General features: G+C 37.0%; 7 protein-coding genes across 11 annotated transcripts; 5 read left to right on the plus strand and 2 right to left on the minus strand.

Moving 5' to 3' along the window:
* Positions 1 to 2144: 2144 nt before the first annotated feature.
* LOC307173041 (1-phosphatidylinositol phosphodiesterase-like) lies at positions 2145 to 2966 on the plus strand (the record flags this gene model as incomplete). Its single annotated transcript, XM_079895845.1, has 1 exon — positions 2145 to 2966. A coding segment is annotated over one exon (822 nt), but the record flags the coding sequence as incomplete, so codon positions are not given.
* Positions 2967 to 12447: 9481 nt separating this feature from the next.
* On the plus strand, positions 12448 to 16994 carry LOC307172462 (uncharacterized protein). Of its 2 annotated transcripts, none has more exons than XM_079894870.1 (7): positions 12448 to 12723; positions 13042 to 13255; positions 14004 to 14120; positions 14234 to 14290; positions 14399 to 14638; positions 16203 to 16322; positions 16433 to 16994. In XM_079894870.1, exons 2-7 carry the CDS (start codon positions 13082 to 13084, stop codon positions 16496 to 16498), a joined length of 774 nt encoding a protein of 257 aa, XP_079750996.1. In that variant the 5' UTR covers positions 12448 to 12723; positions 13042 to 13081; the 3' UTR covers positions 16499 to 16994. The 2 variants fall into 2 exon arrangements, with proteins under 2 accessions (XP_079750996.1, XP_079750997.1); XM_079894871.1 differs by having other exon boundaries at positions 13053 to 13255.
* Positions 16995 to 18335: 1341 nt separating this feature from the next.
* On the plus strand, positions 18336 to 26438 carry tmem176l.3a (transmembrane protein 176l.3a). Of its 2 annotated transcripts, XM_079894867.1 has the most exons (12): positions 18352 to 18620; positions 18959 to 19158; positions 19306 to 19398; positions 20215 to 20289; positions 22304 to 22423; positions 24631 to 24726; positions 24830 to 24871; positions 24988 to 25068; positions 25353 to 25409; positions 25485 to 25676; positions 25770 to 25889; positions 25989 to 26438. In XM_079894867.1, exons 2-12 carry the CDS (start codon positions 18985 to 18987, stop codon positions 26052 to 26054), a joined length of 1116 nt encoding a protein of 371 aa, XP_079750993.1. In that variant the 5' UTR covers positions 18352 to 18620; positions 18959 to 18984; the 3' UTR covers positions 26055 to 26438. The 2 variants fall into 2 exon arrangements, with proteins under 2 accessions (XP_079750994.1, XP_079750993.1); XM_079894868.1 differs by lacking the exon at positions 20215 to 20289 and having other exon boundaries at positions 18336 to 18620.
* Positions 26439 to 31053: 4615 nt separating this feature from the next.
* LOC307171776 (uncharacterized protein) lies at positions 31054 to 33786 on the plus strand. Its single transcript, XM_079893609.1, has 7 exons — positions 31054 to 31217; positions 32014 to 32219; positions 32353 to 32466; positions 32681 to 32737; positions 32845 to 33048; positions 33308 to 33427; positions 33529 to 33786. The coding sequence occupies exons 2-7, from the start codon at positions 32046 to 32048 to the stop codon at positions 33592 to 33594; spliced, it is 735 nt and encodes a 244-aa protein (XP_079749735.1). The 5' UTR covers positions 31054 to 31217; positions 32014 to 32045; the 3' UTR covers positions 33595 to 33786.
* A 4223-nt stretch (positions 33787 to 38009) lies between these two features.
* Positions 38010 to 41700, plus strand: LOC307172463 (uncharacterized protein). The gene is made up of 7 exons (XM_079894872.1): positions 38010 to 38205; positions 39001 to 39206; positions 39330 to 39443; positions 39668 to 39724; positions 39832 to 40038; positions 40312 to 40431; positions 40533 to 41700. The coding sequence occupies exons 2-7, from the start codon at positions 39033 to 39035 to the stop codon at positions 40596 to 40598; spliced, it is 738 nt and encodes a 245-aa protein (XP_079750998.1). The 5' UTR covers positions 38010 to 38205; positions 39001 to 39032; the 3' UTR covers positions 40599 to 41700.
* Positions 41701 to 46835: 5135 nt separating this feature from the next.
* On the minus strand, positions 46836 to 54071 carry rpz4 (rapunzel 4). 3 transcript variants are annotated; one of them, XM_079893985.1, is made up of 3 exons: positions 53925 to 54071; positions 50740 to 50800; positions 46836 to 49632 (listed from the first exon to the last, which is right to left on the minus strand). In XM_079893985.1, exon 3 carries the CDS (start codon positions 49606 to 49608, stop codon positions 48433 to 48435), a length of 1176 nt encoding a protein of 391 aa, XP_079750111.1. In that variant the 5' UTR covers positions 49609 to 49632; positions 50740 to 50800; positions 53925 to 54071; the 3' UTR covers positions 46836 to 48432. The 3 variants fall into 3 exon arrangements, with proteins under 3 accessions (XP_079750111.1, XP_079750110.1, XP_079750112.1); XM_079893984.1 differs by lacking the exon at positions 53925 to 54071 and adding an exon at positions 53740 to 53872 and having other exon boundaries at positions 46836 to 49634; XM_079893986.1 differs by lacking the exon at positions 50740 to 50800 and having other exon boundaries at positions 46836 to 49634.
* A 177-nt stretch (positions 54072 to 54248) lies between these two features.
* On the minus strand, positions 54249 to 56294 carry rpz5 (rapunzel 5; the record flags this gene model as incomplete). The annotated part of the gene is made up of 1 exon (XM_079893983.1): positions 54249 to 56294. The coding sequence occupies one exon, from the start codon at positions 56292 to 56294 to the stop codon at positions 55113 to 55115; it is 1182 nt and encodes a 393-aa protein (XP_079750109.1). The 3' UTR covers positions 54249 to 55112.
* Positions 56295 to 66533: the final 10239 nt, after the last annotated feature.

A 66533-nucleotide genomic window follows, 5' to 3' on the forward strand; every position in this document is an offset into this window, starting at 1 on the left:
TATCAGAAACAACACGCATGCTTAAAGGAGGTTCTTGCACAGATGGACGAACACGAAATATGCTTGATGCTAGCTTTGCGATATAGCCTATGCGAAGTTCGTCAAACATTACAGAACGTCAAACGTTATAGAACACATAAAAAAAATCGGAATTGAATCACATTTCACTGACAGTGTAAACAAGGCCCTGTTGTCATGAAGCTGAAAAGACGGTGTTTTATCGTGAGATCCCCCTATGGGCGGGTTGAAAACATGCAGATCTCCTACTACTGACTGTAGTCTCTCGCCTCTGGCCAAAAAAGCCTCTGATGTCGCAAAATGACGATTTTTGCGTCATCTGAGGTGTTTTTCCAGACACAAAATACAGAAATCTCTCTTCTCAGGGGGACATGAGGGAGGGAAGCACGGCCATTCGAAAATACTACCGGGTTTCTACTGATACAAAGCTTAATGCGATACTTAACCGATTAGGGTGAAGTATCGCTTCAACTTTTTTCCTTTTTCCTCCCTTCTAAATATCCTCTTTCCATCTATAGAATTTATGAAAAATAACAACCTATACATTTAAAAACTGTTCAAAATGCCACAGTTGTAAAATCTTTGCTGAAAAAAAATTCCCTTAACAGATTATCTATTATAAATTCTACAAGTTAGTCAAAATTTACCACAATAAATACAATAGAACATGATAAATTCTAAAAGTGGTCATGAGTAGTAGGCTTTAAAAAGCTTTCTATGTTGGTGGAGGATTGTTTTCCTCTCATTTTATCAGTCTTTTAAGTTTATGTGACTGTTTTAAGATATTGACTTGTGGTGAAGTGGTATTGAAGTGGTATAGGCCTACACTTTATCTTCAGCTTTGCGATAGGAACGTCTCGTGCAAATCTTATCACACTTTTGGAGCGCACTGGCAAACGGCAACTCATTCTCACTCCCAAGGCGTCAAAACGAGAGTTACATATGTAACTATGGCTCTTTGAGTTCTGGATGACCGCCAGAGGCAATGCTTCCCACTGAATATTATCTCTCTTGCTCATGCACAGGTCGAGTCTAATAACAACAAAGTCATCACATGACCAGGTACGTCATGGGGATCCCCTCTATTTAAACCCATGACATCCTGCAAACTGTCTCTATAGAATCTTCTTGCGAGACTCCGAGTGACAGGGTGCTCTGGCGGTCATCCAGAACTCATAGAACTGTAGTTACAAATGTAACTCTCGTTCTATTTCGTTCTAACTGACTGTCAGAGGCAGAGCTTCCCACTGGATGGGTCATAACAACAAGGTCACGAGGAGGCTACTCCTAACCTTAAGCCGAAGTTGAGGGTCCCAACAGAACTGCCGCTTCCATAGCACCAGGGGCTGCCACATTAACACATTAACTTAACATTAACTGTAGTACCTGGAAAAGGTGTCTGTGGATGACCAATTAGCCACTGCAGAAATGTCCATTAGAGGGACACCTTTTAATGCTGCCCAAGATGTTGAGATACTTCTCGTCAACAACACCTGTAATGCGTACCGGTGTGTAACGGCCCGAGCACCGATAACGTAATCATTATAAATATGTTCAAAAGACAATATACATATATGGTAAATGGACTGCATTTATATAGTGCTTTCACAGACCTAAGGCCACCAAAGCGCTTTACATATAGCTCGCCAGCTCGTCGGGAGCAGCTGGGGTTACGTGCACATGGACACCTCGACACTTGGTCAGGTTTCCAACCTTCCGGTTTGTAGACAACCTACATGAACCACTGAGCCACTGAGCCACTGCCGCCCCAGTGTATATATCACAATCCAATTTTGATTTTTCCAATTTACCAATTTTGAGAATGTTTTGATTAAAAAATAATATTAATAAAATAATAATAAATAAATAAAAACCTGATATCAGTCAAACAGCGCTATTGTGGCTGCGGTGTCACGTGACACGATTGAAGTGTCTCTGTGGAAATAGTAAACATTCTGAAATAATGTTTGCCTTAAAAACATACGCAGCGGATCTATGAATAATGAATAATAAATCTCCATCTAAATAAATCTTAATCTCCAACAACAAGTCTGTATGTATGTATTATGATTTGAGCTGACTTTTATGTCAAGTATTGTTGACATGATGTTCTGATTTTTTTCCACAGACTGCACAAGAGTAGTCAACAAGAAGTGTTTAATGATGGGAAAACACTCAATCTCCCTGCAAATTATAAAATTGGCTGGATGGAAACTCTGGATAATGAAAAGTTAATTTCTACCCTCACTATTCCTGGTACCCATGACTCCTTGGCTCTTCATGGAGGAGTAGCAGCAGAATGTCAGGCATGGTCACTAAAGGACCAGCTAAAAGCCGGGATACGCTACTTCGACCTCAGAGTGTCTGGGGACAATCTGAAAGTTGTGCATGGACCGATTTCCCAACATACAACATTCAACAATGTTTTAAATGAAATAAATGATTTTTTATCTATATACCAAACTGAGACAGTGCTGGTTAGAGTTAAGCACGATAATTTTCCGGATCATGTTATATCCCAACTTGAACAGGATACTAAAAGTTGGGTTAAAAACAAAATACCAAGCATGAAAGAAGTAAGAGGGAAAATAGTTTTCATTCAGAAAAACAGCTTTCATCTGGGTCTTCCTCTACATGAAACTGATGTAAAAGGTGACTATAAAGTAAAACATATTGAGAATAAGAAAGATAAAATTATTGCCCATCTGAATGAGGCTTTAGAAGTATGTAAAGTTAATACTGCTGTTTTGAACTATTCAAGCGGCACAGGCTGGCCTGTAGGTCACCCAGAGAAAACCCCCAAAAATGTGGCAAGAAAAATCAACCCGTGGCTATATAATAATCTCAAAGGCGCTTTTGAACAGAATTTCAAGGGTTGTTTTGGAATTATAGCCATGGACTTCCCAGGCTTTGATTTGATACAAATGGTCATCAATTTTAATAAGTAGGTATTTAAGTCTGTCATTTTTACACTACAGTAGCCTACATTTGGTAATTTAGCATATAATAGTGGGACAGAAGTGTATATTCTGTTGTCAAAGACAAAGCATTGTAATAACTGCCTTGTTGTCTGACTATATTTTCTGATCTTTTTTTCTTGTTGGGGAGCTTTTTTCTTTTAACTTTTAATCCATGTCTTGACAAAGCAGCTCAGCTGAATAAAATTGAAAAATATAGCCTTTTCTGCATAACTGATTTTTTGAGTCATGTGAAAACATTATCCTTTCCAAGGTCAGCCATGTTGCCTGTCCATCATTTTAATATTAAGAGGAGTACTTCAATTCCGACGCATAAGTTGTGATTTATAAAAAACAAACTTGACGAGAACTGCACGCAAACTCTGACCCATGCGTACAAACATTTTGGAGACGGAGCATTTTGGCGACACCGATGGTGAGCTGAGGGACTGACGGCAGATGAAGGAAAACCACTGTAGTGAAGATAATGGGTAGGCTAGATGCTCAGTCTGGGTGCTAATTCTGGGTTTATCACCAGGTTCACTCAGGTGTGTCGGCCAGAACACCACTTAAAGGGGTCATATAATGGTACGCACTTTTACAAGTTGATTGTACTGAAATGTGTGTTGGCGGTGCCTGTACACAACCATCATATAATGATAAAAATCCATCCAGTGTTTTTTTTTTTTTATCTCCTTATATGTTTTCCCCCGTCTCAAATCGAGCCGTCTGACCGTGTGACGTCACACGGTCGGACGCCCCTCCCATGATTGTTGATTGACAGCAGCGTTTCAACACAGACCCGCCCTGAGCGAGCTGACATATAGTCCGCGTGGACATTGTTGATACGCTGGAGCAGAATGGCGTCTAAGTGATTGTGGTGTTCTGTTCTTGGGTGTAATAACGAACACAGCAGTCATTTTGATGTTCCTAAATCTGAACCACTGAAGGGAATATTCCCCACGATCAACATCAATGCTTTCATGTTTGCGCGAATCATTTCACCAGACTGCTTTACAAACGAGGGTCAGTATAAAGCTGGTTTTGCTAAGAAGCTGCTCCTGAAAAAACAATCGGCACCAACTATTCGTGTTCCTGCTGCACCTCCAGAAGAAGAAGTGAGTGTAACGTTTTATTAACCTTTATATTAATCTTTGCAAATTGCTAGCACGCTTCACGATGAATGGTTTCATCTAACCTAAGGTTCACTAAGGTTTACACTCAGGGTACATTACAGCATATTTTCTATGTACAACGTTCTCAATATAATTCATAATGCCAAGTTTATAATGAACAACGCGTTATGGTTATTGTGTTATTACAAACTGTGTACGCAGTACGCACAGAACAGAGGGGCGGGGTGAGCAAAGCTCATTATCATTTACTGTAAAGACACATGCACTTGAACAGAGTGCTGAAAACAGAGCTGTTTTTGACCAGGTAAAATGAGTGTTTTCTTACAATACTAATGAGAATTTTTACTTAAAGTGTATTACAAACTTTTCATTTAGACCCTAAAGAATCATAATAACTTGTACAAAAATGGCATTATATGACCCCTTTAAGGCCAAATATGTTCCGTTCGAGCTAGCAAAGCCTTGATAGAGAAGCCTGGATAGTGGTCCAGATAATTATATTTAACACTAATATTTATTTATTAATATTATATTTAATATTAAATATTATATTAATATTTATTTATTAATATTATATTTAATACTTATTATTTTACTCATCCAAATTTGTATATATTAAACTTGCATCTGTCTGCTAATTACCCATACCATTTAAAGATGATTACATATGACATATATCGTTCACAGTATTTATTTGAATGGAAGAAGCCAGACGTTGCAACTGACCCCGACCCAGGGGACAGTTGCAACACAACCCAGGGACGGTTGCAACATGTTAAAAATACCTTAAATTTTACTAATTAACTTTAGTTTTTTGTCTCAATGAGCATAGAATTCTGAAAATATTAACTGTTTTAGGCCTACTATAATATTATAGTATTATTAATTTATACAATAATATTATTGTAGCCTATTATTTATTTATTTAGTGATATTTATCAAACTAGATGTACCGCATCGCGGTACAAAATATGACCGCCGCTCAGGCCTGCACTGGCTTTCCACAAAAATAAATGACGTGGAGTAATTTGGCTGTATTGCGTGTTTATGTATATACCTAAAAAAAGTAATAGTATGTGCATGTCTGTCTGTGTGTGTGTGTGTGTGTGTATGTGTGTGTGTTTGTGTATGTGTGTGTCTGTGTGTGTGTGTGTGTGTGTGTGTGTGTGTCTGTGCGTGTATGTATGTGTGCGTACATGTGTGCGCGTGTGTGTTTGTGTGTGTGTGTCTGTGCGTGTGGATGTCAGTGTGTGTGCATGCTTGCGTTTGTTTGTATTCCTGCATGTGTGTGTGTGACAGTATCATCCTAAACCAGCAACCCTTCGCTCAACAGCACCATCTACAGGCCGATGAGTGTACAGTCACTAAATGTGCACATAAATGAATTTATTTTATACCCCCCCATGGATGAAATTCTACAAAACTTAGCAGAGGATACCCCCAGAGGATGTCAAGTTAATCATACACATGAAATATGGTGCAGTTCTGAACATCTCCACTGAAGATAGGGGCGATTAAAGCAGAATAATATTGCATTTTCATTTTTTATGGGAGGGGCGCAAATCACAAATGAGTGATTATGGGCTAGGTTGATGTGGGCCCTTAAGAGCAACATACCATAAAAATTTCTTCATCCTCGGTGCCACGGTTCAGGTAGTTATTTAGGAAAAACTGCATTTTTTGGGGTTTGGGGGGGCCCAGCGCGGGGGGGGGGGGATTGGCCCCCGGGGACCAAACGAAATTTTTCCTTAGAAGTCTAGTGGGGCTACATGCCCACCAAATTTCATGTTCCCCGGTGTTTCGGTGTCCCTGGTATCGTTGACGAAAAATTTACGGGGGCCCCAGCGCAGGGGGGGGAAGTGGCCCCCGGGGACCAAACAAATTTTTTCCGCAAAAGTCTAGTAGACCAACATACCATAAAAATTTCTTCATCCTCGGTGCCACGGTTCAGGTAGTTATTTAGGAAAAACTGAATTTTTTGGGGTTTGGGGGGGCCCAGCGCGGGGGGGGGGAGTGGCCCCCGGGGACCAAACGAAATTTTTCCGTAGAAGTCTAGTGGGGCTACATGCCCACCAAATTTCATGTTCCCCGGTGCTTCGGTGTCCCTGGCATCGTTGACGAAAAATTTACGGGGGCCCCAGCGTGGGGGGGGGGGGAGTGGCCCCCGGGGACCAAACGAAATTTTTCCGTAAAAGTCTAGTAGACCAACATACCATAAACATTTCTTCATCCTCGGTGCCACGGTTCAGGTAGTTATTTAGGAAAAACTGCATTTTTTTGGGTTAAGGGGGGCCCAGCGCGGGGGGGGAGTGGCCCCCGGGGACCAAACAAAATTTTTCCGTAGAAGTCTAGTGGGGCTACATGCCCACCAAATTTCATGTTCCCCGGTGTTTCGGTGTCCCTGGTATCGTTGACGAAAAATTTACGGGGGCGCCAGCGCGGGGGGGGGGAAGTGGCCCCCGGGGACCAAACGAATTTTTTCCGTAAAAGTCTAGTAGACCAACATACCATAAAAATGTCTTCATCCTCGGTGCCACGGTTCAGGTAGTTATTTAGGAAAAACTGTATTTTTTTGGGTTTGGGGGGGCCCAGCGCGGGGGGGGGGGAGTGGCCCCCGGGGACCAAACGAAATTTTTCCTTAGAAGTCTAGTGGGGCTACATGCCCACCAAATTTCATGTTCCCCGGTGTTTCGGTGTCCCTGGTATCGTTGACGAAAAATTTAAGGGGGCCCCAGCGCGGGGGGGGAAGTGGCCCCCGGGGACCAAATGAAATTTTTCCGTAAAAGTCTAGTAGACCAACATACCATAAAAATTTCTTCATCCTCGGTGCCACGGTTCAGGTAGTTATTTAGGAAAAACTGCATTTTTTTGGGGTTTGGGGGGGCCCAGCGCGGGGGGGGATTGGCCCCCGGGGACCAAACGAAATTTTTCCTTAGAAGTCTAGTGGGGCTACATGCCCACCAAATTTCATGTTCCCCGGTGTTTCGGTGTCCCTGGTATCGTTGACGAAAAATTTAAGGGGACCCCAGCGCGGGGGAGGGAAGTGGCCCCCGGGGACCAAACGAAATTTTTCCGTAAAAGTCTAGTAGACCAACATACCATAAAAATGTCTTCATCCTCGGTGCCACGGTTCAGGTAGTTATTTAGGAAAAACTGCATTTTTTGGGGTTTGGGGGGGCCCAGCGCGGGGGGGGAGTGGCCCCCGGGGACCAAACGAAATTTTTCCTTAGAAGTCTAGTGGGGCTACATGCCCACCAAATTTCATGTTCCCCGGTGTTTCGGTGTCCCTGGTATCGTTGACGAAACATTTAAGGGGGCCCCAGCGCGGGGGGGGGGGGGGGAAGTGGCCCCCGGGGACCAAACGAATTTTTTCCGTAAAAGTCTAGTAGACCAACATACCATAAAAATTTCTTCATCCTCGGTGCCACGGTTCAGGTAGTTATTTAGGAAAAACTGCATTTTTGGGGGTTTGGGGGGGCCCAGCGCGGGGGGGGAGTGGCCCCCGGGGACCAAACGAAATTTTTCCTTAGAAGTCTAGTGGGGCTACATGCCCACCAAATTTCATGTTCCCCGGTGTTTCGGTGTCCCTGGTATCGTTGACGAAAAATTTAAGGGGGCCCCAGCGCGGGGGGGGAAGTGGCCCCCGGGGACCAAACGAAATTTTTCCGTAAAAGTCTAGTAGACCAACATACCATAAAAATTTCTTCATCCTCGGTGCCACGGTTCAGGTAGTTATTTATGAAAAACTGCATTTTTTGGGGTTTGGGGTGGCCCAGCGCGGGGGGGGGAGTGGCCCCCGGGGACCAAACGAAATTTTTCCTTAGAAGTCTAGTGGGGCTACATGCCCACCAAATTTCATGTTCCCCGGTGTTTCGGTGTCCCTGGTATCGTTGATGAAAAATTTAAGGGGGCCCCAGCGCGGGGGGGGAAGTGGCCCCCGGGGACCAAATGAATTTTTTCCGTAAAAGTCTAGTAGACCAACATACCATAAAAATTTCTTCATCCTCGGTGCCACGGTTCAGGTAGTTATTTAGGAAAAACTGCATTTTTTGGGGTTTGGGGGGGCCCAGCGCGGGGGGGGGGAGTGGCCCCCGGGGACCAAACGAAATTTTTCCTTAGAAGTCTAGTGGGGCTACATGCCCACCAAATTTCATGTTCCCCGGTGCTTCGGTGTCCCTGGTATCGTTGACGAAAAATTCAGTAAGGTGACGAAAAAAAAAAAAAAAAAAAACTTTGACAATCCCTATATGACCGCTTTCGCTAGCTACGCTAGCGGCGGTCATAATAACAGTTATTGAGTTTTTGTTTGTTTATGTGTAGAACATAGGCCTACAGTGTGCAGGTGTTACAGATGCTATTCAATCTTTCCATATTTCAGTGTCAGGCAGAAAGAATTTAACAATTTGCAATGCAACAAACTTTTATTAAACATGCAATTCATAAATTGTTGCAACCGTCCCCAACCCTATCAGCCATGACAGAACATCATATGCCTGCTAGACACACTGACTTTGACACATGCTAACCATGTCACTTAGAAGTCAACAAAACAATAATTCAAACTAAGTAAGTTTTGATTAATTCATACAAAATGTCAGGACAGTATGACAAAAATACATCTAATGGAAAAATTTACTTTCATCCTCCCAAACAAGTTTAGTTTAATAAATGCAGCAACAGATGTTGAATATGTCTACTGTCTTCTTGGTGGGAGGAGGGTCTAACTATGCATGTGCAGTATGAGTGTCATCACTCTAGCTTGTTTCTGATTGGAGAAAAATGACATGTTGCAACCATCCCCTGTTGCAACTGTCCCCGGTCTCCCCCACAATATGGTCAACTGTACTAAATAATAGCAACACTAACATAACTTTGGGGCCTTTTCTACAACCACTTTAAATCTTCATTATCCTAATCATAAATACAGTGCATGTTCACAATAACAGTTTAAACGAATAAAATAATAATTTAAACTATGTTTTATATCTGATACACATTTAGATTAAATATGCAATTCTCATTAATGGAGTTAAGCACTTAGGCCTAAATTACATGAAATCATTACCGAGAAGTTAAAACATTTTTTATATTCTAATAAATAGAAATATTTAGTGGATGTTTACTTTTGAACACTTTTCCGGTGGCATGCTGTGTTTTAATGTTTTACAGCGAGGATTGCTGAGTACATGATAATAGCAGAACTCATGGTCTGAGAAAATATTTTCGCGCATGATCAACAATGCACAAAAGGCCTATCTGTTTCCATTAAAAAATATAAAGCAATTAAAATACTATTTGCCCAGTGGAAAAGATTGAGAAAAACTTTCTCTAAAATGTTTTCTATACTATTTGATTTATTTATTCAAAAACAAGGAAAGGAATGATTTTTAGCGATGTAGCCTATGTGATGGCACATTTCCCTTATGTCATCAGATTTTTCAGTTTTTACTTTTTTCCCATGGGTTTATCAAGAAATGACTGTTCTCGTTGCTTTCATTAGACAATTGATCATTTTTAAACTGACAAATGATATAAAAGCAATATTTCAGGTGTGTTATGTTATTTCAATAATAACAATTCTTTGTTGTCTGAGTAAATGATGAAATAAATTTCATTTTTGGGTAAAAAAATAAAATAAAATAGGCATGGGCAAAACATCTTGCTCATGTTCATGTCTCCTGCACTTCAAGAAATGTGTTAAATGACGTTAGAACTTTATTCAGGAAATTCGTAATAAACTTTACTAAAGCAATGTGCATTTTTTAAGTGTGTAGATGCACCATTGTTTGAAACTGTGCTAGAGAAGTCATGTAAGTATGCCAGGTGCTTCAACAAACAATACTTCTAGGATGCAGTGCACCTATGTTTTCTCTCTAATGAGGAAGCGTTACACTACTGAGAAGTGCGCATGCAAAACCAAAATGGGCGTTTACCAATCAGTGGCCAATTTCAAACTACAATAAATGTTTTTCAACCATTTTTCAACAGACTTGCTAAACCACCCCACCCCTAAACCAAGCCCCCAGTGGATTAGAGCAAATCATAAAGCGGTTGAAAATGCCCCACTGATGACACCCACTATTGTTCTGCCTGCATGATCTTGTGCTCATCAACTACAAATCACTGTTAGTTCAATGTCACTGTCTCCACCCATGTGTGCTGTTGGCTTTCATCAAAATTTCAATGCTGATCCAACACACTTTAAACACTGAAATGTCAATCTCAACCAAAATTATGGTTTGGATCAAAACTCAACATTCTATCAATGTTCCCATGCTATCTGTGCGATTAATTTCAACACTTTACTTACTTTGAAAATGAATGTATGTTAGTAGATTTAGGAACAATAAATAAAATGCATGTAAAAAGCATGCTAAAAACAGAAATACATTATATGCACCATTGTTTGAAACTCGGAGAGTTCATGCATGTCAAACACACAAGACTTCCGTATAGGACGCACCTTGTGTTTTCTCTCTAATAAGGAAGCATCAATTAACTACTGAGAAGCCCACATGCAAAACCAAAATGGGCGTATACCAATTAGTGCCAATTTTCAAACTACAATTGGTGTTTTTCAACCATTTTTCAAAAGACTTGCTAAAATCATGAGGGCCCACCCCTAAACCAAACCCCCAGTGTATTAGAGCAAATAAGGTAACACCATTGAAAGTGCCCATCATGAACTGAAACGCCCCACTGATTGGGAAACACCCAGTAGTGTTTTGCACAGATACATGCCTGCAATATATTGTGCTCATAAACGAAGACTCACTGTTAGTTCAATGTCACTGTCTTCACCCATGTGTGCTGTTCCCTTTCATCAAAATTTCAATGCTGATCCAACACACTTTAAACATTGAAATTTTGATGTCAACCAAAATGATGGTTTGGATCAAAACTCAACATTGAATCAATGTTACCATGCTGTCTGGGTATGCAGCATACTCCACGGATAGCTTGATCAGGCAGATGAGGCACTGAGTAGGACACTTAGTTCTTGCCTAAATGTTCAAATGTGAAAACGTGTTTAATGTTAAAAAAATGTTTTAGGAAGATGGGTACCAATTACATTTGTGTTAATTTCTTTACATTTTTTATCCAATGTCCTGATTGTTTATTTGTTCTACAAATATTTATGAAGATGGGTACCAATTACATTAGTGTTTTAAATTTCAGATCAGAAGAAGGCACAAACTGATTACTGTACTATGCAGTGATATCAAAATGTTTGAAAATGTGAAAAGAATGTTTGATGTTGAAATTTGGATCCCTGTTACTTGGCACACAGGTTTAAAACTAAAAAGTGTAACATGAGTAATAACCACATAAAGTACAGTTTGGGAGGATGCATAAAACTGTTACATTAAGTGCTGAATTATGTCATTATTTGTTTCTTTTGTCAGACTGGATGCTTCTTTTGAGTTAGGGAGCAAATTGCACACAATAAATGTTTGAAAATTTAACATGTTTTTGACCGTTTATTCAATAGAATTAAGGAAATGTAAGATAGTCTGGCAAGTAATAACTATTTATTTGAAATGAGTAGTTTATTTAATACATAATCTTGAATCACAGTTCATTAGTTCACATAACCATTATTTAATTTATTCACATCAACTGAACATGATGGTGGAGCTTAAATAAAATGTTAACTTTTAAGTTGGATTTATGTGATTTAATTGGATGGAAAATTGACACATAACTAAAAAACATAAGTTTTAACTTTTGGGGTTAAATATTTTTTTGAGTGTACTAGGCTACATCAATAAAAACACAAATTTGCTGGAAAATAATGGCATGTAAATTACTGATTGGTGTGTCGTTTTAACATTCTTAACTGTCTGATGTGGTGTATATTATATGATCATTGTTTCTTAACTAAATAAAGCGATACAATTAATTAGCTTTTAAATACATGCTCTATTAGCTTACATTACTTTAAATATTAAAACATGAACGAAAGCTGCACGATATGGAATACTTGGTGTTGTTTGGCTCGGCTGTATTATTGAACCTTACACAAAACAAATAATTCACTAGATATGCATTGTGTGAACAAAGCAATAATATAGTAATAGGCTAAATTAAAAACAGGATGTATTCAACTCCAAATAGCCCTACATGAAAAAAGCATCTTACCCCATTAATAGATCATTTGCAATGTAGTACTAATTTGTAAATTTAACTATTTTGACCACTTGGAAACGTCACGTTTTGTGAACCCCCAGTCTCGCTCTACTACCGTAATAGCAATAAACAGCAGATAGATGGCGCTGTTTGAATGTATACAATAATCAATTATTTACAGTGTGTTTAAAATTCGCCCTAAAACCATTAAATCTTTCTTTTATATGATTCAACATGTGGAGTGATTGTAACATTGGTTACTATTAAAAATAACTATATTGCTTACATCTCCCATATTAAACAGTAATTCAAGTCATCATGAACAAGAACAACATCATTCCTGTTATACTTGTTTGAACGCTATGAGGAAGTCACTTACTGGAAAAAACAAAACTCCGCCTTACAAAAAAAAAAAAAACCCCAGCAAAGACTCGTGGCATCTTTATTCTGGACTGAGACTCTTCTTAGACGTGCCATACAAGGTGAGTTTGAGATAACACACTGTGTTTCTTAAGATAATGAACAATAATATAATAAACTTAAAAACAAAAAGACAATAATTGTAATATTAATGAACAAACTGTGAATGGTTAAACAGCCTGCTGCACCACAACTTCCTTACAGAAAACACAAGCTGTTTGATTTTTACCCTGTTTCCTCCTTCTAACTTTGATTCAGGTCTAAACTTGTTTAGATAAATAAACATATTCATCTATTGTATTTACATACTATCATCATTATAATTAAAAGTCTATTTAAAGTGTTAAATGTCTATGCTTTGTCCTTATTGTTTCATGCAGTAATCAAACAGGAGGATCAGCCATTGTTACCTGTGGAAAGATGTCTATGACAGTGTCTCAGGGTGAGGGTTTGACGGTCATCACCGTCTCCCCAAACCCAAAGAGCAAATGGCCCGTTCTGTGTCAGATTCTGAGACTTCTGTGCTGCAGTCCAGTGTGTTTCGTATCTCAGAACATGAAAGGAAAGCTGACGAACATCCACACAGCTCTTGGGGTGAGTCAGACACTTACAGTAATTGCAAAACACACTTTTTGATTTTCAAGTCTTGTCATTTTAGGCAACTTTGGATAGATTTAAGTTAAAAACTATGGCTCGGTTTCACAGACAGGGCTTAGATTAAGCCAGGATTAAGCCTTAGTTCAATTAGGACATTTAAGTAGCTTTTAAAAAACATGCCTTAGAAAAATAACATTACTGGTGAGCATCTTGAGACAAAAAAAATGGCACTAATACTGTATATTTTAAGATTTGTCAGTGCAATTTGCTTTCAGTTAAGACATGAATTTTAGTCTGGGACTAGATTTAAGCCTTGCCTGTGAAACCGGGGGTAGGAAAGATACCTAAGATTTAAGATGCTTAAAACTGTTTTACAGCAATTTCACAATTTTGCTATTGGTTTTGTCAGTACAATGTATTAGAAACATTTTTGAAACACCTAAATCAAACAAAAATATAACATGCATTTTTTGGAGTAGGCTAGTCAAAATTATATTAGCGCCAGGCTACAACTTTTAGAAAAGTTACATTTTAGCTGCAAATATATTTATGCAAGCTAATTCAATTTATTCAAACAATATAGCCTACGACATTTTGGAAAGGTCGTGAAGTATTTCGCCTGTCCATAGCGAAGGCAAACATTTGATTGGTTGGCTTACAATGTCATTGTGCCAACTAGGTATATTCTTATTTTAAGATTCTTGATAGCTGGTGGCATAAAAAATATTCTTCTCTTGTTCCATAGATTGTGCAGATGATAGTTGGTGTCATTAATATTGTGGTGGGGATCATGTTTATATCCCTTGGCTTATACTGGAACATGGATATGATGGCCATGGGACCCTTTTGGCTCGGCAGTATGGTAAGACTTGGGCCTCATTTTGTATCATTCTTTTGATTTATCCAAAATCTAAAGCAAATAAAAAAAAAATTAAAATGCACAGATGTTTTTGTTTGTTTGTTTTTGTCTATCAGTTCTTTGTAGCTGGAATTGTGTGTATTCTTGCAGCTAAGTTTCCCTCTTCTTGTCTGGTAAGTTTTTATCAAAGGAATCTGTGTTTTTGACAGTTGAATTTCTGCAAGTTTAAATATATATATATATATATATATATATATATATATATTGTTTGTGTTTTACAGCTGGTCATCGGAATGATTCTGAATGTAGTCTGTGCTGCACTGGCTATCACAGGTGTTGTGCTGTATTCATTGGACCTTCGGTGGACTGATCATACTGGATACTACTACGATTCTTGTGCCCAACGCTACAATTCTTATTCAGGCTATTCAGACTATAATAGTTATGATCGTTACCAAATGCCTTCCCCTGAAGACAGACGTAAAACAGAGGCCTGTCTGTACTACAAGAATCTCATTGAGGTAATAATTCTTTAGATGGTGGTAAGACGAGCAACTGTTCATCAAATCTTCTTCCAAACAAACTCAGTTTAAGGTTTAGTACTTTTCCAAAAATGCAAAAAGGAATTTCTTGGTCACTTCTTTCCATGTAATGCCAAGCTCCAAAATGAAAAAAAAAAAGCACCATAATAGTGGTTCATATATGAACCAAGTTTTAAGTCCCTTTTAAGGAAAGTCTGTTTACTCAGCGGCCATTTTTGCAATGTCTCCGGGAAACTACAGAGTGCAACAACAAAGCCTGTCCACTTTTTCAGCGCCACTGGTTCCAGAAGTATTTTTTCCATTCATTTCTCCCATTGATTTTTAAAAAGTCTTTGTTAAAGAGCTATAAAGCCATGAACCAAATCAAACAGCTATGAGGTGAATCATAACATAACACAAACTTTGATTTGAAGCAAAAAAGTATTTGAAAAGCAGACAAAGGTACAAGACTGTGTTCTTAACGTCTTTAATGAGGGAAAGAATTACAATTCTTTGAAGCATTGTGAACAGTATAATCAAATTAAACTACTCATTTAAGATTATATAAAATAAAAATAATATATTTTAAGTTTATGGCAAAATATGCAGATATATACAAACTTTTAAATATTTTTAGAGCGTAGGGAGACGCATTCATTCGCATTCGCAGTGATTCGCAGTGATTTGCTAGTCATTCGCAGTGCTTCATGGGAGTGGGCAGAGCTAAAGAGCTGTTTTGGAGCGTTTTGTCTGTTTCAACTCTCTGATTGGTCATCAAACGTAATGTCATCAAAAACGATTACTTTCAAAATAAGTTGCAATAATGTGGGCTGTCGGCTCCAACAGAAGCAAATACCATCGATTAACAACCTTGTAGCTCACAGTAGGTGTAACTTTAAAGGTTTATAAGTTACCATTCAAAATCAATTTCCCCATGGAGAAAATGCATGGAGTTTTTACTTTCTATTTCGGGAATCCAAGACCAAGTCCTCTTTACATAAATCTACTGAAATCTCAAACTACTCGCAACACTCACATTTAAAAAACATATTTCAAATTAGCAACAAAATCCAACATTAACTGTCCCACAAATGGTGTTTCTTGTGCTCAAATAGTGTTAAAAAAATCGTATTTTTTCAGGCTAGACCAGCCAATGCACATGTGCAGTCCTAAGCACTCGTCTCAGAACACTATGTGCATCCCAATTCGCATACTTGTGCACTATTATATGCCGTTTATATTAGTGCAAGTATGTTCACTGAAAATTCCAAAAGTGTGCTTTAAATACCCGGATGATGCTCTTAATTAACTGAAAAAACAAAGTGTGGAATGTTGGCTTTAATTACGTGGTGGAGGTAAATAACCTTATAAAATTCATACATTACACGGCTGAGTACATAGTCCATGGACCATGTACATAGTGTATAAGTGCATTGTGTATAGTGTGTCATTTGGGACAGTTGGTAATTAACTCCATGTTGCATGTTGCACTTTCTCCCATTCGTAAATAATATGAGTGCACTGTCTTTGTATATCTAAAATCCTTATATTTACCCACCTCTAGATGGCCTTCAGAGGACTAGATATCATGATGATAGTGTTGTCGGTCCTTCAGCTCTGTGTGAACATCAGTTTCTGTGTTTTGACTGGGAAAGCTTTGTGCAAGAAGGATGAAGATGCAGAGGTACTGTATCATCATCATCATCATCATCACCACAATCAGTCAAATCCACTGTGATCATGAGCGATTCTGAGAGCTGCTATGTGTGTTCATGTGTGTTTGTGGTTTTGCAGTCGGTGGAGGATCCAGAACTTCACAAGCCGCTCCTGGAAGACGTCGCTGTCGCTCCTGCATGTTAGAGAGACAATAACACACATTTCTTTCTTTTTTTTAATGGAATAGGATGGCATTTCATGTCTCAATATTGTAGTGAAATGATTTAAAGCAGATGCCCTCCATCTGCAACACTACTCATTAAATGACGTTTAATTAGACTTATTTTATCCCATTTAAAAGTTGATCTCTCTATAGATTAATGGGTGTCACCTTTTATTGCCATTTTCAATTTTGTTGTGATCTTTGGGGCTTTTTTAAATAAATGATTGGAACACTTTGGCATCAATCCTTTTTTGTATATTTATTATAACTTCCCTATATCTTTCACTTTGTAGAACAATTAAAAAACCTATATGTATTTATTTCACATATGCTTTTATCTAAAGCAGTAGTTTTGCAAATTTTCAGGCCAAGTACCACCAAAGTCCCTTTCAAGGATATCTAAAGTCTGTTGTACCTCCTTTAATCAAACCAAAGCAACCAAGTACAACCCTTGAGCGCAAAATTAAAAGGATAGTTCACCCAAAAAATCTGTCATTATTTATCCACCCTCATGTAGTTCAAAACTTTTTTTTTATTTTTTATTTTTTTTGCCCATACAATGAAAGTCAACCCTATTAGAATGTTGTTTTGGACTCCACTAACATTGTATGGATAAAAACATTCTTCTAAATATCTTATCTTGACCTGAACATAAACCAGATTTTTATTCTTTTTTTTAATATATAATATTAACATAATTCCCTAAAATGAACGGATTACCTTAATTGTAGTTACAATAGTATACCCATTTATTTGTATTGAAAAGAAAAACATTGAGTATAGATGCACCTATTTTTTTTTTATGTTAAACTTGCAGGAGAAAAAATGTGGTTGTGTGGGTTTAAACCCTGTAATTAACTAAATAAATCACAGGGTTTAGATGGGGAAATGAAGCCTCATGAAGCTCCGAGGACAGGAGAAACGATTCAAATTCATATCGATCATATCATATCATTAACAGCTGTGAAGCAGGAGAGTCTCAAGAGAGGCCAGGTTATCCCGGTATATTTTGCTGTTGATAATCATGTAGCCTACATTTAGCAATATAGCAAATGAATTATGTATTTGACGTATACGATGTTATGATGAACAATATGCCTTTCTCTAACGTTTTGAGTTGTTTAAATCATTTCTAAGATGCTGATTTTTAGAAGGTAGCTGTCTGACTCTGAGATGGTGAATGGGAACATGGTTTGTGTAACATTAGCAACACATTAGCTGTTTGATAACATAGTAAAGCAAAATGCTAATCATATTAATTACCATTATGTGTCCAACATTGTAGAGAGTGATACATAAAACGCATTACCATTCTGATGCATAGATTGTAGACAAACCTGAACAATTCACTCTTCCACTACTTCTTCTGAATCAGTTTCTGGTTCAAACATTGGCTGAATTAAACCAGTATTCCCACTTGCCATCATGCAGCGTTTACTACTGTAAAGTTATGCGAGTTGATCAGGTATTCTATGGGTATTCTGAGCTCATTGAGTGGAGGCGGGGCTAATTTGCATATTCATAGTTCAAACGAAGCAAGGGTGTATGTAGAGTTACATTCAGGCTAATTTAAGTCATGAAGAATTTTTTTCCACAAGAAGAAATTTTGGTGATCAAAGATACCCCCCCCCCCCCCCCCCCCCATCATAATATCCCCTTAAGGGGCTCTGTAAAATCCCAATCAACAGTCCAAAAATGACCCACAAAGTAGATAAATTATAATATATTTCTTACAAAAACTGAACCACACTGTTCCAATGTGATGGAAATTCCGACACCCACAGAGAAACCGCTAGTGATTGAACAGAAACATGCATCGATCATGTGATTTCTGAAAACAGCACAAGCCAGCCTCAATGCGTTGCCTAGTACCTACATGCAGTGGAGCCTCTGAGTTATACGTTTCATAACTACTTTAAAGGGCGTGCTGTGTCTTAATATTCGTTAATGTCAACAGTGTTCTTTAGTGACGCCATGACTATTATTTAAATTTCAAGTGGAACAAGGCGATGTGAAAAACACTGACAGGTACAGCCCAACCTTTATCAGATCAGGAAAATCAACTCTCAGTCTGGACTGGACGTTACAAAAGTTATTCATAAGGTGAGTCTGAGTTTTTTTTGTGTTTCTTAAAATCTGTGAAATTCACGTGCTACTTAAAAAAAGTACAATGTGAAATGTAAAACTTGCTTTTATAGATAACATTCGCAGGTGGATATTCACTTCCTTGTAAAAATAAATAAATAATAAAAACACGTTGATGCAGTCGACGAGAAACCGACAGTAAACTGTGCTTCTGAATAATTATGAATATTCCAGAACTTGTTTGAGAAGGTGAAATTAAATGTTATGAATTCAGATAACTATCATAAGAAAATTTTCATTTGGGTGATTGTGAATTTGTGGTGCATGAGACTACTTGTTTCTCTTGTTGTGGGCAGGTAGAAGAATCACTTCCGTCTGCAGCATGCCTCTGACAGTGTCTCAGGTTGAGGGAATGACGGTCATCACTATCACCTCAAACCCAAAGAGCAAATGTCCCGGACTGTGTCAGATTCTGGTTTCTCTGTTCTGCAGTCCACTGTATTTTGTATCTGAGGATATGAAAGGAAAGCTGATAGACACCCAGAAAACTTTTGGGGTGAGTTGCACTGACTGAAATCTTGATTTCATAAAAAAGATTTAAGATGCTTAAGTAGGCCTATGTTATGTACTCTTGATTTGGCATATCATGTTTAAAAGCTGGAGGTCCATCAACTGGCACAAATATTGTTCTCTTGTTTCATAGATTGTACAGATAGTAGTTGCAGTCATGAATTTTCTGTTGGGCTGTTTTGGCTTCATCTTCTTTTTTATGACATCTGCGTGGGCCAGCAGGGTGGTAAGATTTTTATGTTTCTAAATCAGTTCATGCTGTAAAATGAATGAATGGATGTGCGTGTGCGTGTGTGTGTGTGTGTGTGTGTGTGTGTGTGTGTGTGTGTGGTTCAGGTATACCCTACGTTATGGGGACAAAAATATCCCCACAAAGATGGGAATATCAGAAATCCTTGTCCTTGTGGAGACATTTTTTGGTCTTTTTTTATAAGCTGAAAACAGCTTTTAAATCATACTAAATTATGTTTTTTTTTTGTAATGTAAAAAAAGTATAAAGTATTCTGTGATGTATAGGTTTAGGGTTAGGGACTTGGCTCCATATAGGGGGGAAAGTTGGGACAATTCCAAGGACTGACAGGGGCCCCAACAAATAAGTAAAAACTAATTTAATAATTGTATTATATTATACACTATATAAACCATCATCATTGAATATATTTCAAATAATAATGAAATGAATGATGTCTTTGATTTTACTTATTTTGGCAATAAAAGTTAAATATCCTCATTGACCAAAAAGTAAACATTCATATTGACCGACCACCCCCCTGTATCTGCATGACATGGTTTGGTCCTGCCTTAGCGTGCGCGGTGTTTAGTTGCAGACAGTCAGTCGATGCGCCAGAAACACAGAGACCACAATGTTGCATAGTAAAATAAAATCTGGTTTTCAAAATCTTGGGGTAGCCTTTAGTCTGTGAGTGGTATTAACCTGTTGTCCATAGTGAAATAAGCTAGCTAGCTTTCATTAACATTTAATCAGTGCAGGGAAACGTTTAGCAAGTTATTCATATTAAATCATTGTCCATGCCCCTTTTAGCAGACTAAACAACAGATGAGTCAGCAGCACCCCAGTCTCCCTTTAACTGTACTCCTCTCTGCCCCAGTGAATAAGGTGAGCAACACTGTGTTAATGACTTAGCATCATTCCAGGGAGTCTGTGTGGGGTTCTCTGATTGTCTCTCTTGCTCTTTTTCCCATAACAAAAAAGAAAAAGAAATATTTATTAATGACAGAAATCAAACACAAATTATTATTTCTCACATAATGACCATTATGACAAATAAAAAAACAACCTCATGTCTGTACTGGATGCAGTTAGAAACAATGAGTATCTTACCTCAACCGGCATGTAAGTTACAGACAATATTAAAATAATCCAGTTTGATGCGTTCATTTTTACTGAATTTTGGCTGTTAAATGACATCTATAGATACAGACTTTATTATTCCCATCATTCCAAACCTCAAAACCTATTGATTTAGTGATCACTTGATCTGTTTTGTAGCACTATAATAACCCTGATGTGGAAATTCCATTTTACACGTCAACTTTATTTTGTTGTTGGCATATATGTGCAGTTATGTTAAAAAATCTGCTGTTTTCATTGTTTTGATATGATGATGTTAATTTATTTGAATTAAAAAGTTAATATATATTTAGGTTTTTTAGTCTTTCTGTTTTTTAAAATCTGTCATTAATTTTACAATAAAAATACATTGAGACTGCAAAGGATTGCCTTAAGGACATTTTTATGGTGGCTTTTAATCTTGCATCAAATAGTGAACTGCATACTGTATGCAGACTTGCATTTACAAATCACCAGCAGTAAATATTGTGCTAGTACTAGTATTGAACTACAAGAAGCACGACAGTTGCAAGCCTTTGATTAGAGTTATGTAAAGCTTTTGATGGGACAGAGTCCTAGAGATCTGGTGACAACAGCTGCCCAATTTGATTTTTTTGTCATGGGGCCCAAAATTCCTGGTTAGGGGAAATAATATACAATTTAAATTGCGGCTTGCGGTTGATTCACTGATTAATTGCAAAGTTTAACCACCATAAATTGAACATTTATCATTTTTGTCTCGGCAATTTACACATGTAAACGATTCCAGCGCAAGAAAGAAGGAAAAATAACTAAATTCAGTGTTCGCGCACTGTTTTCTCTGCGCACAGCCGCACACTAGGGGTTAAACAACTTCAGATATTTTTAAGTCGACATTTATGTGATAAAAGTCGAGTCGTCGTTGACTAGTCGCTGATGACGTCATTAATGAACAAATAAGCCTGAACCTCGAGCTGAGACTCTGAAGCGGGTTGTCTTGTACACAGTTATGGCATAAGATTCAGCGCTGCCACAAGGCTATTGCTCCTACATAAGTTCTTTTGTCTTTGGGTTGTTATATTTCTCACAGATTTCGGCTCGTTCTAAATCATATACAGATAAAGTAGCACAGTAAAGATTACATTTATTTGAATGCATTAGTGTGAGAACAAATGTGTGTAAATGAATTCTACTTGGCAGCGTCTCTCTACTAATAGTGAAGCTGTGGGTTTTAGTTACTAAGAAAGTGATGCTAGAACTTTTCAGTTTCTAAGCTATTTTATTGATAAATCACAGAACTGTGTGTTGACCGTAAGTTTCTGCTCTACTGAATGTTTCTGTGTGCGTGCGTGATGTGCGAGCTAACTTACTTTATTTGTAACTTTGTTATATTGTATTTATCAGTGCTTATAATTAGTTTATTTGCTGATCTGAAAAATGATCCGAGACTCAAAAACCGTAATATGATCCGAACCGTGAGTTTTGTGATCTGTTGAACCACTAGTGGTAATGTCATTATTCATTACTGAATAACAACCTAATTTTTGGTCTGTTAGTTGGATTTATGATACTTTTTTTTTCTTCTAAATGTCGGATTTTGACAGCACCCATCTCCTTTACTTTCCTTAATTGTAAAATTTTTTAATTCTTTGTATTCCACACTGAAAGAAATAGTCACAGGTGTTTGTAATGACTGTGTTATTGTTTAAATTCACATTTTTGCCTTGATTAGAGCTAGTGTTCATACTGTATTTTAATTGTTTTTCTTTTAATGACTTTACACCCTGATCATTTTCTCTAGGAGTCCTTCGGAGGACTAAATATGACAGTGATGGTGTTGGCGGTTCTTCAGCTCTGCGTGGCTGTCAGTTTCTTGGTTTTGACTTTAAAATCTTTGTTCAAGAGGGGTGGGAGTGCAAAGGTACCGTATCATCACCACAATTAAGGCCTGTTCACACCAAGCACAATAACTATGACGATAACTATAAAATGTATTGATCATTCTAAATCTATGAGAATGGGAAAGTCTAAAACCAGAGCTGTAACAATAGCAACACAGAGGAACAATATGGTTGGAATCACTTTCAGAACAATTTTTTTTCCAGCTGAATGATGGAATGAACCGGGGCTGGCGGAATGAAAAAATGAATGCTGTATTGAATGATAAAAACATTGACTGCCAATCAGAATCAACCCGACTTTAAAGAGGCCATATTATGCCCTTTTACAATTCTATTCTACTAGAATAGGTTCTAAAAACACATTATTTGCCACATATTTGTTATTGTTGCAGGTCCTCTCTTCCTAGTCTGTCAGTAACGCTCTGTTTAGTTCCTGTCTCTATGAAGCCCCTCCTTCCGAAAAGCACAGTGTGCTCTGATTGGTCGGCTGGACCAGAGTGTTGTGATTGGTCAACCTCTTTGAGCGTGTTTCGGAAATGTGATTCCCCTTACCATAACTGCATTAGATCTGGATAAAAACAGCGTCTCTTGCGCTGTTTAACTCCGCTTTTAGACACACTTTGAATTGCATTCAACTTCACCAAGTGGCCTAACACTAACCCTAACCCATATTTGACCGAGGGAGCTGGTTTACTCATGTACACTTCAGGTAGATCCACAGACCACAATGCAACACGATTGTGACGTCACAACAGCAACTTAATTCAAGTGATCAAGTGCTTAGGGCATTCGATTTAAACCCATTACAAGGGTTCCACTAGTAGTGAGCACTCATGCAACGTAAGCAATGACATACATCTGAGTGAACGAGACAGAGGGAATTAGGGAGGGGCTTTAAAAAGTAGACTTAGATGCAGCCTTGGACATGGCGACAACACTATACTAATGTCTTCCCTTTTTTGCGCATGCCTTAGGTGGGAATTATTTAAATGAAGAATATTTCCGGAAAAAAACTCGACTACAATCGAGGCATTTCAGGGAGTTCACAAACGGTGACACTGATGTAGAGTATAACTCCACTTAGAGGGACTTTGTGCTTTGCAGAGATTTTTCATGCTCAAACAGCAACATTACACACTTCAGAAAGATGAAAATGTAAAAAAGCACAATAGGTCCTCTTTAAAGAGCTTGAGAATTTAAAGCAGCAGAAGACATACCACAGCACACGCTTATAATAAACAGAACGTTATAGTCTGTTGGTGTGGACGCTGTATGGTTATCGTTATATCCTTATCAGTGGCGGCTGCTGGTCTTTCAAAGAGGGGAAGCTCATTTTCGGCCTACATCATAAAAACTGTCCATTTATTTATACGTAAATTCTACGTTCCTTTTCAAGAAAATGCTCTGTGACCCTGTGGTACCAACTAGGCATCTTTTCCAGTGACTTGACCAGTGTCCTCTCAATGGCCAGCAGAGTTAAATATAATTGTATAAATGTAATAATATAATAAAGTATAATACTACTACTAATATATATTTTTAATTAATTTAATAATTATTTTTTAATTATTACTAATAATAATATAAAAAATATAATAAGTAATAATATAATAAAGGTATAAATATATAATTGTGTGAAATGTTTTATGAAAATTGGCTAGCAATTTCGACAAGCAAATACCAAGAAATAAGTTGCAGCAGTTTGTCTTTCGACTACAGTTGAAAAATCGAATAGCTTCAGCATCAGCGACTTTTTGTTGTATGAAATCGCTGTCAATCAAAAGGAGATGCAGCCTTTCGACAGACCGTCCAATCATCACGCAGAAGCCCAGAGTCCAGGCCAGCCCACTCCCCGTTCACCCCCAGAGACGCTGAGCGTCCGTGGACAGGACATAATTGCAGCATTTATACAATGACCGTCTAGTTTTGAAGCACTGAAAAAAACTGTAGTCAATGGACGCTGGGCTTCAACAGGGAAATGCAGTCAGCCGACCTGTTATATAACTGATTCTGAACAAACTCGTCTTTGAGATGAACGTGTTCTAACGCATTTTTAGTCCAAATGTTAACACAATAGTGCATATTTGACCATTCATTTTTTGACATTATAGGGGAAGCCGAGCTTCCCTTGAAAGAAATCCCCACTGATCCTTATAGCTATATCCACTGTGATCATGACAGTTTCAAAGAGCTGCTTGTGTGTTCATGTTTGTTTATGGTTTTACAGTTGGTGGAGAACAAAACTTCAGAAACCAGAAGTGGAATATGCCAATATCCATTTCCTTTTGTTCACAGCTGTAACATGACTCTTACAGTGTCTCAGGTGAGCGGCTGACGCCATTACCTTAAACCCAAAGAGCAAATGGCCCACGCTGTGTCAAATTCTTTGTACTTTATGCTACAGTCCAATGAATTCTGTATTTCAGGATATTAAAGAGAAGCTGGCACACACCCACACAGCACTTGGAGTGAGTTAGATACTTAGATTTTTTTGTTGTTGATATTATCAGATTTACAAAACAGTTCATACTAGGTGTTTTGTCATGTGTAAAACTGGGACAAACATTGTTCTCTTATTCCATAGATTCCACAGATAATAGTCGGTGTCATGAATATCACAATGGGTTGTTTTGGCTTTGTTTCTTCTTTTTGGATCGGTGGTGTGGTGAGACTTATTTCTCATTCTGATCATTTTTTATGTTTCTAAATGAGTTCATGTAGTACAATGAGTGAGCTCATTCAAAAAGTAAATTATCTATGACATTGATCTTGGTTAAGGACATGAGGCTTTCAGAATGCTCTACATTTATTTATTTATTTTTGCATTTATTTTCATATGATATTTACTAGAATGAAGTTGTAATTTACATTTTGATAATTCCCTAGAATAATGTCAAATCAAGCATGTTTGGATAAACCAATGTTTTATTTGTTTGCTTTGCCTTTTAGTTCCTTGTTGTTGGAATCATGTGTGTTCTTGCAGTCAGGTTTCCTAGTCCAAGGCTGGTGAGTGTGGATCAAGAGCTTTTTGTTTTTGTTTTTTACTGAGCATCAGTGATTTCTATTGTTTGTGTTTTACAGCTTGTATTTCTAGTGATTCTGAACATCATCAGCGCTGCACTGGCTATCACAGATGTTGTGCTGTATTCAATGGACCTGTCAATGGGAAACAGTTCAGGCTGTGTTGAAGGTTATTATTATCATTCATCTTATCAGCGTGCGCAAGGAGAGAGTAACTTTGAGACCTGTTTGTACTACTGGGATCTCAATCAGGTAATGATTTGATTTATTTATCTTTTTCAGATAGTGTAAAAATTGTTGTAATTTTTTTTTTTTTTTAAATAATACACTGATGTCCATTTCTAGATGATCGTCGGAGGACTAGATATCATGATGATAGTGTTGTCGGTCCTTCAGCTCTTTGTGACCATCAGTTTCTGTGTTTTAACTGGGAAAGCTTTGTGCAAGAAGGATGAAGATGCAAAGGTACTGTCATCATCATCACCACAATCAGTCAAATCCACTGTGATCATGAGCGATTCTGAGAGCTGCTGTGTGTGTTCATGTGTGTTTGTGGTTTTGCAGTCGGATCCAGAACTTCACAAACCGATCCTGGAAGATGCCGCTGTCTCGTCTTCGCAGACAACATGAACACAAACACATATTTTTATTTGAACACATTTTCTTTGTTTTTGTAATTGAAAGTGAAATGATTCATGGTGCCATCTGCACCATAGACGTGAAGTTACATATTTTAGTATTTTCACAAATATATTTGGTACTTTTAGAAAGAAAAGGGCTGCTTTCTGAAATAAATAACTTTCTGTGACATTTGAGCATAATGACATCAATTACTTTTTTCTTTCTTATGTAGATCACACATCCCTTTTTATATCTTTTTTTTTTTTTTAGATCAAGCCTTCCTGCTCTTCGTAGAACATTTACAATTTACATTTATTTACAGTTGGAATATTGTTTCTCATTAAACCTAACAATTACAATGGCATCGTTCTTTGCAGATTGAAGGAATCAGGATATATATATTATGTTGGCCATAATTTACCATTAAACAGTCCATACAGTATGTGCACTCTTCTAAACCCATTTGATAGCTTTGTGTGACGAGCAGCCCAAATAATTATTCACTGAAAAACATCCCCTCTGCCATAGATATCAAATCTCAATTGTACTTTAACATATTAAAACATCAAGCCAACATCATGGCAAAGAAACAACGAGAGCAACTTATCTGATTAAAAATTGACAATATGGAAATAGTCAGTTTTCCAGCTAATGTGTTTACATTAATTGTTTCTATTTGTTTATGGTTTAATTAGAAAACAACAATTAAAAGCACTTGTCATTGATGGGAAATGTGTACTCCTACATGTTAAAATAAATTGAGAAAAGAGACAGATGACTGAAAGAGTTTTAATATACCCACCACACCACTACAGCCAAGTCAGCCTAAAATTCCTTTGAATTTTCTACAGTAATACCAGACGTTTTTGATCGTGTGGGGACATCTTTTTAAAAAAAACAAAAACAAAAAACAGCTTATAAATCATATTAATGATGTTTTTTGAAATGTAGAATACAGTTTGTTCAATATAAAAATTATGTCTATGGAAAGTCCCAAAAAACACCGAAACCCATGCGTGTCTTAAAAGTTAAAAATTCTTTTTTTAAAATATAAAATCTGGTGGTTTGCATATATATTTTTTACTTTTATTATTTACTTAAATTATTTTCTTCATGTTTTAGGGGCTTGTAGCTGGAATCATGTGTATTGTTGCAGATAATTTTTTAACTTTTTCTTCTACAGTTTATAGTTGTTTTACAGCTGGTTATTGCAATGATTGTAAACATCACCAGTGCTGCACTGACAATCACAGATGTTGTGCTGTATTCAAAGCAACTGGCATGGGGAAATCGAAATAAACAATACTGTCACTGTTAAAGTGCAGTCTGCAACGTCTTCCCCCAAAGATAGTGAGATCTGTCTGAACTACAAGCATCTAAATCAGGTAATGATGCAGTTTTATTAGATGGTGTGTAGGAGCCATTTGTTGTATTGCAAAGTTTTTGTTGTCCACTGAGAGGCGCTGTGAATCAGTATAATCAAGGGGGTAATGTTTCAGAAAAAACTGAAGCTTCCCCGGGGGCCGCCATTGATTAGCAGATCATCACCTGCTGTTAGCATTCCATTGACTCCCATTGAGTCACTTTGACAGCGAATAACTTTACATCTGAGGCGTTTAAAGACTCCATTTGTCCTTTATTTATTTCTAAAGAAACATGAAAATGTATAAAAGGCTCCATTACCTTGTATCTTACGTTATGGCCCCGTAGAAGCAGTTTTTGTAAAAATAGGCTAACAACTGCGTCATAACCACGCGACTCTCTGTCGCACAGTAGAGAGATTACCGTATGGACAGGAGGAGAAGGTCACAGGCAATCGGGGGGACGTGGAGGCAAAATTACTAAATAATTAATCAGAATACTCAGCAAAAGTTGCTCCTGCTCCTAGCTCATGGACAGCTCCTACACACACTCTCCATCTCTGCAAGTTTCGGAAGGGAATGATTCAGATTTCTCTTGGCACAGCTACTAGAAGACAGACGGGTTGCTCACGTCACATCTACGTCGTCAAGCTTAGTTTGAGTCTGCGCAGTACGGTCAGCCATCAGGAAGTGAGTGCTTCTAATTGACTTCACTTTTCTCCATTGAATCCAATGGGGTCGCTGTGTCCATTTCTTTTACTGTCTATGAGTATTAGAGCACCTGAGTAACAAGTGTGTGCGTTGGTAATTGGGAAGCACACCGTTTTTGACCGCACTGTAGAATAGCGTGCAAGGTGGTTTATAGTCGTATGTTGTGTCTACAAGGTATGGACTTTGTGTGTACGCGTTTGTGAACAAGGAAAAGCCACAAGAAGTTTTGAGACAATATTTAATGGAGCACAATAAAGAAAGACATTTGTTTGCATTGTCTGCTTGGACTCTGTTTGTATGCGTTCTAAAATTGCTCACTCCTATTATCAACGGCAACGGCTTACTGGAACGCCATTATATGGTGTAAGACTTTACTATATCAAAATGACACACAAAAGATGACAGACTGATCTTTCTCCACCTCTAGTTGATCGTTGGAGGACTAGATATCATGATAATAGTGTTGTCGGTCCTTCAGCTCTGTGTGACCATCAGTTTCTGTGTTTTAACTGGGAAAGCTTTGTGCAAGAAGGATGAAGATGCAAAGGTACTGTATCATCATCATCACCACAATCAGTCAAATCCACTGTGATCATGAGCGATTCTGAGAGCTGTTGTGTGACACAATTACATGGCAACAATGTGCTAAAAAATGGGAAAAAAATGATTATTGTGCATTGTGACTTAATATTTGTTTTTATCAGCAGTGTTGTTTGCCTTTAGTGACATCAGACTATAAATTTGGTTTCTTTAAATGTCAAGAACAGCAATATTCCAATTGAACGCACGAAACTTGAGCATTACGAGAATCACTGTCAGCTCCGCCTTTAACAATCCAGGAGGGAGTTAAACTTCCCTTACACCAGAATCCCTTTCAAGGACAGTCTGTTCATTCGGTGGCCATATTGGTATATCTGTCTTAGCTTGCACAGAATCACACATAAAGCAAGTCTGATACTGTGTTTCTGAAGATCTGTGAAATTAACTAAAGATTTCCATAACTAATTGCTTTTCTGGTGCATGAGCCTTCCATGTTGACTCTACAGAAATATGGCAATTTGCCATATTTTCATGCAATAAACACAGGAGGTTTGGCCATTATTACCTGTAAGAAGGTTGAACTCCTCCACATGCATATGTTGCAGTCTTCAGTTTCATACTGTAGATCAGAGCTGATGCATGTCTCTGACAGTCTCAGGGTGAGGCTTTGACGTCATCACGATCACCTCAAACCTATGAAAGGGAGGGTGGTGGATGTTCACACAGCACATGGACTGAATCAGACACACACATATATATAAATGAACTAAATAACTTTTTTTATAACAAAAATGAAACACCACTGAACTTGCTTAAGCTGGTTTGTGACGCCAGTTTCTTCTGGAAACAAACTTTTTTGCATTAATTTCGTGTTATCTCTGTAAAGCTGCTTTGAAACAATCTGTATTGTAAAACGTGCTATATAAATAAAAATGATTTGACTTGACTTATGTTCAATTTTCTGAGATATTTTGTTTGATGTCAGTTTTAAAAATTCATAGGTTTTTTCAGCAGTGTTTTTAATTTTGGATGTCACATTTGAGATTCCTGACAATAAAACTCAGTCTAACTGTTAAGATTGTATGATTATTGGAGTCGTAAACATTGCATTGCGTTCTTTTGACTTGATCCTCATTTTCAGTGCTGCTTTTTGGCTCGGTGGTGTTGTAAGACTTTCTCATTCTGCTCAATTAAAAAATGTTATTGGCTAAATCAGCTAATGTAATGCATAAGTAAGTTCATACTTAAAATAAATGACAGCGAAACACAACATATAGCCTATACATAGCTATTCTTTTTTTCTTGTAATCGAATGGCATTATGTGTCTCGTTTTAATGGTGAAATCTTCCATCTTAATAGCCTAATGTAATACCATCAAGCTTACATCTTACCTTATTCAATCTTACCTTATACAGTCTTAACATCTTTATTCTTTCCTTTAAAACAAATTGTATTTAAAGATGTTTACTAAACGTTAACTTGGGCTGTTTTTTTTATTTTATTTTGGCTTTTTTAAATAAATGACTAGCATCATCGGCTTTTTTGATTTTTTAGACCATAGTCTTCTACCTCTTTAGACTTTGAATAAACTAGAAATCTTTCCAATGTTTTAATTGTTGTCAAGGACATGGAAATGAAGAAACGTCTATCTTTAAAGTATATTAAAATAGGGGCCAATAAAAAAGTTAGCGACTAAAAACAACAAATAAACAAAACAACAACATCTCTCTGAAGAGGTTTGCATGATTTCACCACCAGGTGGCTTGCATCACATACAAGTCAGTCGCTGTAGAAAGTGTGAAGGCAGAACAGAGCTTGATAAATGCTTGATAAATAATGGTAGGGCCTAGACTGCCACACAGAACCTTGAGCTAAAATGTTCAAAGTCTCTAAACGTCCTTTTCAAATCATTTACGAGTCACGACCTTTATGTAGCTATATATTTTTTATTATTTTTTCCTGCAGCATTTAGGCGTAGTGTTGGTTATTACATTGATGCGTATGCCATCCTAAGTTCTATATAATCAAGAACACTGTCAGGAAAACAGCTCCGCCCATATCGGTAAAAACTAGGCTGGAAGCTAATGATGGGAAGTTGTTCCTTTCGAACAGTTCATTTAAAAAGAACCGGCTCACAAAATTGATTCAGTGATTCATTTATGTCATCGCGTTCTACGTCAGCACGTGATCTATGACGTCCCGCATACAACCTAAATATAATTTTTATTCACATTAAACTATGCTAAAATTAATGTACATCTCTTGGATGAAAATCTTTTTGTTCATGTATTAAAATAAAATGCAATAAACGACTCTTTACTTATTTGGAAGACTGTCGACGGTTCAGTCTGATTCGTGAATGAATCTTTGGCTGCGACTATCGTTTTTGTGAACCGGTTCAGAAGATTCATTTAAAATATACGACTCAAACGAACGATTCAGCGACATCGCTGTTTGTTTTTGGGCCAGTTCTGTAGAGTTCATTTATGCAGAAATTTCTCCAAAGTTTCGACATTTCCCTAAAATCTAGTTCCTGCACTTTGGACTGTTAGTCACAGGGTAAGTCTGAGTTGTTTCTTGAGCTCTCTGAAATAAAATAGAAAAAGTATCAATTCTGCGTCACGCTGGAAGTAGATGTTCGTGCAGCTCCATTTCTGGTCGATAAACACAACAGAGCACAGCTGTGCCAATAATCCAATGTATTCTAGAATTTGTCTGGGAAGGAGAACCAAAGTGGGGAAAAATGTCCTTAACTATGAATTCTATTAGGATTAGGGCAAGTTGACACATTTGGATTCAAAAGTCACTAACGTTAACTCTGCTCATCTCTTGCAGGTTCTCTCTGTTTTATAACGGAATACAGTGTATTAGTTGAAAATTATGTTGGACAAATTGTGTTTATCTGTTCCATTTTGGGAATTTTGTTTATCATAATTGTTTTCCAGTTTAAAGGGACAGACCCAAAAAATTAAAATTTCATAATTTAGGACTACTCACCCTCAAGTTCCAAACCTGTAAGAATTTCTTTCTTCTGTTGAACACAAAAGGAGATATTTCGAAGAATGCCCGTAAGCAAACAGTTGATGGGCCCCATTGACACCGTTAAAAAGTGTGTCAACAATAAAGAGCATTATGGCACATTATCCTAAAAAGCCCTGTTGTGACAACATGCCCTGCTATGTCTTCATTTGTTCACTGAACTGTATCTTTTTGTCCTGGTCCTTGTCAAGGCTTTAAGGTTCCTTTTGTGTGAACAAGCTTTGTTTGTTTCTCCTCTAAGGCTTGGTTTGAATTGATGTATTTATACCAAATATGATGTACTAGTATGATTATTTGCTTATCTGTCTTTACACAGGAAGTTTGAAGTCCATCACCTCCGTCTGCATCATGTCTCTGACAGTGTCTAAGGGTGAGGGTTTGACGGTCATCACCGTCTCCTCAAACCCAAAGAGCAAATGGCCCGTTCTGTGTCAGATTCTGGCTTCTCTGTGCTGCAGTCCAGTGTGTTTCGTATCTCAGAAGATGAAAGGAAAGCTGACGAATGTCCACACAGCTCTTGGGGTGAATTAAACAATTAAACATCTTTTAGATATTTTCATTTGAAGACTTTTACATGTAAAGTTTTTTTTTTTTTTTTTTTTTTTTTTTTTAATTCGAGACGTGCAAACAGAATTGTTTATTTTTTATTCCATAGACTATGCAGATAATAGTTGGAGTCATCAATATTGTGTTTGGGATTTTGCTTCAAAGCGTTTGGGTATGGAACACCATTACAGAGAGTAAAGCTGGTTTTTGGATCGGTGGTGTGGTAAGAATTATTTTACTCATTGTTATGTTTCTAAATCTTTTCATGTGTAGTAAAATAGTTGTGTAGTTTAATTGCTTGTGTTGTATTATCCTTAATTTTGATGCATTTTAATGATTTTGTTTAGGATAACATGAATATCCGGTGGGTCACTAAACCTGAATTCCACCTTTCATTTGAATGACTATGAAACACTTTTTATTTGTTTGCTTTTTAGGTCCTTGTAGTTGGGATCGTGACTATTCTTGGAGCTAAGTTTCCCAGTCCTTGTCTGGTAAGTGTCTATCAAAGCCATATCATACATTTTATCCATGTTTTAGGACTGTTCTGGTTTAGAAAAATTATTTTGAGCGTCACCAGTGTATTGTGTGTGTTTTACAGATGGTTATTGCAATGATTCTGAACATCGTCAGTGGTGCACTGGCTATCACAGCAGTTGTGCTGTATTCAGTGGACCTGGCTAAGGGAAACGATCCATACTGCGATACTGATTATTATTATTCGTCTTACGGTACCCCTGCAACGCCTTCCCCTGAAAAGATTAGGAGAACGGAGATCTGCATGCACTACAAATATCTAATTCGGGTAATTATTATATTTGTTTTATTTATTAAATGATGTAAAATCAAAAAGGTTGATCGGTAAAGTCGTTGAATAAATCTTTTGACAAAGTAATTATCTATACTTCAAGTGGCTAAAGAGGTAATATATTTGAAAATATATAACTGGGATTATATTTACAATTTAGGGTGAGGGTTGTTGAATTATATTTCAAATTGGATTAAAGCTTGTGTTTCTACTGTATTTCTTTCCTCAAGTGACACTGATCTTTCTCCACCTCTAGATGATCGTCGGAGGACTAGATATCATGATGATAGTGTTGTCGGTCCTTCAGCTCTGTGTGACCATCAGTTTCTGTGTTTTGACTGGGAAAGCTTTGTGCAAGAAGGATGAAGATGCAAAGGTACTGTATCATCATCATCACCACAATCAGTCAAATCCACTGTGATCATGAGCGATTCTGAGAGCTGCTGTGTGTGTTCATGTGTGTTTGTGGTTTTGCAGTCGGTGGAGGATCCAGAACTTCACAAGCCGCTCCTGGAAGACGTCGCTGTCGCTCCTGCATGTTAGAGAGAGAGAACATACAAAGCCACAAATATATACAGCATATACACCACCTCTCAATATAGTACTCCGATGATTTAAAGCAGATTATACATTGATGCATGTTTACTCTTATATGGTGTTTTCCTTATTTCTTTGCTTATTTCTAGAAAATAAGGTATGCTTTTTGAAATAAATGACTTGAGAACTTTGGCATCACCCCTTTTTATATATATATATTTGTTCCTTTTGTATTAAGTTTAAAATAATTAAAATTTTCCATCAATTCTCTTTTTTTTTTTTCTCTCGAGGATCGAGAAAATGATTGAATGATTGAAATCAAGACCCTTTTAGTTATGCAAAGATACAAAACATTCAGAACAGCAATGACTTGACCTGATTTATCAGTATATCTTTGGCTATTTGCTGATTCCGCCAGCAGGTGGTGTCAATATGCTCAAGTGTTGTGCTAATCATTTCCGTTAAGAGAGGGTACACAGCTGTGCCAAGGCTAATGAAAAGAACCTCAAGCTAAATGTTATCAAAAGTGGGAAGAACTTTCACCATGAACACTTCCCACATAAGAGCTCGAAACCCTAAATATCAAAATTGAAAAGCTTTCCCAAAATCCCAAAAAAGTTATCCCACAAATCTCCATCAACTGCAAGATGCTATCCTATCAATATGGGCCAACATTTCTAAAGAATGCTTTCAGCACCTTGTTGAATCAATGCCACGTAGAATTAAGGCAGTTCTGAAGGCGAAAGGGGGTCAAACACAGTATTAGTATGGTGTTCCTAATAATCTTTTAGGTGAGTGTAATTAGCCTTGCTGTAGTAATCAGTTACATGTGCTTCCTCTCGCTTACATTAGTTTACGTCACTGGGATGTCAGCTGTCTTGTAATGATGTGATGATTTACACTGTCTGTGTGCTCTGTGATCTTGTTATTTATAGTCCAGATGGATTTTAAGCGGTTGAACGCTTGAATCAACGCAGTGTTCAATCAGTTTTTCTTTCCAAAGTGACATCGCTAACTACTGGCCTGAAATGCATAATACAGCGTTTTTAACAATTAGATAAAGATCTAAATGATAAGAAAAGATCTAATAAAAAGCAGAAAATTACAGATCTTGGAAAATCTCTTGGGGCCATGAAGTTTTCATAAGGTGACAAAAACATATACTGTGCACACATGTATTAGACCTCATCCTGTAAAGATGACGTACTGTATGTTTCAGTGTTTAGAAGAGAACACTCCATTTCTCTTGAAAGTGTAAAGGTACCCTAAAAGACAAAATACGTATATTGAGCGTACAACGACAACAATGAGCTAAAAAAATGAAAAATATATATATATATTATTGTGCATTGTGACTTAATATTTGTTTTTATCAGCAGTGTTGTTTGCCTTTAGTGACATCAGACTATAAATTTGGTTTCTTTAAATGTCAAGAACAGCAATATTCCAATTGAACGCACGAAACTTGAGCATTACGAGAATCACTGTCAGCTCCGCCTTTAACAATCCAGGAGGGAGTTAAACTTCCCTTACACCAGAATCCCTTTCAAGGACAGTCTGTTCATTCGGTGGCCATATTGGTATATCTGTCTTAGCTTGCACAGAATCACACATAAAGCAAGTCTGATACTGTGTTTGAAGATCTGTGAAATTAACTAAAGATTTCCATATAACTAATTGCTTTTTTGGTGCATGAGCCTTCCATGACTCTGAAATATGGCAATTTGCCATATTTTCATGCAATAAACACACAGGAGGTTTGGCCATTATTACCTGTAAGAAGGTTGAACTCCTCCACATGCATATGTTGCAGTCTTCAGTTTCATACTGTAGATCAGAGCTGACGCATGTCTCTGACAGTGTCTCAGGGTGAGGCTTTGACGTCATCTCGATCACCTCAAACCCGAAGAGCAAATGTCCCGGACTGTGTCAGATTCTGGGCCCTCTGTGCTGCAGTCCAGTGTGTTCTGCACTGTATCTCAGGATATGAAAGGGAGGGTGGTGGATGTTCACACAGCACTTGGAGTGGGTCAGACACATACATATAGGCTATATACTGTATAAAATAACTAAATTAATAACTTTTTTAATAACATAAATGAAACCGAACTTTGAAACCAAATCACTGAACTTGCTTAAGCTGGACTGTGACGCTATTTTCTTCTGGGAACAAACTTTTTTGCATTTATTTTGTGTTATCTCTGTAAAGCTGCTTTGAAACAATCTGTATTGTAAAACGTGCTATATAAATAAAAATGATTTGACTTGACTTATGTTCAATTTTCTGAGATATTTTCTTTGATGTCAGTTTTAAAAATTCATAGGTTTTTTCAGCAGTGTTTTTAATTTTGGATGTCACATTTGAGATTCCTGACAATGAAACTCAGTCTAACTGTTAAGATTGTACAGATAACTATTGGAGTCGTAAACATTGCATTGCGTTCTTTTGACTTGATCCTCATTTTCAGTGCTGCTTTTTGGCTCGGTGTTGTTGTAAGACTTTCTCATTCTGCTCAATTAAAAAATGTTATTGGCTAAATCAGCTAATGTAATGCATAAGTAAGTTCATACTTAAAATAAATGACAGCGAAACACAACATATAGCCTATACATAGCTATTCTTTTTTTCTTGTAATCGAATGGCATTATGTATCTCGTTTTAATGGTGAAATCTCCATCTTAATAGCCTACACCTTCTGTAATACCATCAAGCTATACATCATTATTCTTTCCTTTAAAACAAATTGTATTTAAAGATGTTTACTAAATGTTAACTTGGGCTGGTTTTTTATTTTATTTTATTTTATTTATTTTTTTAAATAAATGACTAGCATCATCGGCTCTTTTGATTTTTTAGACCATAGTCTTCTACCTCTTTAGACTTTGAATAAACTAGAAATCTTTCCAATGTTTTAATTGTTGTCAAGGACATGGAAATGAAGAAACGTCTATCTTTAAATTATATTAAAATAGGGGCCAATAAAAAAGTTAGAGACTAAAAACAACAAATAAACAAAAGAACAACACTTCTCTGAAGAGGTTTGCATGATTTCACCACCAGGTGGCTTGCATCACATACAAGTCAGTCGCTGTAGAAAGTGTGAAGGCAGAACAGAGCTTGATAAATGCTTGATAAATAATGGTAGGGCCTAGACTGCCACACAGAACCTTGAGCTAAAATGTTCAAAGTCTCTAATCATCCTTTTCAAATCATTTACGAGTCACGACCTTTATGTAGCCTAGCTATATTTTCATTATTATTATTTATTTTTCCTGCAGCATTTAGGCGTAGTGTTGGTTATTACATTGATGCGTATGCCATCCTAAGTTCTATATAGAACACTGTCAGGAAAACAGCTCCGCCCATCTCGGGAAAAACTAGTCTGGAAGGTAATGATGGGAAGTTGTTCCTTTCGAACAGTTCATTTAAAAGAACCGGCTCACAAAATTGATTCAGTGATTCATTTATGTCATCGCGTTCTACGTCAGCACGTGATCTATGACGTCCCACATACAACCTAAATATAATTTTTATTCACATTAAACTATGCTAAAATTAATGTACATCTCTTGGATGAAAATCTTTTTGTTCATGTGTTAAAATAAAATGCAATAAACGCCTCTTTAATTATTTGGAAGACTGTCGACGGTTCAGTCTGATTCGTGAATGAATAGGCTTGTTTGAGATGAGCAAAATCTGCGCAGAATCGATCACCGGTGATCAGCGCGAGATGCATGCCGGTTAGAAATGTGTCCGAGTGCGGTCCGCCTTGCTCTGATGTCATGCTGACGTATGTCAAAAAATCTCTCGCGAGCGCAAGGCACACCTGTCGGATTCTGCAGTCGCGCGCAGTTGCTCTCCACCGACTGCGCTGATCAAAAGCACGATGGGAAACGACTTGCTGACGACACAGCTTAATGCTCATTGGTTTAAACAACCGTGATGTATTTGTTCTCTTTTAAAATGTTTGATTTTAAAACTCTGATATCATGTTTTATGTGTATACATTATGTGTGAATATTCCCAAATTATCTAACAGTGCGATCTCTATGGGTTATGCAATGTATTTTTTTATATATATATAAAAAAAAACATGTCTGTATTAAAGAAAAAAAGACTGATAAACATGTATTTGGAATGGAACTAAATAAGTAGGCTACTTTGGGTGTCTTGTTCATTATATTTATTTTCATATAAAAGCAACAGAACTTAAATTCCATCCAGTTTATTAGCAACACTGTGCACGAGCGTGAATCCGGTGAATCCCGCGATATCCGCCTTTGATCTCGCAGGTGTCAGATCCACTGCGAGAAGAGAGAACTGTCCGGCTTGCCTGCGCTTTTTTCACTCCTCCTCTCACTGCAGCCACCTACTCTCGACTACATTTCAGGCGAGGCAAGGCGCATCTCAAACAAGCCTAATCTTTGGCTGCGACTATCGTTTTTGTGAACCGGTTCAGAAGATTCATTTAAAATATACGACTCAAACGAACGATTCACCGAGAACGCTGTTTGTTTTTGGGCCAGTTCTGTAGAGTTCATTTATGCGGAAATTTCCCCAAAGTTTCGACATTTCCCTAAAATCTAGTTCCTGCACTTTGGACTGTTAGTCACAGGGTAAGTCTGAGTTGTTTCTTGAGCTCTCTGAAATAAAATAGAAAAAGTATCAATTCTGCGTCACGCTGGAAGTAGATGTTCGTGCAGCTCCATTTCTGGTCGATAAACACAACAGAGCACAGCTGTGCCAATAATCCAATGTATTCTAGAATTTGTCTGGGAAGGAGAACCAAAGTGGGGAAAAATGTCCTTAACTATGAATTCTATTAGGATTAGGGCAAGTTGACACATTTGGATTCAAAAGTCACTAACGTTAACTCTGCTCATCTCTTGCAGGTTCTCTCTGTTTTATAACTGAACAGTGTATTAGTTGAAAATTATGTTGGACAAATTGTGCTTATCTGTTCCATTTTGGGAATTTTGTTTATCATAATTGTTTTCCAGTTTAAAGGGACAGTTCACCCAAACAATTAAAATTTCATAATTTAGGCCTACTCACCCTCAAGTTCCAAACCTGTATGAATTTCTTTCTTCTGTTGAACACAAAAGGAGATATTTCGAAGAATGCCCGTAAGCAAACAGTTGATGGGCCCCATTGACACCGTTAAAAAGTGTCAACAATAAAGAGCATTATGGCACATTATCCTAAAAAGCCCTGTTGTGACAACATGCCCTGCTATGTCTTCATTTGTTCACTGAACTGTATCTTTTTGTCCTGGTCCTTGTCAAGGCTTTAAGGTTCCTTTTGTGTGAACAAGCTTTGTTTGTTTCTCCTCTAAGGCTTGGTTTGAATTGATTTATTGATACCATATATGATGTACTAGTATGATTATTTGCTTATCTGTCTTTACACAGGAAGTTTGAAGTCCATCACCTCCGTCTGCACCATGTCTCTGACAGTGTCTAAGGGTGAGGGTTTGACGGTCATCACCGTCTCCTCAGACCCAAAGAGCAAATGGCCCGTTCTGTGTCAGATTCTGGCTTCTCTGTGCTGCAGTCCAGTGTGTTTCGTATCTCAGAAGATGAAAGGAAAGCTGACGAACGTCCACACAGCTCTTGGGGTGAATTAAACAATTAAACATCTTTTAGATATTTTCATTTGAAGACTTTTACATGTAAAGGTTTTTTTTTTTTTTTTTTAATTCCAGACGTGCAAACAGAATTGTTTATTTTTTATTCCATAGACTATGCAGATAATAGTTGGAGTCATCAATATTGTGTTTGGGATTTTGCTTCAAAGCGTTTGGGTATGGAACACCATTACAGAGAGTAAAGCTGGTTTTTGGATCGGTGGTGTGGTAAGAATTATTTTACTCATTGTTATGTTTCTAAATCTTTTCATGTGTAGTAAAATAGTTGTGTAGTTTAATTGCTTGTGTTGTATTGTCCTTAATTCTGATGCATTTTAATGATTTTGTTTAGGATAACATGAATATTTGGTGGGTCACTAAACCTGAATTCCACCTTTCATTTGAATGACTATGTTTGAATCCACTGCACTTTTTATTTGTTTGCTTTTTAGGTCCTTGTAGTTGGGATCGTGACTATTCTTGGAGCTAAGTTTCCCAGTCCTTGTCTGGTAAGTGTCTATCAAAGCCATATCATACGTTTTATCCATGTTTTAGGACTGTTCTGGTTTAGAAAAATTATTTTGAGCGTCACCAGTGTATTGTGTGTGTTTTACAGATGGTTATTGCAATGATTCTGAACATCGTCAGTGGTGCACTGGCTATCACAGCAGTTGTGCTGTATTCAGTGGACCTGGCTAAGGGATACAACAATCCATACTGCGATACTGATTATTATTATTCGTCTTATGGTACCTCTGCAACGTCTTCCCCTGAAAAGATTAGGAAAACGGAGATCTGCATGCACTACAATCATCTATTTCGGGTAATTATTATATTTGTTTTATTTATTAAATTATGTAAAATCAAAAAGGTTGAATTCGTTGAATAAATCGTTAAAGTCGTTGAATAAATCTTTTGACAAAGTAATTATCTATACTTCAAGTGGGTAAAGAGGTAATATATTTGAAAATATATAACGTGGATTATATTTACAATTTAGGGTGAGGGTTGTTGAATTATATTTCAAATTGGATTAAAGCTTGTGTTTCTACTGTATTTCTTTCCTCAAGTGACACTGATCTTTCTCCACCTCTAGATGATCGTCGGAGGACTAGATATCATGATGATAGTGTTGTCGGCCCTTCAGCTCTGTGTGACCATCAGTTTCTGTGTTTTGACTGGGAAAGCTTTGTGCAAGAAGGATGAAGATGCAAAGGTACTGTATCATCATCATCACCACAATCAGTCAAATCCACTGTGATCATGAGCGATTCTGAGAGCTGCTGTGTGTGTTCATGTGTGTTTGTGGTTTTGCAGTCGGTGGAGGATCCAGAACTTCACAAGCCGCTCCTGGAAGACGTCGCTGTCGCTCCTGCATGTTAGAGAGAGAGAACATACAAAGCCACAAATATATACAGCATATACACCACCTCTCAATATAGTACTCCGATGATTTAAAGCAGATTATACATTGATGCACTCTTATATGGTGTTTTCCTTATTTCTTTGCTTATTTCTAGAAAATAAGGTATGCTTTTTGAAATAAATGACTTGAGAACTTTGGCATCACCCCTTTTTATATATATATATTTGTTCCTTTTGTATTAAGTTTAAAATAATTACAATTTTCCATCAATTCTCTTTTTTTTTTTTTTCTCGAGGATCGAGAAAATGATTGAATGATTGAAATCAAGACCCTTTTAGTTATGCAAAGATACAAAACATTCAGAACAGCAATGACTTGACCTGATTTATCAGTATATCTTTGGCTATTTGCTGATTTCGCCAGCAGGTGGTGTCAATATGCTCAAGTGTTGTGCTAATCATTTCCGTTAAGAGAGGGTACATAGCTTTGCCAAGGCTAATGAAAAGAACCTCAAGCTAAATGTTATCAAAAGTGGGAAGAACTTTCACCATGAACACTTATGAAACCCTAAATATCAAAATTGAAAAGCTATAAACATGAAGGATCTATTTTATGGTGTCTAAATAATGTAAGCATTCCTTCAAGGCTGGGCTTACATTTTACTACGTTTACTACCACTTTTACTTGTTATTTTGTCATTGGCAAGATTAATATGCTAAAAGCCAACCAATTCTTGTGATTATTTTTGTGAGCACCTTATATATTGCACTAAAAATTTTTTTTTTTTTACACATTTCTTTTGCATTAATAATTGTCTGTCAGATGACTTGTCACTAAATAAAGATGAAAAAAAAAGATTATTGAACTTAAAGTTGAATTATTTTTGTGAGAAGATTGAAATGAAATAAGAGGCATATAATTAGCCTTGCTGTAGTAATCAGTTACATGTGCTTCCTCTCGCTTACATTAGTTTACGTCACTGGGATGTCAGCTGTCTTGGAATGATGTGATGATTTACACTGTCTGTGTGCTCTGTGATCTTGTTATTTATAGTCCAGATGGATTTTAAGCTGTTGAACGCTTGAATAAAGAAACAATTTGTTTTTCTTTGTTTATTCTATAGGCCAGTTTCCTTACGGTTAATCAGAATCAGCTTCTGTCGTTGGTGCCAAACATCAGTGCTCGGAAAGACAGCAATGATAGACAGAGTAGTGTGTGTACGATGAGTTTCAAAGGTACGAGGACTTTCAGATAGTATAAATAAATTTGATCTATAAATATGAATTTACCAAGTTTACATATTGCACTTTTTAAATTGCACAATGAGGTTCATGACCTATGAGGGGAATTTTTTTCTTCTAAATGGGTGTTTTGGTGCTCAGCACCTTTTTTTTTTTTGTCTATATTTTTGATGCATGACACACCTAATACATTTTCTGTTTGGAACAACATGAGAATGTGTAAATAATGCCAGCATTTTCATTTTGGGTGAACTGTGGTTTTAAGAATGTGTGTTGGATGGATTAGTTATTTACTGTGGATCTACTGACTTATTGAACAATATTATTCAATTGATATTCCAGTGTAAAATTAATGTCACTATTGACATTTTTCAATGAAATGCCAAATCTGATTGCTTATTTTCAAGTACATGCTATATCACTGAACATCAAGAACCATTGGCTCCTCTCTAGTTTATTCTCTATGTAGACATTTATCCTTTCTATATTCAGTTTATTAGACCAGGAAGAATCTCAGCATCTTGAGGATTTTCCACATCTGCATCCAATCCTGTTGGGTGAGCTTGTGTGCTATTGGAGCCACTCACCTAATAAACATTTATTGGATCTTTTTCAGGGTGAAATTGGTCCAAAATGAAATTATTTCAATGGAGACCGCATTAAGGAAGAACTAAGGTAACATTGAGACGATAAATGGCTGCACAATGTATTTTTGCATCTCACGCGAAACCGTCCTGATGCACGTGATGTTTTTCTGCGTTCCTGAGGTCACCTGATGGGGCCGGACTCAATGTGAGGCACTGTGGCCAAATCATATTCATGGAAAAGTCATTTTGTTCTGATTAAAAGAATCTCTTAAGCTATTTACTAGGAGACTAAGTCCATGATCCTCCAGAGGTTGAGCAGACTGCAGTCAGACACTTTCTTTGTGATTGGTTGGGCACATTTCTAGAGGAAAGAACTTTGCTAATAGGTACATTTTCATAAAAAAAATGACTCCATATTACCTGACTTGCTTGATTAAAAAAACAAACAAAAAAACCTAAACATAACTTTTTATATTGTTGCCTGCTGCCGTTCTGTTGCTAGAGGTCGTATTGAGGCCCTGTGTCCTTGCCAATGGAGCCAAACACTATGACTGTTTGGAACTCCTATAAAGCCTGAAAACAAGCAAGTCACCCTTACTAAGCCTGCATAATGATGCAAGACTGCACAGAAATAAACCAGTAAGCCAAAAGTCCCTCTGAGATCCCACATACCCTTTAGCTGAGTAGAAGTGAAAGGAAATGTGAAAAACAGAGATTGAACTGTACAAAAATTCATTTTAAATAAACTGAGATGTACAAAACTGTAGCTCTGTTCTAAAATCTTCTGAGCTACCTATGTAGACAAGGTTTTAAGGCGGCATCTTGTAAGATTTTTATTCACATTCATCAACTCGCACATTAGTTGTGGTAAACCGAAGCTCAAGCACGTGCGAGAACCAATGAGGTTCATTCTCGTGTTACGCAGCAGGTTTGAGCTTCAGTAAGAGGTTTGTTCTCATGCATCAAGCAGGTTCGGTAGAGCTTATGTTCGCTGATCAATGTTTATATGTGAATAAAACCCATAAATTAAATCTTTTCATCATATAAAGCAATCGAGTCTTAAGAAAATTTGGACTAAACCTTTCAATTCATATGAATTATTTTTACGATCTCTTTATGAATGTCAAAGTGGTAGTTGCGTAGCTGTCAATGGTGAGACAGAAAGCTCTCAGATTTCATCAAATAGATCTTCATCTGTGTTCCAAAGATACAATACAAAAGTATTACGAGATTGGAACGACATGAGGGTGAGTGATTAATGACAGAATTTTCATTTTTGGGTGAACTATCCCTTTAATGCCGGTTTGGATGTTGCCTTAGAAGATAGTTGCCTATGTTCACTAAAATTATATGCCTTTAATATATTACCAAAAATTTGTAAAAAAAAAAAAAAAGTGCGCTCTATAATGAGAAATTTGAAATGCCACTTGTTTCTGACAAGCCATTGCCAATGTCAAATCATGGTTTGTTGGTGTGTCTTCAGAGAAGGAAATAGACGGAATTTTTTGATTTTGAAAGTGTCTTCATAGCTTTTGTCCGTGGTACAAGCTGTCAAGTGTGGTTTTGCTGGGCTGTGACGTAAACTAAAGGCTGCTGGCTATAATACCACTGACACAAGTTGCTACAGCTGCTATATTTACTCTCTCCAGATGTGTATGACGACGAGGAGATGTGGTGAAACGCCACATATGTCTTCCTCCGTGACCAATGAAGCAGCTGTGCAATAGGGAATGGTAGAGGTCTTTTCAGCGAGGAGACGTCAACAATTTAGTGTGCATAATAGTACTTTGGCTATATAATTATTGCCTTGATTGAAGTTCTATTTCAGTTTTCAATTTTAAGGTGTGCATTTGTTAACATTTGCTTGTGCTTTGCCTTGATTTTCTTCACAATCATTAATTTATTATGTATTTTAGAAGATTTTCCCATCTATAAGCAGAATTGTAGTCATGACCAAACCTTTAAGTCCAAGACCAGATCCTTTAAGACAAAGACCAAACCAAGATCAGACCCAAGGGGCCTCAAAAGGGTGGTTGGTATTGGTTTGGGTCTTAAATGATCTGGTCTTGTCTCAGAAGATTGGTCTTCTTGACAACACCTGTGTCTATACATCAAATGTTATTTAGCAGTGTTTTCATATACATTTTTGTTCAGTTATAATATTGTATTTGCTTTTAAATATAATAAGCTTTGGCATTTTTGTTTTCTATTCTAGGTTTGTTTTCTACCACTGTCAAAGGGTGGGACAAATCCTGAGATAAAAATAGATCCGTTTGTGGCTCCTCTGCATAATTACAGGGTTTGATGGGTGTTTCACAGTAAATCTGTTTCACCCAGTGAAACACGAAGTTTAACCCTCTGATGGTCCTCGGTCATTTCTGACCGAATAATTTTCTGTTTTGAAATTTAAAAAATCACAGCTTCATCGGAAGGTTATGAAACTTGGTGACTTTTCTGGCATTAGGTATGTGAATACAAAAAAAAAATTGAGGTCATGATCCGAGCATGCTAAGTGGTCGTAAACAAAAAGAGTCACACTCGTGGTCTTCGGTCAAAAATGACCGACCCATAGGAAATGAATGGGAAATTTACAAAAACACAAAAATTCTCTGAATTTTTGTCTGTACAATCTACAAATCGGACACGATTCTAAAAAACAGTACACCGCAGTAAAGGGGTGACAATCAAGAGTGCAAAAAATTCACACCCACCCACACACACACACATACAAACACACGTTTATACACATACACACCAATAAATTCAGATTACAAAAATCTGTTTTGAATTTTTAAAAATCACAGCTTCATCAGAATGTTACGAAACTTGGTGACTTTTCTGGCATTAGGTATGTGAACACACAAAAAAATTGAGTTCATGATCCGAGCATGCTAAGTGGTCGTAAAAAAATTAGTTATGATTTTGGTCTTCGGTCAAAATTACCCCTATAGGAAATGAATGGGAAATTGACAAAAACACAAAAATTCTCTACAAATCAGCCACGATGCAGAAAAAAAATGCTCAGCAATGAAGGGGTGAAGCTCTAAAACATCAAGAGTGAAAAACATAACATAATTAATAATTATAATTAATATATGTATATATAATTAATATAATAATTATTAAAATTATTAAAATAATAATTAATAAAATGTTATAAACCTTGGCAAAAAGTATTATTTGAGAATTTCTAAAAAAATACATTCAATCCACATCTTAAAAGTAAGTAATTTGGTCCAAAAACAACTAGAATTCACAAACATCTCCATTTAGAGCTATACAGGCATCTAGTGGTAAACCCATGCAATATCATGTTTTATTTAATTGTATGATTAATAAATTGATGAATTTTTTTTTTTTTTTTTTTTTTTTCCTGAAAGCCTAGTCTCTATTTTACCCGAAAATACTGCATAGACTTTTTTTTTTTTAAATCAAAATTATTTTCAATGGCAAAAAATGGACTATAAATATTGCATAAATATTAATAAGTTCAATCAAATTGTCTCAAAATTCTAAATTAAAAAGAATAAATATTATAGAACAAAAATAAATTGCATTGGTTTTTACTGGGATGGAGGAAGTTTCATTTTTAGGTGTCCGGTCATTTATGACCGGGAAGGCCCCCAGTGTGACTGCTAAACGAAGACCATCAGACGTACAACATCACAATTGTCCAGCAACGACTAGTTTGTTGTCTAAAAGAAGATTCCCACAATATGAATAACCAAAGTATTAATCATTATTGCCCTATGTATAACAATTGATGCAACTTCAACTGGATTGGCATTTTATGAAGGAAATATCAGTGCTGGTAAGACAGCAAAAGAATAATGCTGACATTTTCAGAAAGCTTGCATTTCAGCCTTAGCTCTGTGTAAATGAAATGCCACATCATCAGTCAGCTGCACACGGGAATCAACTGGAGTCACTGTACAGTGTAAAGATGCCTATAAATAGTTCAATATGCAAGGAAGACAATACCAATAACTATTCAGTATGCATGCATATGCAGGTCATGATCACTCTAGTTAAATTTTACCTGCGGAGGCTTTCAAACTTTTATCAAATATTTCCTTAAATATATGTGTACAAAACATTAATATAGCACATCAAAGACTTAAATAATCTATAAAACACTTCCTGGTGTTTGGTTCAGAACAAACCCTGAGTGTATTGTTCGAGTAACATCAGTTGAGCTGCCTTCCAAAGACTGTAAGAAGTGCAGAACAGATTATGTATGGAAATGTTTTCATCTGTGAGAGCTCACAAGTGATCAGATTTCATCAGAAACAGTGTGTAACAGAATCTTTGATGTGTCCAAATCCAATAATGTGGCAGTGGGGGGGATTTCTGTATCTCTGCCATGAAAGTTTGAACAGTGAGGATGTTAAGACACAAAGACACAAATACAAAAAGAAATGTAGACTGATTGATGGATTGTTTGTTTATTAAACAATATCAGAAGAAAAATGTAGGTTGTGTACTACATCATGTCAGCAATAAGTGTGCTCTCAACCAAATGCTTTGTTTTTATATATTCTAGATATTGTTCTATGTGTTGTAGACACCAAAGAAAACATCTGACCCATTTTACTTTGACAGTTTCATTTGGAATCATCCATTAGTGAAGTAAATAGAGTCCATTTTGATTTCATGTGGACTTTGATGCTTTGACGCCATTTTATTAGACTACAGGACTGTTATTGCTGTTCAGCGCTAAAAAGAAGCAGAGATTATGTATCATTCAAACACATCTGTCTGTAATGTTATGTTTTTTTGCAAGAAGTCTCTTATTCTCACAAAGGCTGCATTTATTAAAAGCTGAATTTTTAGTGTCACATGATCCTTCTGAAATCATTCTAATAAGCTGATTCGGTGCTCAAGAAACATTTCTTATTATTGTAAATGTTGAAAACAGCTGTGCTTTTTAAACTTTTTTCATATTCTTTGATGAATAGAAATTTCTAAATAACAGCATTTATTTGAAATAGAAATCGTTTGTAACATTATAAAAGTCTTTACTGTCACTTTTGATCAATTTAATACATTCTTGCTAAGTATTAATTTCTTTAAAAAACAAAAATGGTACTGATCCCACATTTTTGAACATTTCAGTTTAGGAACAACAGAGTACTCTGTCACTTGTGTCTGGTTTACATTGCAACTTATGGCCAAGAACTGCCCACTTAGACAGACCGAGACCGTACCCACATGTAAGTTTGTTTTTACATGTCGTTTAGGGGCCAGTAAATCTGAAATAGATTAAGCACAATAATAGATTGCATCATTGCAATCATAAATCCTGTCCAATTAAATCTTCAAAAAAAAGTACTGATTATTTCAGACAAACAAAAGTAATTTTCCTTAAGTTCTTCCTGTGACCCTTTAAAAACCTTTTTCTATGCTTTGCTTATGTTAGCCCACCTTTTTGTTCTTTATTTTATTTCATTTATTAAGCTATTTTTCATTCTTGTTGCTTTGTTTGTGTGTTCATTGCTTTGCACATTATGTATAACAAAGTATTTAAAAAACAAAACAAAACAAATATTAAGGTTAACCTTATAAGCTCAAGGTTAAGAATATCTAGATACCTAGAAGTGTTTTTGTCAAAGATGTGAAAGAATGTCAAATCTAGAAATTAGTTCTTCCTCAAAGTGTTCATAACTTTTAAACACATTTGTGCAAACATTTTGCATACAATCAGGGAACGTGGACGGTCTACTCTACTTGTGTTACCAGCCTAAATGATAGGCTACCATCACCCAGTATACACTAATAAGGGAGTAAAAGCCCAAATTTGATATTTAAAACAAATTCGATACTTTAAAAGTGTCCATTTATAACTCATATAAAGGCTAAGACTAGGAAAAAAGACAAAAAAAATAGTACATTGGTTGATTTTGGTCATTGAAAGTGCCAACCTTAGAGAGGTTAAACACACTTTATAGTGGTTTAATGGTGTGAAAATATCTTCCAACAGCTGTTTAGCTGTTAATCATAGTATTTCTATTTCCCTGCCTAGTTTAAGCAGAATGAAGAAAGACATAGAAGCTCTTGAACTCTTCAAAGAAGTGCAGCTCATCAGAGAAGCTGCTGGAGAAGCCCAAATCTTTGCATGAGGTCTTGACTGTGTGGACCACACAGAGAGGGATTGTCTCAAAAAGCAGTTCGGCCATCGGCGTCATCGAGGGCTTCTTCTGCTCCAAGATCAGGCTCTGTATCCGGGCTTTATCGACGGGTTCAGGCGAGGCGCTGTAGGAGACCACAACGTTTAGCTTGTCATCCGACGCCGGCACCTGAAAGCGACTCTTTCCCGTCAATCCTTGGAAGTCTTTCTTGTTTTTGAACATGCCTGTGGGGGAGTTAAAGATGCGGACTGACCAACACACCCAGTCGTACTTCTTTTTCAGGTGCTCTACCAGCATGTCGGCCAGTTGCTGGTTGCTTTTGTCGCTTTGGTCTCTCACTATGCGTTTGGCGTCCAGCTCGGCCTGCGACGGAAAGCTGTTGATGCAGTCTTCAATCACGACGTTCATTTTAGACTGGACCACATTCATCTTCTCGCTCCAATCTTGAAGCAACTTCTCCTCGTCGTCGTCACCTTTCAACGCCGCGTGTCCCAGTAAGGCGATCAAACCGACGCAGAACAATTTCTTGAGCGTAGCGCAGAAATCCTCCACCGCCCTGCGGCTCTTCTGCTCGTAATTCAGAGTGATTTCCAGAACAGACTCTCCTGAGAAGTTATCTCCGGTTACGGCATTGTACAGAGTGTGCAAGTTTTTGTCGCCCCCCGTCTTACTGAAGTGATCCAGGAACGTTTTCTTTCTGACATCTCTGAATTTAGGTTTCGCATTCAGGACGTCCATGAATTTGCGGAATTGGTTGGTCAGATTCTCCTCCACGGAGAAGTAGGTGGCATCTATCCCGCTCTTCTTGATCTCCTGGTTTATCTGCTGGACCTCTTCAGAAACAACTTCCAAGCGGTCACGCACCTTCTGGAACTGCTCCTTCATGTACTCGGCCTCTTTGCTTTCCACGTTATCCAGCGCCAGCTTCACAATCGGAGCTGCGATGGAGAACACAGGGAACAGATCTCCAGCAATGCTGGCCAACACTTCTGCGCCCTGCTCAAACACATCCATCACGGTCTCGACAACATCCTTCTTCTGTGCGACAAGTTTCTGCAGCTGCTCGGCCATCTTTCAGTTTCAACAGCAAGATGTCTCTGTGTAAAATAAGATCAGTACATAATTAGAAATGTACCATTTAAAGGGGTCATGAATTGAGAAATGTAATTTTCCTTGATCTTTTGACATATAAGAGATCGTTCAACATTCAAAGAGGATGTTAAGGATACAAAATATACTTTAAGTTTCAGAACTTAAAACTTCCACGTTAGTCAGAAAACAGCTTTTATTGAAGCCAAGCTCAGAAAACGACTTGTTTCGGATTATGTCACATTATTACAACGAAAGACCGCCTCTGCGGAAGAAGATCAATGCCTACTTCCACGTCATTGCTTCTTTAGGCCCGCCCACTGATTCACGCATGTCATGTAGTAAATACGAGAGACACAAACACAGGATTTACATTAGCAACAAAACAATATAGACGCCTATATAGAGGATTACTAGACGTTTTGAAGTGGCAAGTTGTGGAAAAACACACCTTCCTTGTGATCCTAAAATTAAGAAAGTGTGGATGAATTTTATTTTTAACAACGTTCCAGTCAGATCAGTTTGTTCGCTTTATTTTACTATGGATTAGTTTTTAAACAACACACAGTTTGACGCAGGCTTTTCAGAGAGACTGAATAAAAAAATGAATGAATAATTATTAAAAGATGATGCAGTGAAGACATCATTGGATCTGACAGTAATGTCGCAACACACAAGTGTGAGTAACAGTGTTGTACCATGTGTCACTATTACTTTGTCTGATACAGATCGTTTGATATGTACTGAGTATTTATACAGTAGCGCCGCAGTGAATGGTTGTGATTGGCTGTTCTTTCCTTTGTTTCGTCATTTATGTGATTTATTTGCCACAACCAAGATTTTTCAACATTAGAAGTTTTTTAAACAATTCCACACGTGTAATGGCGGGAATGTTAAAAATGATTTTAATATGCAAAACTGTTACCCAATCATAGCAGTGGGCGTTTACTTCCAAGAGAGGGTCAAAAACAGGATATGAAATAGCTTCTCATTTAAAAGACTAAGCTTGGACATTTGTGCACATGCTATCCAGTTCGCACGTTTTTATACATGCAAACCTTTAGTGAATAACGGCCTTTGTCTCCTTAGACTGATATACGGAAAGAAACTTACATGTGTCAGTCTTCGTTTCCTCTGAATCTTTAAACGATCAGTGTGAATCAGGGTGGGCTTGCTAAAAAAAGATAAAGGAAATGAGAAATGTTTTATACAAACCATAAAAGCAGCAACACAACCTCAACAACACACACCAGGTGTATGTACACATGCTAAAAGAGGATGACTACCACACCTTCATTTACATAAAAGACATGGGCCAGATGCATTCATTCAATTCAAACATGCACTAAACGACCTGGCAAATAATGTAAGTACAATTAGTCACACAGTATGCAATATGCAACAGTAGAGAGGACAACCATTTCAATTGGAAACAGTTCGAATGGATTTCCCCTTTTCCATAATAATGATGCAACACTATTTTTGTTAAGTAGCTTGTTAGGTCATATTATCACTTCCTAAAAGTCCAACGTTTGGACACACTTGACTGACTTAATGTCTTGTGATCTAAAGCTTTGCGCTTTATATGAGTTGTTTTATAAAACAAAGTAAATTTTGTTGTTTAATCTTTTTAATGTCTTTAGCATTATTTGAAAATGTGGAAAAATTAACTGAGAAAGTGTGTGCAAACTTTTGACTGGTTGTGTAACATTAAATAAACAGAATGCTGATACACTATTCTCTTACATAAAGTTGTCTGAATAAATGTTTTTGATATACCATAAAACGGTACGTTAATTAGGGCTGTGTATCACCAAGAATCAGGCGATGCGATTTGTATCACGATATAGGGGTTACGATACGATACAGTTCGGTATATTGTATATTTTTTTTTGCATAAAACCTGAGTAAAAACTTTATTTGCAATTATATAACAAATCACTATTGTTATGCAATCTAAGTAAAGGGAAAATAGCAAAGTTCTTGCAAGATTCTTTAGGTAATATCCAGCAAAACCACTGATGATTTTCCATTAACATTTCTGGCTAGTGCCAACACAGGTGTGGGAATAATTAGCAGGGTAGTTCAACTAGCTGAGCAGGAACCTTTTTCCAAAGCACCTCAGCAGTAACCATGGAAACAAGACAAGGAAAACACCATGTCAGCTTCTCTCCAGACACACACATTATGCTCTTTTTGACTGGGCAGTAGCTACAAAATTCCCAGTGTTACAAAATACCACAAATTCAAGCAATCATGTCACTTACAAACCAAAATAGACTTGTAAGCATATTTAAAATGTTAAAATTGTAAAGATATGTTGGCATGCCATGGATCATACAAAATGAACGACTAATTTAATACACTAAGTGGGGCCATTAGCTTTTATCCTCGCCTGAACTCTTAACACACATATGAACATATGAAAAGTCCTGTGGGTTACAAATCAAAATAGCAACATTCCAATTCTCAGTTTTTCTTTTTTTTTCATCGTTTTAGCTATAGCTTACCAGAACATTTGCACACCTATAAGACATCTGATAAAACTAATCTGTAAACAATTATTTGATCAATAAGTTATGACAACAAATGTTTTATATTGCTTTAACTCATCAAAATAAGTTAAGCAATTTTTAAGCAAACTTTTTTATAAGTTATACATATTTTTTTAAGTCAGTTTAATGTCATTTAAGTTCAAATGACTTAAACATCCAAGTTGATTGACAGCAACATAGTGTGTTGGCCGCGATCCCAACACTTTATTGCTGTCTGGGTTTTTATTCAGTGTAGGATTGATTCATGGGCTGTGTCTGAAATCGCTCACTATACCCTTAAATAGGGCACTATTTGAGGGGACAGCCATTTGTAGTGGTGTCCAAAACCATATAGTGGACATTATTGAGTGAACTCATTCCATCCCACAATGCACCGCAATAACGAGTGTACAACCAATGTCTACTGATGCGCCTACAGCTGAAACAAATCATCCATCCATTTTCCAAACTGCGCTGGTCCAGCGTATTATCATACAGGCATAAATTCCTTTTTAATTTGTTATTACATTGTTTAATTAAGGTGTATATGCTAGTTTCCATGGCAGAGTTTAAGATAAATCTTCTCATTAGGGATCTGCCAGTTTGGTGTTTCAAATGATTATTATTAAACAGAAAGCACAAACTGCAAAATCGGAAGCCCTTCCGGCTCACTCGTTTTCATCAACTCCTTCAAGTGGACTATATTAGTGGAGTGATGTAGGGAATAGTGAATGATGGTATGGTGGGGATTTCGAACACAGCAATGGTCTCAGGCCTACATTGAATACTTGATTCTGATTGAATCAAGTATTGATTCAATCAGTAACGTTAGCCTAGCTACTTCTCAATCAGGGCCGTCAAATATTGTATTCATAAAAACCATTGTTCAGGGTATCTATCTGACTGCTCGTCTATAAAACTTCTGATTTCTAATTGTGCTTTTCGTGGTCTTTATAACGTTACATAATTTGATTCGAAGAATCTTTCACAAGTAGGCTAATATTTGTATTACTACAAAAGTATAAAAGTATAGTAAGTTAGCCTATTTGTTTATTTATGTGTATGTTTGTTTGATAAGCAGTCGTGGTACTCCTATAATACGTGGGACAGTGTACACACTCATAATGGCAGTTGATAATTTTCGCAAAAATAAACGGCTTTATGAAGATACGATGCTAAGTCGCTCTTTATTTTGCGATAACGACGGACTGACTCAAAGTTGTCCCGTACCTGCACCAAGCTTGACAGAAAGGTAAATCTGTTCTCTTTCCCCCCTCAGAATATGGATTTAGCATTTTATAACCACATTTCTACTGGAACATGCAGAAATGTTCCCTTAAGATAAAATGTAGACTAGTTAAATATCAGGCTGGCAAAGTTAATACAATCATTGTTGACATAAGAAACACTTCCTGGTTTAGACTGCAGCCCAACGATCACTGTCAAACAAACCGGACCCTTTGAGTTCTTCAGAACGAAAACAAATGAGTTTAAATTAACGTTACAGAGAAGATTTATTTATTTTTTTTGCCTGAATAATCGATCGGTTATAACTCGCTAGTGTCGTGTTTAAAACTACCGATGTTGCGAGCTGGTGAAAATGTCACAGGCGGACATCAGACTGTGAAGAGAAACGCCCTAAAAAACTTTTCATGAGCAAAAACTGAAACCACGGCGTACAGAGACCAACGAAACCGTCGTTGAACTGAACTGACGTCTAGACTAGAGAACATAATTATTAGCACTGTTATGAACCAAACTCACCTTCTACCTTCCAATCGATCTCAAATGGGATAGAATAAAATAAAGCAAAAGTTAACGCTGATCTGTCTCGCTCGACGTCTGATCATGTGCTGGTTCTTCTCTAAGCTCGTGGTGGCACACCCTTCAACTACTACACACTGAAGGAATTTCAAGTATTGTCCTTTACCCCTCACAAAATTGACCATTTTATCATAGTTTCCAGCAAAATTCCTGTGTATGTTTTTTGTTTGTAAGAGAAATATTTAAGTATTGTCCTTTAACCCCCTACAAAATGTAGGCTACCAGTTTACACCAAAATACCATAGTACAATTTTTGTTACTGTTGTAAGAGAATGAATGAAGTATTGTCCTTTATTGCTTAGAATTTACCACAGTATCCCACAAAAAATACATAGTTCAGCTTTTGTTATTATTGTAAGAAGGATTTAATTTTTCCCTTTAATTTTTGCTTTGGTTACCATAGAAAGGTTTTTTAAGGAAAATTATTTAAAATATTCAGTCTCTTGTATAAGTCTCCTATACATTACCCTTAAAATATTAACTTTATTCAGCTAAACACTTTATTTTTGCAAGTGAAAACAAGGCTGTGACTTATTGAAATACAGTACATTTAATAAAAAGTAGGCTAGAAGGGTCCATAAAAAAAAAAACGGTTGATACTTTGAAACAAATTTCTAGATCATAGTCGTTTTATTTGCGATTACATAATATCATAAACATGAAATGGACATGATTCTTGGGTTACAGAGAATATATAGGCTGTCTAGATTACTTACTATAATTTTTCATTTGGAAATAATACTTTTCCAGAAAAGACTACAATCTAAAGTTTAAATGAAAAGATTTTTGATTGTAAACACCCCGACTAACAACAACCCCCCATAATCTGTCTATCGTTAAAGTTTTCGCCTCTCAACTGGTCTTTTAAAAGCATTCTGAACTACAAAACAATACAATTTACATCTGAAATGAATGCATTTATGTTTGGTCACAGACATATATTTATCTTTATATTCCTTTTTTTGCCTTGACATGCGAAAATAAAGTGAAGAACCAGCAATAATATACTTTCTCGTTGTATGTCCACAACAACAATTCGGTCATCAGTTTGCTTTACCTAATGCTGGATAATATGAAACCATTTTTAAGATCGGAAATATAGAGAAGACTGATTGCCGTTTCACACATCTATTCAGAATGAATGCACAGGTATGCCTTTTTGTGCCTCGCAAAGTAGAAACATTCTGGCTGGAAGTTGTTTTTCTCTTCTACTTTCTTATAGCAGCTAATGGCATGGACCAAAGTGTCGGGAAGAGTCTTCCACAGCGCTTGAGCCACAGACTGCATGTTTCCCTTCAGCTTCTGTGCCTCTATCTGATCTAGCAGCTGGCTCTTGTTGAGGGGTTTCGGGTCTGTACTAAAAGACACCACGATTCTGATGCTGTTTGGGGTCAGAAGATCAAAAAAGTTGCCACCTCCACCACTTCCATGGTACTTTTTGCCAGCGAGCCAATTCCAGAAGAATATGCCACTGTGGTTGAACACCCGAACTGACCAAGAAACCCAGTAGTATTTCTTCTCAAGGAGATCCAGTATTAATCCTGCGAACTCTGGGTCAACGCTGGCTTGTTGCTCCAGAAGTTTATGCTCCACATCCGTTTTGGCCTGCAAGGGGAAATTCTCAATGCAGTCATCCACCGCCGCTTTCATGCGTGTCTCTACGTCTTCCATGCGATCCTGCCATTTCTTCACCATGGCCTCGCCTACCACTCCCTCTTTCAGGGCGGCGTGACCCATGACTGCTATAATTCCCATGACAAATATCTTCTTGAGCCTGGCACAGAACTCCTCCACTGGCTTTCTGCTCCTTTGCTCTGTGGTCACCACCGTGTCCAGTATGGCATCTCCGGACATATTCTCTCCAGTTACAGCATTGTACAAGGCATCAATGTTCAGATCGCTACCCGTGTTCTCATACTGGCTTATGAACTTCTCCTTCTTCTTCTCCTTGAACTTGGGCTTAGCATTGACAAAGTCTTGAAACTTCTCATACTGACTGATTATCTTCGCCTCACGGTCAAAGTTCTGCTTGTTCATGGATGTCCGCTGCATCTCCAAAGCGATTTGGTCGATTTCATCTTGAATACCTTCGAGTTTCTGGTTAATCTTTTCAAACTGCTCAGCAAGGAACTTGGCCTCCTTCCCATCCGGGTTGCCGAGGATCTCGGCTGAGGCCATAAACACGGCCTCCAGGATGGGGTGGAACTGTCCCACAGTGGCTGCTAAAACCTCGCAACCTTGCCCCATGATTTCCACTCCTTTCTCGATCTTGTCCTTGTTCTCCAAAACCCATTCTTCCACCCGATTCATCCTGGATCAAAGCAGAGAAGGCCTTCTTATCCTTCTTACCCTTGTCTGTAACAGATCAAGGCATATATATCATAAAGTGGAAGCCACAATATAAAAATCAATACAGAAATCAATGCGGCTATTTCTAAGGGTCATATTTGTTTACTCAGGATGAGACCTTAACAGTAACCTGAGATGAATTGGACAGCCAGACCACAGGGGCAGAAATACCAGAGTGTTTGTACGTTTATACATGTTTTCCATGGGCTCAAGCCATTTAAAAAAAAGAAAAAGAAGAAAAAAAAAGAAAAAATTCTAGTCTTGTTCGGGCATGTCCTGTTCCACCTTACAACCCACCAGCTAAGTCTCGGCAAATTATACAACAATAAAGGCAGATCATTGAGATCAGGTGTCTACTATAAGAATTAAAAGCAAATATGCTAAACGTTTTTTTGTGCTTCAAAGCACAGATTATTATTATTATTATGAGCACACTCTCGGTGTGAATAGGAGAGCTCCTCTCTCCTCTTCTTTGGAGAATAATTCAGCATTTAAACTCCAGATTTATAGTAAAGCAGATGTTTTCAGGAGGGGTTACTGGGTGGGAGAATATATTTGATGGCTTTAGCTAGCATTTCAGGACTTTTCTGGGCACTTTGATTACACAAGGGAGATGATCTCACACTCGTATCTAATTTCCCAAGACTCAATATACAGAAAAAAAGGCACACCCAGATCTGAGAAAATCTGAAACCAATACACTTGTCCTGCGGTGAAACCATGTTCTACAGCAGGCAACAAAATGACTCAGATTTTCTCATAGAAATAAGCACAAATAAATACAAGACTAAACCTGACATTTGATATTTCAAAGATCAAAGACTTAATTTGGCTCCTGTCCAATAATGTCTTACATAATGCTTTAGTGGGTTATGTGAACAATTATGAGAATTCATTAGCTAATATTATGAATGATAAGCATGTAGAACTCATATTTGGAATTTATGACTCAACAATTCATCTTTTAAAAGAGCATTCTGATCTCAATGGAATTAGGAGCAAAACAATACTTACTGAACAGTACAATGATCCTGATTGTTTCAAGTCCTCCTTTGTAAGAATAATTAAGATGGCTTTGAAATTAAAACTCCAGGATGTGTCCGATTTCAGAAAGAAAATGACTTCATAAAAAAAAAAAAAAAAAAGAAATGTAGGAAAATAGTTTAAAAGAAATCCAGTCTAGAAATTTGTACAAGAAGACCCTGTTTTTGATAGTTCTACTCTGTGAAAAAAAGGAAAGGAACCAACCAACTGATTCTGAAAAAGAGGAACTGTTTAAGTTCAAAGCCACGTCCCTTATTTCTATCCAAATGCTGCTTGGAGCTTTGTGGCAGTCAGTATATTGACTTAAGCACAACATCCAGTATTATTTGGACATAATATGGCAGGATGTGGTACTTAAGTCAATATTGACTATCATCCACATCACAATGATTCTCGCAAAGTGTCATCTCCAACTGTTCATGACAAATGATAATTAAAAGCATAGATCACTGGCCAGCTATTTTTATTTGTGTATTTTTTTTTATCCTTGGCTCTATGAAGTTTTTGAAGTTGTACAAATAAAATAACCAAAGATGAAAAAAGATAAAGGGAAGGATAATGAATGGAAATAGACAAAGAGCAAAAATAAAATAAAATAAAATAAGGAGACTCACCGTTAGTCTGGTGAAATGTATAGATGTGTTCTCTAGTGTTCCAACAGAGTCCAACTGTGCCTAAAAGCAGCAGCCTCCCAGGGTCCACTTGTATATATAGACTCTGCCCTGCGGCACTCCCCCTTCAGATTAACTCCATCCCCTGCATGCATTCCTCCGAGCCCACTGTAGAGATGAGGGACAGGCACACAGACAGATTACATCCTGTAAACATTCCTTCTTTGAGAAAAATCAGCATGTAGTAGTTAGATAGTCCCAGAAATGCTTAGTAGAGCCTTTCCTTTATAACACATGAGGCATGCTCTGGTTTTCTACACGGGTTGTCATGGGTACAGGCACTCACAGTGGCCAGTGCACACACACACACGCACATATATAGGCCTATATATATATATATTTAGTGATTACGATTAATCACATCTAACATAAAAATTGGTTTATATAATATATGCTGTGTATATATATATATATATATATATATATATATATATATATATATATACACACACACACACACACACACACACACACACATATATATACTGTAGAAATGACAGTATGTTTATACTTTTATTACAACTTTTATGTTAAATGCGATTAATCAATTTGACTGCACTAAATGCCATGTTTGTCACGTATTCAGGCTGTAGACTTTATTAATAAACAAAAATAGGAAAACAAGAATATACAATCTAACAGTTCAAGGAAACGGCCTAAAACCAAAAACCTAACGACAAAATGTTTTGTTGCTATGTTGCTATATTTGTGCTGTCATAAATAAAAATCACATATATAAGTCATATGCATCCATAGTAATTTGCATATAATATCACACTCTGAATGGCCCAAACAGCAGTTGATACCATGCATTAGAAGACAAAATTATTACTATTTAAAAAAAAATGCAAATAAATAAGTTGTTGTCTTCACATTGTCCTTCTTTTAGGAGACTTTGTGGAGCAACACTTGCCAATCTGAAATGAGTGTGAAAACATCTCTTGGGGGCACAGTGCTTCTAGGTCATTTCCGTCACACTGCTTTACATGGCAGAGAAAGACTCTACTGTTTTCAGCATGGCAGGCGGACAAACCCAGTGGCTTTGTGCTGAAGCGGTCGCTGGGACACGCTGGCATGCAATGATTCGTCTGTAGAAGGACAATAAGGGGCTGTTGTGGATTACAGCGGGTCTGGCATTAGCATTTCAAATCTTCATGTCACTGTTAGATCTCGCACTATGCAAATCAGTTGTGCTTATAAAGGATGACGTGCCCTCAGTAGCACAGCAGTGGGTGTGATCGCTGATGCACATGCTTGATAAACAGTAAACAGAGTGTTTGTGGCAGATTTAGGATCCATACTTTCCAAACAAATTACTAATGTTCATAGTTAGTTCCTAAGAATTAAACTTCACTTCCCATTTTGTTTGGGATATGGACATGAATGATGCCTCCAATTGTATGCAGGTTGTTGAGAAAAAATGGGCTTCTCTAAGCAATTGTCACCTGTAAATGTAAAAATGTTACTTTTAGGGAACATGTAAAATGGTTTTCTTTGTTAATTGGCCTCTTTGTCTAAAATGCATAAAACATCCATAGACAATAGGCAAAGACAATCTGAGACAACTTCCAGGTCTGGTAGTTTGTTAAGGTGTGACTTCCAAGTAGCCATTTGCTGCATTTGAAATCCCTGCCCTTTTTTTGTTTTTGTTTTGTTTTAGCATGAGTCATGAATTAGCCTAAAGTTAATAAGTGGATTAAGCTTTTAATTTCATCTGAACAACAACAACAAATCTGTCATCATAATGCTTGACAGTTATGCAAGGTGTGCAAAAAAGGGCAGTATAGTTCACTGCAATGTCGTCATGATGAAATTATCATCAATAATATTTAAGTGTTGAATTAAATGCAAAATTTGAGGCGTGATTTATGCCCAGCATAAGTTTATTGCTTACGGTTAGGGGTTTTGAAAAACACATACGAGCTGCTTGCCATAGCAAACGCCACTAGCACAGCATCATTCGCTTTTTTATGCCACATGATTTTTTTTTTTTTTATCCTGATCTTAAATACAAAATACCTTACATGTATTAGTAAAATCTATAGTGTTTATCATGCTGATCTGTGATGTTTACTGAGTAGTAAAGTGCTTATAGCCACAAGATGTCACTTTGGTTCATGTAGATTCCTTGTTTTTGTGAAGCAAAATCTGTCTAGATTTTTTGTTTGTTTTATAAATCCATACTAGCAGACAATGAATTTTTTTTAGTAAACAAGTATTAGCATGCCTATTGGGGAAGTGTAAGAGTAAATTGTGAGAACTGTTTTATGTGGGAATTAGCTTCAGGCTATGCTGACTAACTGCTAGGAAATTATTCAGACAGGTTTGTCTTAACTGTCTTATCATTCAGGTTGTCTTCCAAGAATGACATAATCATATGGTTTGCGTTGGCTATCAAAATGAAGTGTGTTCTAGCGAAATTTTTCATTGGAATATGCTTCACAAATGTGTCAACGATCAACTTCTGTCATGTGAGGCAAACAAGATCAACCGTATGAATGAGGAAATATCCAATGCAAATAAGCTGCTGTGTTGCGTTAATATTTTGCCACCTAAGTCTTTTGGGTTTAATTCTTATTTTGTTGATCCTTTTCATTTTCTATCAGTGTCAGGGAACAGCTGCGTCCAGGTCGCAGGACATAAGCAGAGAGGTTTCAGTGAACTATGGAAAAATGTGTCATTTCGCTTAAGGCAAAGGATGAACACTGCTTTAATGACCTGAATATCTCTGTTTCCTCTGGCCTGGACAAGCTTCAGAGGAAATGACAGTAACTGCAGTAAAAAAAAATAAAAAATCACATATAATGGCACTTTATTCCACATCATTTTTTTTTTTTAAGATATCTGGGCGTATGCATATTTTAAATAGTTCCTTTCAAAACCATTCTACATGATCCACAGGTCCAAATATTTTTTAAGCTTTATGTATTTTTACATAGGCTACTGTTAAAACAAAATCAATACAATTTAATAGTTCTTTATAGTAGCCAGTTTGCCATTTTATACATGTATAACATTTTTGGTTACACTTTAGTTTAGGGTCCAATTCTCACTATACTTAATAGCATGCATATAACTATATTGGCTGATTATTAGTACTAATAAAGCACATATTAATGCTTTATTCTGTATGACCATATTCTACATCCCTTAATCCCCCAATACCTAAACTTAACAACTGCCATACTTACTATTAATAAGCAGTAATTAGGAGTTTGAGGCAAAAGTCATAGTTAATAGTGAGAATTGGACCCTAAACTAAAGTGTGATTATATTTTTTTATATTATATATCTTGTAAAGTATAGCAAGGTGTGCTAAATCAGACATCTTTTTATCTCCCATCTTGATGGTGAATTTGATCAGTGTTTTGTCTGGTTTTACGTGTGTCTATTGATTTCAGGCAGGTTTTCTTAAGCATCTCTCTCTTTGCCCTTTAAAAACCTCCACCTTATGCAAATGGCAAATGTGATTACAGCCCAGACAGTGATGAAAAGAGAAGGTCACCGCTTTGCAGATCTTCATTAATGTGTGTCCGTATCGTCCTATGAAGGCCACTGGAGTGAATTTATGATCATTTGTCATTTAACCTTAGTTTGTCATCTGGTTGTCCTCATGCTCAGCAACACTGATGATTCATAGTTGTGACATAGTTGTGAATTTAAAATGGAAGTGCACAGAAATCGTTATGTGAATCCAATGTTATTGCCTGAAGGACATCCATTTTGTTTGGGTTTTGTCACAGTACAGGGTCACTTTGGTGTTCATGTGATGTTCCACCAAGAACTCAGAGATAAAAGCATGAACGTTTAGACTGTCACAGACAGATGGAGGACTAGAGGAAGGCTGTGTGCTCACAGATGGCTCTTGTGGTTTTGTCAGGAAAGAAGCTATAAAGAGCAGCTTGGTTCATTTGTTAAAATATTATACTTTATAATGGGTAAATATGTTCACGTGAATATAATACGACTTAATATTTAATAGGTCTAAAATTCCCCTTCCCTGGTAATAGTTAAAATATAAAATTTACTATATAAATCATTTGCCCATAACATTATACCTTCAACAAAATGATGAAGAGTATCTGGAAGATGTCCAGGATGAATTTCAGGGAGATAACTTAACAGATAAAATAAGTTTTTAATGAACCATTCCCAGTTCAGAGATAAAGTTCGCTGGAATCCACACCAGATCTGTCCTCTCCTCCCATATGACCCTGTTTGTTTAGCCAGTTCCTGTCAGACAAGTTTTCACTGTGTACTTTAGCCAAAAGGGTCGTCAGTTTCAAATTGCACGTGTTTGTTTGTGGTAGTTTGAAAGACGGATATTATAAAAGTGCAACATGCTTATTTAGGAATATTTTGTATGAGACATCTATTGTGAAATGCTGTCCAGTGCACCATTTACATGAGCTGGGTGCATAGTTGTGAAATCCATGGGAAAACATCCAGCCGTCTGTACTCATGTTTAACAAAAGCCAGGTCAACTCAACATTTACAGCTGAAGCTAGCCATCTTTGTGGACGGATATTTTTTTGTATGAGCTTAAGCTCATAGGTCACAAAGTATTTACTTATTGCATAAAATAACCAGTCTTGTAATGTTTTTCATTTTTCTTTTTGTTCTTCAGTTTTTACTTCCTCTGTTCCAGATTCAGTTCATACTGATTTTTTTTTCTTTGTTTTCTTTCTCACGCTCTTTGCCCTTCACATTCGGATAATTAAACTCGCATCCCAAAATAAATAAGCACATGCAGAGAGCCCTACAAAGGGAGCAGATTGTAAACCCAGCTTAATCACTCATGACAAGTAATTGTTTTTCCTATTTTTATAAGACTGTCACAGAGATTGCCAAATGTTTTGCTTTTTTATGTGTCAGATAACCAGTGTGCAGAATCAACTATCATATTTTTACTTTTGGAAACAGTAAAAACGTGTCAGTGGGATGAACTGAAAAACTAACAATGCATCCGAAATTGCATATTTCATTATATAGTAGTATAGGTGAAAAACAGTATGTGACAGGAGTATGTCTGAATTCACAGTACTCATAAAATAACCGGATGACCTACTACTTCCTGTGAGATTCTGAAGTGTGCATATGGACACTTTACTATCCCATGAGGCCACGGGAGAGGATTTGAACCAACTGATGCTGATAGGTCACATGATAATGACAACATGGTAAATGTAGTACTTCCAGATAACATTCATACTGCACATATTCATTCTATACAGAACATACTTTTTTAGCCGTTGTGAAGTAATTACTTATTCAAAATAAGTACCAACTCAAGAGAGTATGCGATTTTGGACGCAGCCAATATTATTTAAGCATGACTAGTTGTTATACAGACCGTTATTTTAAGCAATTAATACTTTTATTCAGTTAGGACACATCAATCAAAAGTGACAGTAAAGAAATGTATAATATTGTAAAAGATTTTTAATTCCATTAAATGCTGTTTACTCAACTCAAAGAATCCTGAAAAATATATCAAAGTTTCCACAAAAATATTAAAAATCTTTTCAACATTGATAATAATAAATGTTTCTTTAGCAGCAAATCAGCAAATTAGAATGATTTCTAAAGGATCATGTGACACTGAAGACTGGAGTAATCCACCTTTGCATTACAGGAATAAATTACATCACAATTATATTACAATAGTAAACTGTTCTTTTAAATTTTAACAATATTTCACAAAAGCATTGTTTTTACTATATTTTTACTATATACAGAAGAGACTTCTTTCAGTCTTAGCAAACTTAAACGTAAAAAGGCAAATAAACATGCAAATAATAAATGCATATTTTTTGCACATAGGTTAATTGACCTTTGAACTCTGTGGAAGTCTTGTAATGCCGTTGTTGGGTGCTGTTCTTTAGAGACCCACTAGATGGCATCAATCTGCAGACCTGATTTTAAACTACCAATAACTGATGTGTGAATATCAGTAAAAAAAAAAAAAAAAAAAAAATCTGTCAAAAAATTTATCTACACTGCATTTCACCCACCCAGATATTTACACTTTTTTCACACCTTGCTTTTTTAAAATGTATTATTACTGGCATGAAAGTGAGTCTCTGTCATGGAAGGGAAGCGGTTGCTTCCTGTGAGAGCTGAAGGAGTGTTGTGGGAACAGAGGCCAGTGTATTGACAGTCTGTCTGATATACCACAGTGCTGAGGAGGAGACACACACACTGTGTAGAGTCAACAGAGCGGAGGAGTTGAGCTTATCTCAGCACAAGACAGAAAACAGTGAGACGGAGAGAGATTCCAGAGTGCTGACGTGTCCTCAGAGGCAGACACGCAGCAAATGATGTCTGTACGACATTGAGCTTGAAATTATATGAAGAAGGTTCTTATGAGAGGAATGCATGTAGGATAATTCATTAGTTACCATTACCATTCTTTGAGGAAAATGACATATTCAGAGGTTTTATGGCACAACCAGACGCATCGGAAGGATAAATCCAGTGCGGAGGCTGAGGGTGAGCTGGTGTGTGTCACAGTACAAATGTTTTAATGCTTTTTATCAGATCAGGCCACTTAAAGGCATGAGGCCGGTCGATGGTCCACGAATAGGTAATGTCATTAGCTCAGGCTCTGATTGGCAGATGCAGCCAGAGTGAGGTATCATGGGATGGATCTGCCATGGCAGTACTGAAGCTGAGTTTCATAAAATCACTTATTGGTTTATTAAATATTGATATTGACTTTCCTAGAGTAGGTTGGGCCTTTATTTTCATCATAGCTGTAACAACAAAGCCATAGTTTGTAAAGCATCTGTTAAAGTATGTATTTTAACTGTTTTAAGAACTAAATAGCGAAAAAAACGTAACTTTTTTGGGTGGTTCATTTGTTTAGTTGTCATTACAGTGTTGTGTTTGGTTACATTAAACATCATCCATTAGTTTCAGTGTGTTTTAGCGCCATCTGCCAGCAGAATGTGCATGGCAACAAACAATGTTTCTTTTTGTTATTTAGAATAAAAGGTCATACTGAAATAAAATGTGTTTTGGTTTAATAACAGACAGGTGTGTAAGCCACTAAACCTTTATCAGAGATGGACACCACATGGATCAATAACCCCAACCAGGACAGAAGCCTCAACCGCTAATGAATACAGGAGTTTCTATTTGCTGAGACATTTGTTTCCACTCTGAAGGAGGAGGACGAGCTGGTTTAGAAAATACATATACATATACATATACATTTAGAATAATACACTATTAAATTCAAAGCTACCAAAATGTAAAGGTGTAGCATGTAATTCTGGCACCAGAAACAACATAAATAATATTATTTTTGCACATAAAGAGACTTACCTATAACACAAGCCATTTAAAACACACAGCATGAGCTCCAAGGTTGATAATTGTTTATATGCATCTGTAGAAACCACAAGTCAATTTCAACAAAAGTTTAATTCCTGAGAGCTCCACCTGTCCACGAAATCACAAAATCCACTACTTTTTTACTACAAAAGGCACCAATTCAAACCTCTTTATGAATATCACAGCTCTTAAAAGTTGATGTCAAATACATGGTGTGACTTTGTTACGATTTACCCCGCTGGGGTTGTAACACATGCTGGGGTAAGTTGTAACAAAGATGCAATAGGTGTGAATCTCTTTCTGTGACTGACTAACTCAAATCCACGTTCTGTTTGATTCAAGAGTGTGTGTAAATAAGTCTGGAACAAACTTCCTTGCATGGATAATTCACCCAAAAATAAAAATTCTGTCATTAATTACTCACCCTCATGTCGTTCCCAACCCGTAAGACTTTCATTCGTCTTCGGAACAAAAATGAAGATCTTTTTGATGAAATCTGAGAGCTTTCTGTCCCTCCATTGACAGCTAAATAAATACCACTTTGACGCTTCAAAAAGTTCATAAAGAGATCGTAAAACTAATCCATTTGAATTGAGCGGTTGGATCTGATCGCTTAATGTGATGAACAGATTGAATTTAAACTTTTATTCACATATTCATCAACTCACACATCAGTTGTGGTAAACGGAAGCTCAAGCATGTTCACGTCATGTGTGAGAACCAATGAGGCTAATTCTCTTGTTACACAGCACGTTTGAGCTTCTGCAAGAACCAATGAGGTTCATTCTCATGTTACTCATCACGTTTGAGCTTCAGCAAGAACCAATGAGGTTCATTCTTGTGTTACGCATCACGTTTGAGTTTCAGCAAGAACCAATGAGGTTCATTCTTGTGTTACGCAGCATGTTTGAGCTTCAGCAAAACAGTTTGTTCTCACGTGTCAAGCATGTTCGTTTATGTTCACTGATCAATGTTTATGTGAATAAAAGCCTATATTCAATCTGTCCATCATATAAAGATATCATGTATCTTCAGAAAATTTGGACTAAACCGCTCGATTCACATGGATTAGTTTTACGAATTCATATGGATTCAAATGCCTACAGAAAGGTAGTAAAGGCATCATTAAAGTAATTCATGTGACTCC

The sequence above is a fragment of the Squalius cephalus genome (genome assembly GCF_949319135.1).
Source record: "Squalius cephalus genome assembly, chromosome: 15".
NCBI lineage: Eukaryota > Metazoa > Chordata > Actinopteri > Cypriniformes > Leuciscidae > Squalius > Squalius cephalus.

Bases quoted from the DNA above. Each gene is read 5' to 3' on its own strand.
- LOC307172462 (XM_079894870.1), top strand. From the start codon at position 13,082: ATGTCTATGACAGTGTCTCAGGGTGAGGGTTTGACGGTCATCACCGTC. The intron at 13,256-14,003 runs GTGAGTCAGACA...CTTGTTCCATAG, and splicing joins ACATCCACACAGCTCTTGGG to ATTGTGCAGATGATAGTTGG. The intron at 14,639-16,202 runs GTAATAATTCTT...ACCCACCTCTAG, and splicing joins ACTACAAGAATCTCATTGAG to ATGGCCTTCAGAGGACTAGA.
- tmem176l.3a (XM_079894867.1), top strand. From the start codon at position 18,985: ATGCCTCTGACAGTGTCTCAGGTTGAGGGAATGACGGTCATCACTATC. The intron at 19,399-20,214 runs GTAAGATTTTTA...TGCCCCTTTTAG, and splicing joins CTGCGTGGGCCAGCAGGGTG to CAGACTAAACAACAGATGAG. The intron at 24,872-24,987 runs GTGAGTTAGATA...CTTATTCCATAG, and splicing joins ACACCCACACAGCACTTGGA to ATTCCACAGATAATAGTCGG.
- LOC307171776 (XM_079893609.1), top strand. From the start codon at position 32,046: ATGTCTCTGACAGTGTCTAAGGGTGAGGGTTTGACGGTCATCACCGTC. The intron at 32,467-32,680 runs GTAAGAATTATT...TTTGCTTTTTAG, and splicing joins GTTTTTGGATCGGTGGTGTG to GTCCTTGTAGTTGGGATCGT. The intron at 33,428-33,528 runs GTACTGTATCAT...GTGGTTTTGCAG, and splicing joins AGAAGGATGAAGATGCAAAG to TCGGTGGAGGATCCAGAACT.
- LOC307172463 (XM_079894872.1), top strand. From the start codon at position 39,033: ATGTCTCTGACAGTGTCTAAGGGTGAGGGTTTGACGGTCATCACCGTC. The intron at 39,444-39,667 runs GTAAGAATTATT...TTTGCTTTTTAG, and splicing joins GTTTTTGGATCGGTGGTGTG to GTCCTTGTAGTTGGGATCGT. The intron at 40,432-40,532 runs GTACTGTATCAT...GTGGTTTTGCAG, and splicing joins AGAAGGATGAAGATGCAAAG to TCGGTGGAGGATCCAGAACT.
- rpz4 (XM_079893986.1), bottom strand. From the start codon at position 49,608: ATGGCCGAGCAGCTGCAGAAACTTGTCGCACAGAAGAAGGATGTTGTC.